Source organism: Coregonus lavaretus (genome assembly GCF_964263955.1).
Source record: "Coregonus lavaretus genome assembly, chromosome: 16".
Classification (NCBI taxonomy): Eukaryota; Metazoa; Chordata; class Actinopteri; order Salmoniformes; family Salmonidae; genus Coregonus; species Coregonus lavaretus.
In genome coordinates, this window is record NC_140003.1 from 16,077,026 (window position 1) to 16,149,114 (window position 72,089).

Sequence of the window (72,089 nt, forward strand, 5' to 3'; positions counted from 1 at the left end):
AGAGCACAGCCCGGGTACGTGCCCAGTGGGGATTGCCTCTACTGCTGGTTGGCCTGTTATATAGCTCTGAGCTGATACACTCAGGGTAATTCTATTAAATAGATGCAGGTCCTGGGTGATAAAGCCAGACGCCATGCCCAATCGCTCTCTGATCAAGATTATGGGGAAGCAGATCCAGTCTGACATTATGTCCTAGTAGTAACTGAACTGAAAATAATTACTGGCTACCGCTTTATGTAATATGGAAGGAAAATACACTTCCCCAGTACCAATGATTATATATGGATTTTGGATGGGGGAGGAAAATCTGTGGGGAAAAATTATATGCAACCAATTTAAATAACAATGGAGGTTATCATCGGGGTGTACTGTGAGGTGCATTGTGTCTTGTACTGAAGGTTTGGACAGGGACACTACTAGCATACAGTATTAGCATATTCTGAATTAAATGTAAATCAAGCCGTTTCATCTTGGTTTCTTTGGATTAAAAAGGGTTAAAGTCTGTGCACACAAAAACAGCACACACCTCCTAGGGGAATAGGGCTTTCTGGTGTGAAACCTCAATCCAGAAGCCTAGAGCAAGTATTTTTAATGGAGCAGCCTGGAGATTCTTAATACTTACAATTAATTCTCCCTCCAAAAGCAGGCGGACAGCTTGTATGTATGATACAATTCACATAAATGAGGCTGTTTGGCCCTTAATCCTTGCCTAATTAAGTGAGCGCCCAATCTGCTGAGGCACACTACTGAGGGCCATGGCGTAATACCTGTCGAATTACGGGAACAGCAGGACCAGTCTTCTCCCTGTCAGCCGATCAGCAATATATTAACACTCCTCTCAGTTATTCAGGGGGCAAAGACAGATACGGCAGAGAGATCTGGTTTTGTTTCCCAACTAACATCGATCTTGTTTATTTCTGTGCTTGGGGCCCTTATTTCCCCGATGCTACTTGACTTCTACATATCCACAGATCATTCAGTGCTTTGTTGAGTATATATATATACATGAATATACACTTTGTGCAGCCCACTTGCTTTCGGCGGTTTTGACAAACAATCAAGCCATTCTGTCTGGGCTGTGGTCTTTCTGACAGACAGAATGAGTGAGTGCTTCTCTCCATCCTCACCACAGCAGACACATCTGTCTGAGGCAGAGGCAGAGGCTTCCTCCTAACACAATGAGAACCTGACAAGAGAACGCTAGGCATGGATGCTCTCCGCTCTCATGGTCGCAGCCTCCAGCAAATTAACATTCACATCATTAGAATATGAATAATGCACCACCATTACCTCAAGGTTTTTAATTAATGCAACAATCAGAATTAATAATCTGCATTTGGGGGGGGGGGGGGGGGGGGTTTGGCGATGGAAGATATTTTATTGATATGCTAGTGCTCTTTTGTTGACTCTGTTGATATATTTTATAATCGCATCTAAAATAAACCATGCTGAGTGCTAACTAGGCTAGCCAGTCACAGCCTTTAAATAGCCACACAGAGGCAAAGGGAGTAATTGTTATTCATCAGAGTTGTGTGACGGTGACCTACATATTAACATTTACAATTCAACCCTCTGTGATCATTCGTTAATCAAAGCTAGCCCAAATCAGAGCTGCTGTGATGCCACTGTGAGGGCTTGTTGTTGTGCTGAGGACAATATGAGCTTTGGATGCAAAAACCTAAAACACATAAACACATTCAATACAACACAGCACTGATAAGTAGGTTAATACATCCATCCAAAATTGTGCAGTACCACAATTAACTATCACACCTGACTTATTGACTCATTTTATGTCCCCTGTAGTTATTTAGTCCAGTTGTTGTGTTGAGCATGTCCTCGGGAGAAGGTTAATCAACTCACCTCTGCCAGTCAGGCTCTGGGGTGCAGATTTTCAGGTATGGATATGGCGCCTCCTGCTGGAGCTGGAAAACTACTGCAGAACAAAAATCACATGGGAAGCATGGTAAATTAAGAACATTTATCAATTCTTACAGAAACGTTTCCCGCTAGAGGTCTGTATTCATCATAGACTGTCTGTAGGAAATATGGCTATGTATAGCATGGCTATATTTTTGTCAGGCACACTGAATGGAAGCATGTACTTGTGAACTGCTTTATTGGCAAATACACCACTGTTCAAATTAAACTAAAGGGATAGTAGTACGATCACATGATACAATCTTTTTTTTTTTTTTTACAAATGCCATTTACATCTATTACATTGTTTTGAGCCATATTGTTACAATCATCTCACGCGGAAGTTTTGATATCAAAACGTCTGACTTTTCGCAGGGATGGCATACTGGGCTGGCAATGAGGCTATGAACGATTAAGTTGCATATTTGTGCATGCTGCAGGAGCTATCCTATCTTTACATTTCTACGTTATTTTCTTGAAAAACTTACCAAAGAGTTGGCGAATCGCAACACCTACCTACGCTTTAAATTGTACAATTGCTAATTGTAAAGGCTATTTACGAGAAGACAAAAAGGGTGTCAGACAAATTCTTCCAGCCACATGGTAGCACAGTGACCGTAACCCGCTGTGGGGGTGATGACGTCATTATGGTACCCCATCCTTGGGACGCAGACCCCTCCCTGTAACCATGGAGACCCCAAGACGCTGCCAGGGGAGGTGATGATGGAGAAAGGCCCTCAAGAGTCATTGGTCTCTATTAAGCGTTATAGCAGCCATTGAACAAAAAAAAACCTTGGATATAGGCCTATAGAAACATAAACCTAAAATGTAAAAATGTTACCAAAAAGTCCAATAAGTTGTACTTTTATAAGTAGGCCTAAGTTATCATGGTGTCCAACAACGCCTTTTCCCCATAATGGCTGATTATTCCCTGCAATCCACTACCAGTCCAGCTCCACCATGTTAAACTCACCTATTGATAATACTGTAGCACAAAAGAAAACAAGCGAAAGTCCACTTGTCTGTCAACATAAATATGTAGATTGTGTGTTTGCTGACATGACAACTAGTATCTGTGCATGATTAGTAGTATTTCATTTGTTTTCATTCAGCATTCAATCAGGGACATAGGTTGCTTGTAGGAAAACATGGAAATTGGGGAAATGGGTTGTGTATAACAATTAAAATCATTATACCTTGTACAGTATTTCTCTGGGGGCATATGTTTGTTTAGAGGGATACAAAATTGAAGGAATAAACAACAGGAAATGCCTTACTCACTGTCTTTCCTGTTTTTTTTAGAAGATGGGCAAAGGTAGTTTTCTCATTGGCTTTGGACAACATCAGAGTATCATCACATTATTTTTCTAAGGACCCTAAAAATGTTGAGGATATTAATTTTTTGCATTTTCCGTACAGACAGCATCATCTACTCTGTGTCCTTCATTCTGTACATGCCACAATGAAGAGATTGTTTGCTCAGATAGAGGGTTTACCATCATCCCACTGGTTCATGATTGGCACTCATCTGCAAAACGTCGGAGTTTGACTAGGAACTCCATCAACAATTGAACCTAAGGCTTTTCTACACTAACCAAATCTGACCAGTTTGGACCTGGGATTCAATTCAATATCTTCCATTCACTGTGGATCATTATATTCTCTGAGTGGTCTGACAGAGCTTCATCTGGAAAATAGCAATAACTCTTCACTTGAGAGACAGCCCTTTTCAGGAGTGACAAGTTTACTCTCTTTGGATTTACATGGCAACCAACTGTGTGATGTTAAACAGGGTACATTTGATGGATTAATTCATCTAACAAGGCTGAGGATCAGTAGCAATGCCCTTACAGTCCTGCATCAAGGGCTCTTTGTTGGTCTAAGATCGCTGGAGACCTTATACCTTGAAAATAATCAAATCACGTCAATGTCGAGAAATATTTTTAAAGGACTTGGACATTTACATGAGCTGGATATCTCTGGAAACAATTTGTCATGGTTTCCAGGCAGTGTTTTTAAACCTCTTTCATTGCTGTCGGATCTACTGCTGAATTATAATTCCATAATGCAAATCAAACACACACACTTCAAATCCCTGGTGGAATTAAAGGCACTGTCTTTGAGCCATAACATGCTTTCTGAGATTGACCCAAGCGCTTTCAACAAGTTATCAAAACTGGAAGCCTTGAGGCTGAATGGAAATCATATCTTGAAGATCGGGAAGCATGTGTTCAGTCTCTGTACTCACATCAGGGAGATTGACCTCAGTGACAATTTAATCTCCACGATCGAGGATTCTGCTTTTGTGGGTTTAACACATCTAAGGGTTCTGAAACTGAACCGCAACATACTCTCGCACTTAAGTCCAAAGGCATTGGAAAGCAGCCTTCAGCTGTCATATTTCAGTCTGGATGAGAACCCATGGGACTGCGACTGCAGAATACTTTGCTTAAAAAGATGGCTTGAGACGAGCAGTAACAGACGTCTCAGTGATTCTGGGAGGTGCTCTCAACCTGAAACTCTGAGAGGGCAGTACCTGGGTGCCATAAGCAGTGCATTGATCCGGAGCAACAACAGCATGTGCAGTGATGCACTCCCCCATGTCAATTCCAGAGCAATCGCCTTTGCCTGCAACACATGGCTGTCAGAGATAAACATTGTCAACAGTGAGGAAATACAGACACATAAGACTGCTACTCCTGTTGTGATCATCAGAAATGCGAACAAGCGTGATGTTTCAGAGTCACAGCATTACCCAAATGAATCAGCAGTTGGAATATTGCCCCCTGGAAACAGAACAATCCAATCAATATCAGTGCAAACCACAACTCCAACCAAAGTGTTCCCTGTGGAAATTACAGTCAATGATGCATGTACCTACAATCAGGTGATAATCAACATATCAGCATGGATAGTCACCTTCAGCTCTGCTGTCATTGAATGGAGTTTGGCGAAAGCTGACAGACAAAATTTGTACTTTAAGGTAATGTACGACCAGTTTGATACAACAGCTAAGTTCAATAGGTTTGTTAATGTCAAACAGGGCACCGTTTGTAACCCTCAACACCCTATTTTGTATGTGTGGAAAGTGTCGTCCATGAGCAAGTCTGCCATGCAGCCTCTTGTGATCTCTGTCTTGGTATCATCACAGATGCTGAATAGTTATCAGGGCCTGAGCCTCACATTATAATATTGTACTTGAGTGCCACCAATACCCTGGTTATTATTGTTGTCCTAATTTTCTTTGGATATAAAGCCTTCACACTGAGGAAACACTGGAGCAGTACTCTGCTGATGTTCTCTCAGAACAGACGTTTCTCCTGTACTATGTGTGCTGGGATACCAATGTCTTATCGTAACTCTGGCATTCAAGCTAACAGTTCCCACACTGGTACTTATCAGCTGAACAAGGATGATGCCATAGAGCTGCCACCTGCACACTAAACATATATCTATCGACACGTTACCATCCTCGGGTTGTCATTACCCTTCATTATCATATTATTATATGTTATTACATACTGTATGTCATGTTGATCTATCAAAGCATTGAATTATCTGTTATATTTGTAATTGAAACTCATCTTTCACTGAAGGTTTGCTGAGTCTTGAGGGGGTTTGTTGCAGGTTTTTCTGTACTCACTGACCCACGCCAAAACTCATTGCACAATATCCACCAGGTGGCAGAATACACCACAATAAATGTACACAGAATAGTCTCAGTCAGCAGTTAAAGCTGGACCCTTTAATGGTGAAAAAGCCATGTCCGTTTACGATATTACAACAGAGAAGTTACTGCAAACGACGAACACAGTTTTTTCCCCTCGTACATCATTGCACATGAAATAGAAGAGCACAATATGTACTGCAAAAAATGTTTTACCATGCTGCGCGACGCTCCTCAGCTCGGCAAAAAAAACAAAAACAATGGTGGTGGGGCGGCCAGTGGCACAGTTTCCCCCTACTGCAGATTACATCTTTAAGTACAATAAAGACACAAATAATGAAATGGTGAAATGGTCCAAAGAAAGCATGTTTTGAGTCAGAAAGAAGCAACTATCTAGTCTGCACAACTGGTTATACCCCACATGCTTTATACAGATACACTACATTACCAAAAGTACGTTGACACCGGCTGGTCGAACATCTCATTCCAAAATCATGGGCATTAATATGGAGTTGGTCCCCCCTTTGCTGCTATTACAGCCTCCATTCTTCTGGGAAGGCTTTCCACTAGATGTTGGAACATTGCTGCCGGGACTTGCTTCCATTCAGCCACGAGAGCATTAGTGAGGTCGGGCACTGATGTTGAGCGATTAGGCTTGGCTCGCAGTCGGCGTTCCAATTCATCCCAAAGGTGTTCGATGGAGTTGAGGTCAGGGCTCTGTGCAGGCCAGTCAAGTTCTTTCACACCAATATCGACAAAACATTTCTGTACAGACCTCGCTTTGTGCATGGGGGCATTGTCATGCTGAAACAGGAAAGGGCCTTCCCCAACTGTTGCCACAAAGTTGGAAGCAATCGTCTAGAATGTCACTGTATGCTGTAGCGTTAAGACTTTCCTTCACTGGAACTAAGGGGCTTAGCCCGAACCAGATGGTGAAACGTGATTCATCACTCCAGAGAACGCGTGTCCACTGCTCTAGAGTCCAATGGTGGCGAGCTTTACACCACTCCAGCCAATCCTTGTCATTGCGCATGGTGATCTTAGGCTTGTGTGCGGCTGCTCAGCCATGGAAACCCATTTCATGAAGCTCCCGATGAACAGTTCTTGTGCTGACGTTGCATCCAGAGACAGTTTGGAACTCGGTAGTGAGTGTTGCAACCGAGGACAGGCGATTTTTACGCGCTTCAGCACTCTGCGATCCCGTTGTGTGAGTTTGTGTGGCCTACCACTTCACGGCTGAGCCGTTGTTGCTACTAGACATTTCCACTTCACAATAATAGTACTTAAAGTTGACCGGCGCAGCTCTAGCAGGGCAGAAATTTGACGAACTGACTTGTTGGAAAGGTGGCATCCTATGACGTTGCTACGTTGAAAGTTACTGAGGGCCATTCTACTGCCAATGTTTGTCTATGGAGATTGCATGGCTGCATGCTCGATTTTATACACCTGTCAGCAACGGATGTGGCTGAAATAGCAGAATCCACTATTTTGAAGTGGTGTCGACCTACTTCTGTATATCCATGGTTACCTTCTTGACATCTCTGCCTGTCGCACCTCCAACGGTGTCAGTAGACAAGGAGCTACATGGTCATCAGTCTGGGACCAACACTCCTCAATGTTTTGCTCACTGTGCAGGTACATCTTCTGGTGGCGGAGCAGTGGCAGGGTGCCACCCCCTTACAACTGGCCTTCCTTCAGATGTTAGCTCTTTGTTCCCCTACTCATGTCCTTCCTCCTCAGCCACAGCCAGAAGCTTCCCTTTTTTGCCTCCTCTGCCAGCTCTTTGGTTGCCTCCCTAAGTAATAAAGAAAAATCCAGGAGGCAGAAATGGATTTAAAGAGATATTAAAAGATTTATTACATCTTATTAATTTAGGATACTGTACTTTATACATAACTTTCACAAGTTACAAGTTTACTGCCAACACAATATCACACCCCTTTTAAGCAGTTAAGCCGGGGTAAAATAATTTACAAAACCTTTCATAAACTTAAGACCAGCTAGTTATAACTCAAGTTGAAACATGTTCAATGTTACTTATTTGACGGAGACATTATTTAATATCAGTTTAATTCTCTCAGAGAATTATTTAAATCATGCTGAGAGCACATAAGTGACAGTACAAAAAAACCTGTTAAATAAAAAGGAATAGATTATATCTGAAGAAAAAACACAGTAGTGTCTCATTAAACTACACAGTAGTAAGCCAATACATTTAAAGAGAAAAGGCAATTTGATCCGAAATAATTGTATGATTTGCAAACTACAATTACTTTCTAAAATGTCACTAAGCTTAAAAGCAGTATTAGCTCAACTTAAACATACATCATTGATTCCTCATTAAGTTTATTGCGCAGCAGTATGTGATTCTATTCTGTTCAGTGTTTTTAAAAGGTACTGTACTACGCAAGGCAAACAGAGCCTTAGTTTTAGGTCGGAAGCCAGTAAAGGTTCCTCAAGTTGATATTTTTTTAATACAAATAAAACGTCTTATTAGGACTCTAATACATGATTAAAACTATTCTATAAAAAAAAAAATTATGACATCTGGAAAAAACACAATGTATTAGTAATGATGTTATTCACAATGTTTCCTAAAAATGTAATATTCTTAACTTAAGGAGTAAGTGTAATATTTCCTCAAGAGTGTTCAGAGTCAAACATCAAAGCAAGTCACTTAGTAAGCAGAAACATATCTCCTACACCGAGCAATTATGTACATGGAAACGCTCATGATGGAAAACATAATTCATACTAATTCTAGTGACAAATCAATCTGTGTGATAAACTTAATGGCACATGGTTAAGTCAACATCAACATGTTTATGTAATGTAAAATGTACTGCAATCCTACATTCACTGCTTCATGGAACAATCAAACTACAAATTGAATGTTGGTCAAAGAATGCACATAGAATTCTACCCAAGCTTCTATTTTACAAGTGGAGGCAACTCTGAACATTTAAACCACATCATGCTACCTACCGGCAGACGTAGCCAAACTAAATCACTCACAAAAACGTTGTCAGTTAAAATCTGATTAAACCGTTGAAGTTTTGTAACGAGACAGGTATTGAAATCTACCTCAAAAAGCTGCCAGTACGTCTTATTGGAACAATCAAAAAACACTAAAAAGTTAAACCCTTCATCTGTTGTTATGTGCAAAATGAAAAAGGCTAAACAATAAAAAAAAAAGTGACTGCTCCTTACATCTTCTCACCATAAGATAAAGATAGTGCTTATAAAAGGACATTAAAAACAAATACATTCCAAGTGAGCCACAACACACTTTGGTAAGGTCTCATTGACAATGCACTGACTCAATCATTACAACTTCATAGTTCACAGAGGTCCAAAACAAAAAGGACATGTGTACACAGTCAATAAATAAATCAAATGAATACAAAACGAGGAGGAAATAAGACAATCATCCATCTTCAAACCATTCGTAAAGGGACTTATTTTGCATCTTTACCAAAAATCCAACAAACCATTGCATTCCAAGAACATCGAAAGACACAGAAACCAAACAATGAGCAGAGACAGTATAGTCCAAACAGAAGCAGAGTGAGAGTTCCTTTCCCCTACAGAGGCAGCAGCGAGGCTGGGGCACTGTCTGCGGTGCGGTGGGGGTGATCAGCTTCCTGAGGGCTGAGTCTGGATGGTGGACAGGGCAGCGCCCCCCTGTGCCTGGCCATCCTCTGTGCTCTGGTCTGCTGTTGCGGGGGCGGAGGCAGCAGGGGTCATGGAGGAGGAGCTGACTCCGTTGGAGGTGCTGACGGAGCTGTGCTGGATGGCCTCGTTCTGGGGGCTGCCTGGGACTGACATCTCCTCACAGCGGTCCTCCTTCTCAGATGCTTCAAACACACACACACAGTGAGTAAAAAAAAAAAAGCCTGTTTCAGCTTTACGGTTTGTTCATCACCTGTTTTACACAGTACATTATTGCCACAGAAGTGCTTGTTAAAGTAGATGACTCACTTCATCAAAATGCATAGCCTATATTCATTGCACTATACTCATATTCCAAAATAGGATCAGGAGTAACCTCTGTTGGCCAATCTATTTAGGACTAATATGTATATCCTAGGACATTTTGTTAACACTACTTACCATTTTTTTCTGCTATTAATTAAAGTTAAGTTACAATGTCAATTTAAACCAACATCATAAGGGGACATTAAAATTGTGGGGCATGTGGCAGTGTTTCCCACTCCTCACTGCGTTCTCATTTGTTTTTTGCTACCTTGCCAACTACTGCAGCGACAGATGATTACAGCACCTGATTTTAATGATGCTCACACTGGAGAGTATGCAAGACTTGGAGTCGAAATGCCACCAGCTGTTAGGCAGTTGCATTGAGTTAATTGGATCCTGATGGAAAAAGATCCTCTCTCATGCTCCGACTCAAAGGAATGAGGACCACTATGATAATTAATATAGCTAATGATATGAAGTCAGTTGAAATGGCACTAGGTAATTAACGATTGGGCTTGGTATTTGAGAATGTGAGATACAGATTCCAAAATAAGAGAAGTGTGCAATAAAATTGCATTTAAAAGGCCCTGTGTGTGTAGGGCTCCCTTTGCGTTCGTATTGACCAGACTTTGATCAGGTGATTTAGTGCAGGTGAATGTCAAAGCACCGTAAATCGCTCTGCCATTTCTCCCTGCATAAGGTCGATCTCCTTGTAAATCAGGCTTTTTGTTCCATATTCCAGTGTGTATTATTACTCCTAATGGCATTAAGCACAGGAGCGGAAGGCGAGAGTGGACTGCTGATATATTATCATATGCAGCTTTACTAGTTACCCAAAGCAGCCTTACTTCATTTATTATTTCCTTCATTTCTGATGTGGTTTTCACCATAAGCAGATGGACAGCTCAGTGTGCCAAGAGGAAGCATGGTCTGGCTTTTTTGTAGGGCAGGCTGGGTAATATCCTCCCACCTGCTGTAGCAGTGTGCCTGGGCCTGGGCTGGATGAGGAAACATGTTCTCAGACAGGGATGGAGGATGCTGGGGGCCTGGGGGACCACTAGGACTGGGAGGAAACACAGAGTGGCTGAAAAGACCTCTGCGCTGAGGCAAGACCATGATGGAATCTTTACATGATCTGCCTTATGTTGTCACAGTATTGACAGTATGGGTCTTTATGAATAAAACGTCACACTAAGGTGCATTGCGTTCGATTTGCCTGCTGGGGGGCAAGGAGACCTCCAGCTCCGCTAAAACCATTGACAACTACGCCGTTTTCAATGGATTGTTAAATAAATGTTAACTATTTGGTTGTAATATCATCACCTCTTGAAGAGCATAGTCAGAACTACACATTTTCGATTATTCCATGCAAAACAATTGCGCACATTTAGCTCATGCTCAGTAAACATCAATTGACCATGTAATTTCAGATACGTGAGGGTAGCCTCACGACATCTCTCAATATTGGCCACCATTAATTGGATATTTGAGTGATATAAAGTAAAAGTGAACTATACCTGACAAGTATGAGTGGTTTAGCTTAATTTCACCATCCTTCGTGGGGTCTGCCTGTCAAGCAGCAAAAGGGCGCATTGCAGTGGTGTAAAGTACTTAAGTAGTACTTTAAACTATTTTTACTTAAGTAGTTTTTTTGGGTATCTGTACTTTACCTTACTATTTATATGTTTGACAACTTTTACTTCACTACATTCCTAAACAAAATAGTGTACTTTTTACTCCATACATTTTCCCTGACACCCAAAAGTACTCGTTACATTTTGAATGCTTAGCAGGACAGGAAAATGGTCCATTCACACACTTTTACTTGAGTCCTTTTCAATTAAGGTATCTTTACTTTAACTCAAGTATGACAATTGGGTACTTTTTCCACCACTGGCGCATTGCCGATGTAACGTTACTGTTAGCTGCTAATGTTTACTTTGCCAGCTACCGGTAGAAACTTTGTACTGTTGGCTAAACATAGTGGAAAGTAGACCTAATGTACTTTTTTCTTCAACCAACGTAGGCTTACCTAGTGAAGTTAGCTAAAGTTATACCATTTTCAACGTTTTTAAATAGTGTTTAATCACAATTGCTGCTGACAGACATGATAGGCTACATTGATTGATGGACCACGTCAAATTGGCTAGCTAGCCATTACCATACAGTGCCTTCGGAAAGTATTCCGACCCCTTGGTTTTTTCCACATTTTGTTACGTTACAGCCTTATTATAAAATTGCTTTTTTTTAAAAGAATCCTCAGCAATCTACACACAATACCCCATAATGACAAAGCAAAAACGTTTTTGAAATTTTAGCGAATTTATAAAAAATACAATAAAAAAATACCTTATTTACATAAGTATTCAGCCCCTTTGCTATGAGACACGAAATTGTGGTCAGGTGCATCCTGTTTCCATTGATCATCCTTGAGATGTTTATACAATTTGATTCAAGTCCACCTGTGGTAAATTAAATTGATTGGAAAGGCACACACCCGTCTACATAAAGGTCCCACAGTTGACAGCGCATGCCAGAGCAAAAACCAAGCCATGAGGTCGAAGGAATTGTCCGTAGAGCACCGAGACAGGATTGTGTCGAGGCACTGATCTGGAGAAGGGTACCAAAAAATGTCTGCAGCATTGAAGGTCCCCAAGAACACAGTGGCCTCCATCATTCTTAAATGGAAGAAGTTTGGAACCACCAAGACTCTTCCTGGAGCTGGCCGCCCGGCCAAACTGAGCAATCGGGGGAGAAGGGCCTTGGTCAGGGAGGTGACCAAGAACCCGATGGTCACTCTGACAGAGCTCCAGAGTTCCTCTGTGGAGATGGGAGAACCTTCCAGAAGGACATCCATCTCTGCAGCACTCCACCAATCAGGCCTTTACGGTAGAGTGGCCAGACTGAAGCCATTCCTCAGTAAAAGGCACAAACAGCCCACTTGGAGTTTGCCAAAAGGCCCCTAAAGACTCTCAGACCATGAGAAACAAGATTATCTGGGCTGATGAAACCAAGATTGAACTCTTTGGCCTGAATGGCAAACGTCACGTCTGGAGGAAACCTGGCACCATCCCTACGGTGAAGCATGGTGGTGGCAGTATCATGTATGGGGGGATGTTTTTCAGAGGCAGGGACTGGGACACTAGTCAGGATCGAGGGAAAGATGAACGGCACAAAGTACAGAGAGATCCTTGATGAAAACCTGCTCCAGAGCACTCAGGACCTCAGACTGGGGTTCACCTTCCAACAGGACAACGACCCTAAGCACACAGCCAAGACAACGCAGGAGTGGCTTCGGGACAAGTCTCTGAATGTCCTTGAGTGGCCCGGCTAGAGTGCGGACTTGATCCCAATCGAACATCTCTGGAAAGACCTGAAAATAGCTGTGCAGCAACGCTCCCCATACAACCTGACAGAGCTTGAGAGGATCTGCAGAGAAGAATGGAAGAAACTGCCCAAATACAGGTGTGCCAAGCTTATAACGTCATACCCAAGAAGTCTTGAGGCTGTAATCGCTGCCAAAGGTGCTTCAACAAAATACTGAGTAAATGGTCTGAATTCTTATGTAAATGTGATATTTCAGTTTTTCATATTTAATACATTTGCAAAAATTTCTAAAAACCTGTTTTTGCTTTGTCATTATGGGGTATTGTGTGTAGATTGATGAGGGGAAAAAACAATTTAATCAATTTTAGAATTAGGCTGTAACCTAACAAAATGTGGAAAAAGTCAAGGGGTCTGAATACTTTCCGAAGGCACTGTTTCACATCAACATGTCTAGTTAACAAGCTAACTTTCAGGGGATAAACTAGATGGCTACATCCAAATATTGTCTGATTTGCTTGCCATCTATAGTGGTGATGACAGTAGTCCGACTGACAACTTTACCAGAACGATGTCAAGCTCTTTCCAAAAGCTTAATCTCTAATGAAACAAGCTAAATGACACGTTGTTTGCTTTATAGCTAGGACTGAATATGAAAATACTTAATCAGTTGATGTTTACTGATTGCTGTAAAACTCTGACGATAGAGCTAAAATGTGGAATAATCGGAAATGTGTAGTTTTGACTATGCTCTTCAAGAGGTGATATTAAAAATCAAATAGTTATCAAATGTATTTAACAATCCATTGAAAACGGTTTAAGCAGAGCTGGGGACTCTCCTTGCCCCCCCAGCAGCCAACTCGAACGCTATTGTAACGTTTGATTGATAACGAGCTATAGTATAGCAGAGTCTGGTATCATCTAACTCAACCTCACCTTTCAACAACAGAATGCTTCCGTAAAGTAATAGGATAATTAGATGAAGCTAGGCTATATTTCTCCACTTTATCAACTAGCTGCAAGCGATCAGCCTTCACCGAGGTCTAAGATAGGAAGAATTCGCAACAATATATGTGAGAAAGATGACCCAATTCATCTGCAAATGGTAGTCAAAACAATCCAGACAACCAAATGAGCCCCGTCTGTGACAGGCCAATACAGCCTGGGAGCCATCAGTCCCATAATATGCATGAGACGTGTCAGCGACAGTGCTATGGTTAACAATAGGGATGTAGAAGGAACAGTGGCGCTCGGTGGCCGCGGCACCACTCATTGAGAAAGCTCCGCAGTCTTGTCAAGCTCTCAGCTATAATGGACTCATTTTGGAGGCAATCATTGTCAATACAAGTCAGCGGCAGACTCCTGAGCACTGCCGAGACGTGGCTCTGCGTACACGTTCTGCATATTGGCCCAGCTAAAGAGAGATGGTGAGTTATGAGCACAAAGCTGAACTGACAAAAATCGAGAGGCAAAGGGGGCTGAAATGGAGGAAATTAAAAAGTATAGCCTGTTCTTACAAAAGTGCTTACACAGTGACTGGTGAAACCTGGCAGCCATTAAGTTTTACAACGAGCACCTGAGGAACAGGCACTTCTGGGCAAAGTGAGTCAACCATCGCCTCCCAGACACCCGTTCTACTGACAACAGCAAATTGAAACTAAGAGGCTGCATATGGCAGACACTATGCACAGATTTGCATATTTCGAAAAGGCATCATTAAAGAATAAAAAGCTAAAGACTGATGCCTTTACTCTGCATTTAGGCTTCCATAATGGTGCAGGTAAAGCACATTTAAAACAATACGACTTGAAATGACAGCTCAAAACAGACGACTTGCATGAGACAAAAAGGCATATGAATAGACAAACTTCTCCGAAGTTTTTTTAAAACAGAGAATGGCCTAATGTGTCCATAGCTCTGGAGGTGTTCGGCTAGGCGATGAGCGAGACGTGTCCCTCTGGCGAGCGGTTAGCGGGGCTCGTTTTGGACGTATATGCTGGGCGGCCTGGGGCTGAGGATAATGGAACATAACTCACTGTGATAGGCAGATTTCTTCTGCATGGCAGTTACAGGGCAATCTTTATGAGCCAGAAGAAGCTGCTTCAGCTGAGCCACTTCATTTCTCAGCAGGGTGACTTCATTCTGCCAGAGAGAAGGGAAACAGACAACACACACTCCATAAAATGGCCACTTTGGAGACTTGACTGACTGCCACATACTTTCATACAGACACGTCCCACACGTGAACTTTTACAGTATACTCTGCTGACCTGAGTCTGAGAACCATCTGTATAGTATGCATCTCTGATTGCAATATAGTATATTTAGGCTAAACCTTCACCTTCCCCATTCCATGAGGAGCATGACCTGCCAAACCATCAGACATCCATGACTGTCTGCATGGGGGGCTGTGAAGTGCTGAATGAATCTGTTTACATCACAACAGCCAGCATACACACATTCCCCAGTTCTGAAAAGTGAAAACATTCAGGCTGGTGGGGGGGTTCTTTAGCTACTATTTTCTCAGTACCCAAAACCATTGTGACTTTATTTGACAAAGGGACAACCACAAGACATTTCTCTCTCTTTTTCTGTCTGTATGAGAGGCCCATATGACCATTACATTACTGCACACATACTCGTATTTCCCCGCCCCCCATGAAGAAGAACAGACACAGGGAAAGGTAGCTAACTGGATAATGGATGGCAAGGTGAATAAAGTATGATGCACTTTTTCAATTATTTTGCTCCTGCGCTATAATTATGGCTCTTTACTGGCTCCCGACCAACACATTTGTCAGAGGTGAGCTCTTCCGATTGTCAGCACAACTTTGTGGATTCTGCTGAGATTTACACTCCCGTGTCATTACAGCCCTGTGGGAGCTGGGGATTCTGCATGCAGTAAAGAGAGGCCACATTACGCTGAAGGTGACTTTCACTGAAATCAGAGCAGCCGGGGGCCCAGAGAACACCCTATGGCAGATTTAGACTCTTTCTATTCTCCTTTTAAAAAAGGACTATGGCCTCTTAATCGATTAGTCTTAAAGCGGCCAATTTATGTGAATCTATCCGTTTGGGCTGTTGTGAGACAGATTTAAAACAGCTGGTAGAGCCTTTACACATCTCTACCACACCACGCTCACTACGCTGCCATCTCCCATTACAGATACACAACCTAGCTACCACTGCTGCTTTGCAAAGACGCTCATCCTCTCCACCTCTTCCTCTACTCCCTTTAGTTTAGAACATCAGCCCTCCAGTGCAGGTGCAGCTCACAGAGAGATATTTTAGCATGGCTACAGTTAATAGATGTTATGGTATTGCTAGATGTTGGGTGGCCTCAACAGGCAGTGTTTAGCGACTACTTTGATTAAACTAGCTACTGTATTCCGAATACCATAAAGACATAGCTTTGTTCGCATGATGTGGAGGAATCTAACCTGGTATGAATGACAATCAGGTCATTTGTTATTGTTACTACTGCATTGGTGGAACAACTAAACAACACCAGATCGGATAAGGTGTATTACTACAACTTGGATGTTAAATCCAGAAAAACAGAAATGGCTGCATTCCTTATCCAATCAATATACATCATGCTGTCATACAGTAGGATAAAGCATGGCGGCCTGAAGAAGTTTAAGTTGTTTCTAAGTTTGTGAATTAATAGAATGGGAGCAAATGGTCCTTTCCTTCCTGACTCGGAGGCCGGGAGCCCTGTGGGTTGCTGCCTGCTCTGACACCTCATTAAAAAAGCCCGTTAAGGATGATGTTATAGTAATCGTGCATCATTAGGGCCCACTCCGCTGATCAGCTGGGCCAATGTGTCAGCACGGGAGTTATAACTAAAACCGCACCGCTGATTAATGCCTTCATATAAAGAACACTTTCATTCTGTGACATTCAATTTTCGCCGTGACTTATTCCGTTCCTCATAGTTAACAGTGCTGCTCTCTGCAACCCCATCCTTCCTCAATCAGTCTCTCCACCTTCATCTGCCTGCGTTCATTTAACCCTTAGCAGGCACACCGATGACCATCAGTGGTGACAATCTGTTATTGTAATGGAAATTAATCACAATCCCCCAACCTCCATTTCATTTCCCGCTTTCTCTTCTCCCCTCCTCCGCCTCAACCCCTCCCCCTCATGTCTTACTTTGCCTTCATGGACAAATAAGACAGCAAGCAAATAAACAGCACATCTCATTTAATTGTGTGGAACGCCGATGTGCCGCACCCCAGATCACACTTATCAACAGAGACAACAGTTACATGAACTGTAGAGAACTTGTCAGCGTCAGATCCTAATTGCTTTTTGCAAAATGAAGGTTCAAAAAGACACCTTTCCCTGAGAGATTTTAGAGGCCATCCAGTAAACTGCTGAGACAGAAGCGAGGACACGCTTGTGTGCGGCTGACATCTGGAGGATACATCTTTATTGACAGGGATGTATCGGAGAACGGGGCTCGCACACCGCCGCTGTCACACCGCAACTCCTCTTAATAGGCTTTAATGACTTCATCACCAAATAAGGGGGAAAAAAATGCACACACAGTATAATCCCTCATACCTGATGCAATAAGCAGTTACTATATGGTAGACCGAGCTGAGGTGTGTGTATATATATATATATATATATGTATGTATATACCTGTAGTTGTCCGTTCATAGAGTTGAGGTCCTCAGCCTTCTTCTCCAGTGAAGACACCCAGACCTTCCTCTTCTGTCTGCAGCGGGACGCCGCCGCTCGGTTGCGTTCCAGGAACTTTCGCCTCTTCTCATCCGGGTCCTCGCTGGTGGCTCTGCGCCGCCGGCCCCCTGTGCTCGGGGTGTGCTGTGCAGGGGGCGCCTTGGACGCCTGGCATGGAGAACAGAATGCGCAGCACAAATTCATCAGAACCAACCTATCAAGCTCTATAACACACACATAGGCTATAACATGTATCTCATGGCTAACGTAATGTTCATCATAATCACTAGTTATTGAGTGGGTAATTCAAAGTAATATAATAATACACTTACAAAGGTACTTCAATGACTGTAGTTGTGGAATAGCCAAACTAAGCATAGCCCCCTCTGATGGCCAGTTGTGGTAGTGTACTCACAGACGTCTCAGTGGTGGAGATGGCAGGCTGCTGGAGGGTCTGGGGGCAGGGTTCCTCAGGCGGGGCCGGGGGAGGGCCAGGAGACGGAGATGGGGCAGGGGGAGGGGCCAGGGCGGGGGCTACAGTGTGGGTCACAGCACTGCTCTGGACATCACCAGCATCTCCATTGGTTACCTGAGGGAGCTGCTGGCTTAGTACCGCCTTCCGCTTCTAGGGGAAGAAAAGAACACATGAGCACATGAGCCACGAGACAACACGACTCTGCAATGTAGGGATGTTCTGTTTGAGTTGAAAGTCATGAACATAGTCTTGAAATAGACCAATGAGATAAAAACAACAAGGAGCTGCAAAAGACGAAACCAAAACACTATATTCTGTATGATAGAAAATTAGACATCAAAACAAAGTCTTTCCATAGGAAATCTAATAGCTGTCACGGCCAATATCCTATTCCCCTGATGAGCTGGGGATGTCAACTTGTCAGGGGAAGCTCTGCCTCTTGGGTGTGTTTATAACACACACCATAGTGCCCCCCCATCTACAGCGCCCAACCCCCTTCTCTGTCCCTGTGCATCTGTCAGACAAGCCATAAAACTGGCTAACAAAGTCACCAGGAACGCACACATCTACAGACAAAACAAATATCTTATAGGCGATCCTCCTAACAGACATATACTACGACATACTGTGAAATTAACTCACATGCCAAATCCATATTTGTAATTGTTGATGTTTCACATGAAAATCTAGGCAACACATTTCACCCGTCCTGCGTCTCGATAAAGGTGACAGACTGTTATTTAAAGCCCAAATACTCCACCATCAAACAGTGAGTAAACAAGCTGAAGGTGAATGAGCCATCTCAACCCATAACAAAGTGAGCAGGAATACATTTACATGGGAGAACAGAGGAGCACATTATTCTAACAACTACCTTTTGCCAGACCAATCTATCTACCAAATTAGTTTATCGTGTAATACCCTTCCAGAAGCTCTTCTGGCAGAAACAAGATATTATTCTCCTGGAATGGCCCATAGAAGGAGGGAGAAGCCAGTCAGATTCATATTTCATTTCTGCCACAGAAACCTCATCAGTGTAATAACCCTCCATCTCATGGGTGTTATTCAACCATCTGCCGCTATATTACTTATCTTTATTTTGCAACTAATTAACAGCATAATCTTCTAAATTCAGCAAGTTAATTATCATTATTGTGGTCTTTGCAGCATCATCAGTCCTTGTAAAGCGCTGTCTCCGTGCCCCCGGAGAGCAGGGTGGGTGGGGGGCTGGCTGGGCGGGGTGCTGTTTTCTTGACGTGGGCTCATTAGGTGTTTGCTGATGAGCTGAGTGTGGTGGGGGGGGCACCGGGGGTGGGGGGAGCGCAGGTCAGCCAGGATTCTGCTGAACAAAAGGTTCCATGCAGGGTGAGGCTGACTTAATGTGCCTCTCTGAGCCCATGCCAAGATGCCCCCAGCTGGCTCTCGGCGGAAGCCCCCCTCCGGTTGGCCCCGACGACGGCGTGTTGAGCACAACGCTATCTCGGCATTTGTCATCCCTGCGCCCCTCAAACCCAATAAAACACCCCACCCCAGCTTAAACTCCATCAACCCACCCCTCCTCCTTATAAAGCTTTACCTGTTAATTTTCAGAGGAGTGGCGTGCTGTGAACACTTACAGGTTCTGTGATACGTGCTTCATCACTGTGCCAATGATCTACCTAACAACGGACCATATCCCTGCCCTTCAACCATCACTACTAACACAAAGGGCCAGAGGCTGGAGACACTGCTCATCCACCCTGTTTGAGGCATTAAAGGGATACTTTGGTATTTTTCCCCCCCAGAGTCAGATGATCTCCTAGATACCATTTTCATGTCTCTGTGTCTAGTATGAAGGAAGTTAGAGGTAGTTTTGCGAGCCAATGCTAACTAGCATTAGCGCATTGACTGGAAGTCTATGGGTATCTACTAACATGCTGGTATCCACAAGTTCATCTGACTCTGGGGAAGTAGATAAAGGGCCTCATTGCCAAAATCCCGAAGTGTCCCTTTAAAAGTCTGGTCATGGTCATACACTACTCACTAGCATCTGTAACACATATTCAACTTTAATGACAATTTATATAAAATAAAAACTGCTAATAACATTGTAAAACACTTGTTTCTAGTTCCCTCTTCTGGTTAAAGCAAGGAACTACAGTACTAACATAGTACCTACAGTATTGACATTTAATACTATTGTACATAATCCAAATGTAACATTACTTTGTGGATCAATTTGACATAGTTCGGGGAAATTTCAGGCAAGCACATATGCACAGAACCCTTGATGGTATGTGTATGAGACAAAGACATTACCAGCTTAGCTTCTGATTGGACGGCTTGAGGCGAGGGGGGTCCAGGGATCCCAGGGACGTTAGGCACTACGGTGACGGGTCTGACAAGCTGACAGCACAGACACACACAGAGACCAGCACAAGGAGAATTAGTCTCTCCCAGTGAGAGGCAGGCAGCCCCCTCCCCTCCCAAAATGAACACACACAGCGCCGTACACTCAGAGTTTTCCTCATATCTCAGCCTCATTAGGCTGGATGGCCTGTTATTTTGTGGAGGCAGCGCCACATGGAGATGCACCATGTACGCTAATGAGCTCCTGCCTGCCTGTGTGGAAAGCATATGGACAGAAGGGCTAAGCACAGGAGAGGGATGGAGAGAGACGAGCTGGAAGGCCAGAGCTGGGTCTCCTCTACCATCACCTGACAATGAGATGGATGGAAAAAGAGAGAGGAGGAGAGGAAAGTGGATGAAGGGAGGAGGGGAGAGGAGACCTAGCAGTGGGATCTCTTCCTTTCTTCCTTCCTTTCTTCGTCAGTGGCTCCCCACAGACTGGGAGAATGGAGGTATTTTCCCCGCTGCGCCGCCATCAGGAGATAATCATCTGCTGCTCAGTGTTCCACACAGACAATCAGGGCCAGAGAGAACAAGACAGGGACCCTGTCGGTCTATCGTCACCAGCCACACGTCACTCTGGGGGAACTAGGGACAGGGAGATTTCTATAGGGCCTACGATATGGCTAGATTAGCTAATGTCCTTAACGGACACTGAAGCATAATATCCAGGGTGGCATATTAATTGATTGCAACACATCCAGTCTGCCAGAAGTCAAGTGTGGTGATTCAAATTGTACAAGGACAAATGGCAATGAGGCACCCTGGACTGGAACATACAACCGTTTGGCCTACTCACTGTCTTTGCCAAGGTGACATACAGCTGCTCTCTTCTAAGGCCCATTAGTTCACCCATCGTCCCCTGCCTGTCCAACGCATGCCAAAGACACTAGTGCCAAATCAGTAAATAGTGAGCCTGTTCTAGGGGCGGAATGCTGATACATGGCATTAACTAATCACTGGAACGTGGATTTAGGCCTAGTTTAAATGGTTCTGAGCGAGTGTGCAGCACATTGGAAATCCATACATTTAAAATACACATTGGAACTCCATAAAGCAACGAGCATGACATGCGATACTTACAGGAATTGCGGTTGGAATATGTACACTGGATGCGATGGTTGCTGGGATTGCGACGGGCATGGTTTGTCCATTAGGCAGCTGAAAGAGTACAGGAAAAGTGCCAGAGACTGGACTGGAGGGGAGAGAAGGGACACTATGGGTTACACAACAACCAGCAATATAATATCTAGTCATGTTACGTAGTCAATTATTTCTCATTTAAGAATGTTATCATACACTTCACACTACAACAAAGAAACACAAAACAGACACTCAAAGGAACATAAGGTAACGTAACATGGACAGCATAACGTTATGGATCTGTACTCATACAATATGGTACCAGTATTGGTCACTGACAACAAACCAAAGAGCATACTTTTCAATGAACCATCTTACCACAAAATGCAAAACCATAAAGACACAAAACCTAATTACAAAAAATAAATTAAGCAAAAACACACAAAGAAGTTCTACAAAAAATATCAAATAATTAACATTTTTTTGTTACTTACACTATTGGCCTATTAGAGGATGGGACTTGGGTAATTACAGAGCTAGATGTTGGCGATGGGAGAGCTTGCTGTATAACAACACTAGCGTCTGAGGTTGCTAGGAGTACATTGGGGACTTGGAGGGATGCAGGATGGACTATAGTAGAGGTTGGCATTGAGGTCGGCTGCAAAGATACCTCCTGAAAACACCATACGAGACCTTAGCTGCATTAAAACGTTCAATGACAACCATTCTCTAGATTTCAACTAAGAAAGAATGCCCTAGTTTTATGTCATTCTTATAGTACAGAATAAAATATAGATTGATTACTAACTGCTAATAGACAAGGATCTGATGTACAAAATATAAAGGGATTTATTTATCCAAATAATGTTGTGCTGTTCTGGTACTACTGTGTCATATTTTTGGGAAGCAGTGAAACCATCAACCAAGGCACCGTGGAAGGAAACCAGTTTCAGTGATCCCAGTAATTTTATTTTTTTATTTTTTCTTTATTTAACTAGGCAAGTCAGTTAAGAACAAATTCTTATTTACAATGACGGCCTACACCGGCCAAACCCGGACGACGCTGGGCCAATTGTGCGCCGTACAGCCTGGAATCGAACCAGGGGGTCTGTAGTGACGCCTCAAGCTCTGAGATGCAGTGCCTTAGACGACTGCGCCACTCGGGATCCCTCGGGAGTAAGAGACGCTAGTCTGAAGAAAATATTCAAAGATGCTGCAAATGAGCATAAGAGGAGGGTAAACCTTATCCTGAGATGCCAAAATATTCAAAACTGTAGTTTAACTCTGTTACATTGGGTGGTCATTTGAGGGTAATTCACTCTGAGCTTATTGCAATGTTGTTGAGCAACATCTCTGATAAGCCATCCATTGGAGTTCATGGATATTGTATGACCACAATTATGACAGCACGTCTGTAAAGTTAGTCTATATGGTAGCAAATACAATTGCTTTTTCAGCAATCAGAGTATTGTCCAACCTTCAATGAACACCATTCAACAATGAATGAAACCGTTTGGGTTGAATATAACCCTGGCTGTTCAAGCGGTGAGACAATAGTTGCTTGTTAATGTCCAAAAGTAAAGATCTAGAATTGCCCTACAGACAACTGATGCCTGTGTCACAAGCAACTAATATTGAAGACTTCATATCAACTGATCCAGCAGGATATCAATGTATGAAGTAGACCAAATTCTTTACCTTGTCGTCACTCGTTGTAGATTCCGGATGGGGCAGAGTGCTGCCCTGATGTGCCTCCGCAGTTGAGTGGTCCTCAATTTTGTTTCGTATGATCATTGGTGTGGCAAGAGGCGACAGATCCAAGGGCATCTGCATGTCAGAAACAAATATTAACAGATCAGATAAGATCAAATCTGGAGCAACCTGTACTACCAAGTGAGCCTTAGCTTTGATAGCACCACTGAATAGTAATTAGTCACCTTTTTGAGGTCATCCTCAGCAGCTTTTTTGAAGTCATGCTCAAATGGACTGGTAAGCTCATTGAAGAGTCCCACTTCCTCACAGTTCTTCAGAAAGCGTGTAGGTGTTGGTGTTTGGTCTGCAACATAAGATAGGGTCTCTCTCTCTCATACCACTTGAATTAATACTATAATTTATTTGTTGTCTCTTGTAGTGCTTACCAGCAACGATGACACTGTTGTCCCTTGCTGGACCAAACTTGAGTGTCATCTCATGTTTGTGTTTGTGGACAGCCAAGTGGTCTTCATTTGTAAATCGCTATGGAATGATGAAACAATATATACATTTACAGATATAACACTTTTCATATATAACTAACAAAGACAAACCAAATGGACTTTAAAAACATACCTGACCACACCCAGGAGCAGTACATAAGAAAGGTTTGTCATCACTCATATTCAGTAATTCCTTTTATACCCTGGAACACAAAATACAAATAATGATTTGCACTGTAGTAGGTAGAACGTTCCAGATCAATGATCATCACCTTATAGAAGGCTCTGTCAAATATTGTATCTGCCTTAGGACTTTGTGTGGGGACAAAGCTTATTGATAGCAGGTTGGCAACTGTCCCTTGTAAATGCATGGTCTTTCTCTGAGTCTGAGTCAGGAGAAAGAGTGAGAGACATCGATGGTCATACACCATGGATATCAATCAAAATGGTTAGTGGAAACTCGAATTATGACAGATGACACAACTTTATATTTAGCTAGCTAGTTACAGCAGTAGCTAACTAGTTATTATGAAACTGTGACAGCACATTTCTGACTAGCTTAAATTCAGCTAGCGTTGTCCTTATTTAGAAGACAAACAGATGAAATGCAACATAATTTACCCACAACATTAGGAACAAACGTTACAATTTAAATTGTTGATAAATTCAGCACGAGCTAACAAAACAATGTGGGTGGTTTTGTTTACACAGCCCCTCACCATCATCAAGCTAGCTAGCTCTATCCATCCACACCGCCCATTTAGGCAGGGTAGCATCTGCAAGCACAGCACCGTCGCCATATTAGCTCTATTTATAACTGATAATACAGAAAGGATCTGCATTTATCACAGACCAATACTTTTTATTCAAGCTTAAATCCCCACGAATGCCAAGAAATCGTTACAAGCGCGATATCTTTGTGTACAATCACTGTCAGTTTGTGGACACTTACCCACGGGCTCAACCTGGCTCAACCCTTGATATCAAAACCCCGTGTCTATGCAAAACCCTCGCGAGAGCAGCTTCTTTTCCGTATACGTCACTTAATTCCTACACACCACAGCCACAGACAAGCAGTCTTTGCCACCGTCAGCAATACTATAGAAGTGCAGAGAAATCAGTTCACAATACAATTGAGAATATACTATTTAAATTATATTTGTATCTTTATAGCTAGTCATGAGATGCTGTTATAATTCCAACAGAGATGTGGTGCATACAACAAATGTGCTGGGCCATTGCCAGACATCCCCAATGCAAAAAAAAAAAAAAAGCACAGTAGCCCACACACATAAAATTGTCCAGAATATTATAGCATCCTATCTTGAATAAAGTCCTTGGTGAGTGAGGGAACAATCAATAACAGAGTCCAGGTGAACAGGGCAGGGTCTTCGGTAAAACAAACTACAACTCTGCTCAAAAGCAGTGGGAAGTGGATCCCACCAGAACAGAAGTGATAAGAAGCACCCTACATACCCCCAAGGGTGGGGAAAGCCAGGTGACTAGTGAACAGTTATCACCATCTGTGGGATGGAGGAATTAACTCCACTGGAAGACAAGTAATAATAAGCCATTTAGCAGACACTTTTATCCAAAGCGACTTACAGTCATGTACACACACCATGGTCTTGTTCAGAGCACACAAAATAGCAAAACCTTTCAAATAACTGAAAGCGAAAATTAGTATTCTCGTTGGACAAGTTCAAGTAGTACCATCCTCAGTTTTTAAATGTTCTGTTCCCTGGGTAAAACTGGATGCGACATCCGGGAGCCAGGGTATGAAGGGTGACCATCTCTAGAAAATACATGCATTTTACATTATCTTTCTGATCTTTTATGGCATTTGCATGAGAATGTAACCATTGCGTCAAATACATTATAGATCCAATTTCCTCTAGGCCCATCCGATTTGACAATGTACCTCTAGTGTTCTTAGGCACATTGAAAAGCTCTAAAATCTACCACCAAGGGATAAACCAACTTTATGCTTTGCGTGAACCAAACTGTAATAGTTGTTAATGGCAATTATGTCATGATCTCCAGGCTTTTTGACAGACTACACAAGTTCATACAGAGAACATCCCTAATAATCTGGACTAGTGACCACTATTTAGCACAATCAAATTGTGGTCTAGATTTATTTAATGCCATTTACAAGCGCAAGCGCCCACTTGCTGCCTACTAACAATGCTATTGACCTGCACTTGAACCAACGACAACATTAATGGCAAATGCACCACACTGATTTACATTAAGTCTAAGCAGTTCCTTTGTATAATCCCATGTTGACATTCAATAGAAGCTTGTCTTCTTGATTGTGGTGAAACATAATTCCTAACATAGAAAACTTACTGCCATATGTTAAATAGTCAAATCCATGCATTTTAATTATGTAATTTCTTACATTTTTACAATACATGTTTTCGTTATTTTGAGAGTGTCGGACAGACTTGAAAATGTACATTTCCATGACACCAACACGGAACAATTTTGGTAGCCACGATAAAATGTGTAGTCACATCTGTAATTACAGTTTCTATAGACAGATTTTTTACATAGCGAACAAGATTAAGAAAGCAACCATCAAACAGAATAGGCCCATAGCTTCAGACAGGGCGAATCCCAGGATAGCATAGGAGAACAGCTGCTGCTTCAGAGATGGGTTCCTGCCAAACAGAACAAGACAAACCATTATCAGACCAGTTCATGTAAAATCTGTTTGAATCGTAGTTTTTCCGAAAGCTGACATTGACAAGCACAGATCTAGTCCTCGGTTTGTAGCAGTGGACTTACCTGGCATATCCAATGATGAGACTGCCGAACACAGTTCCAATTCCAGCACCAGATCCAGCCACGCCGACTGTGGCGGCTCCAGCACCAATGAATTTGGCAGCGGTATCAATGTCCCTGCTCACAGCACTGGTCTGGAAGTCTCTGAGTGCTACCTGGGTGAATGGGCTTTGTGCCATGAGGGCTACATTGCTCTGAAAAACAAACACCTCCTTAGTGATGGGAAAAGAACTCCAACATCAATAACTATTATAGGGATTGACAAGCTTTGGAAGAGCATAAGGCCCCCCACTACAATAATATTTTTTTCACCTCTGTTTTGACCTCAGGCCTGGACAGCACAGAGGCAGACAGGGGTCTGTAAAGAGCACGGGAGCCAGCACGGACCTGCACCAGGAATAAGCACAAAACTGAGTGAAAAAAGCAACAATATTTTGCATGAGAGCCTACACAGGTTATCTTGAGGGCAATAAAGAAAAAGACAGATGCTAAGGTGCACACGACTGTTCAAAGTTCAACACAAGAGGCCTGAGGTTATGTTTCCCTCTGTCAAAGACAGCACAAGTGCACCATGTCATTGAGGTGGTCAAATGTCAGAGCTGTACTAAGACATGCACACCCTAGCAACAAATAACAACATAACTGCATTCCCATTAAGTCATCAAAAAGCATTTCCAAATCAGGATACATGTAATGTTAATGTTCTTTCCTCAACACCACCGTGTACAAGCAACAACAACAAAAAACTCCTCTTACCAGCTGAGTGCACTTTGCACAAGCTAGTGTCATACCTTTAACAGTTACCAGTAAAACTAGCTATAACATGTTATAGCTAGGTTTTACCTGAACCTGCAATGTTTATAGCCAAACATGACCTTGGGTAAATAGTCCCGAACACAAACAAAAGGGAATGCGAGAACTCAAGCAAAATAAGTCAGTAGTTAGCGTTAGGTAGCTACTGATAGACTTGCGTGCTGAAGCAAGCCAGACAAGTGTCATGCTGACCTTATATTCATAGCTACCTAGGCTATAGCTAACAGGCTACCTAGCTAGCAGGCTAAATAGCTAGCTCCTAAGGCCGGGTCTAGTCTCAGATGTGCACAAACAGCTAGTTAGGAAACTAAAATAAGAGCCTCTCACTTGATCAAAGTAGCTACTACTATCATACAAGATTTGGCATTTCATTGCAATTAACGTTAGCTTATTAACTACCTAATACCCTTGTCAGGCAGCTCCATTCAAGTTCAACACAGGCCCATACGAATACAACGGAAGTTCAGATGTAAGAAAACATTGTTTAATCAGATTGAGTAAAACATACAAACAAAAATACTCACCAGAGCCGGCGTGGAGACGAACTTTGCACAGGCATACATTCTCAATTTAGTCTGTTTTAACCTGGTTGGTCAAATTTGATTGAAGCCGGGTCTTTCTGCAAAGACAAGACAGATAAGGTCAAAGGGTTTTAAAATGCACGACGCTGAAAATAATGACAGTCCAATGTACACAATAATCCGTACAATATGCACCCCTCACTTGTATTGTGCTACGTGTTGTTTTAAAGAAGGATGAAAAAGGATTTTCAAATGGACAATTTCTTACATAGCCCTCTTACCGACTGCAGAAGGTCGAACCACATTAGAGGAGTGCGCACGCGCAAATCGGTGTTTTTAGATTCCCGGATGAAGATTTTGGACAATGGAAGGTCATTTCCCTATAACTTTATTCAACCAGTTCAACGTTTGAATTAAACCTAAAGAAACCATGTACAGTAATTTTCAGTGACAACGATTTTTCTAGATAACTGACCATGAAAATCCATCTGAGCTCCATGAATGACACATACAGTATGTAGGCCTTTTATGTACACCATTTTTAATAGGTCAGGCCTATTGTCTCAATATTATCTCAAAACCAATACATTCTAAATAAATAGCACAAACAAGCAGAGGAAGAATCAACTTATTTTCTTCAGAGTCTGGCTTAAAGAATATCAGCATTAGACAAAAATATGATTGAATCGTTGATATTGACAGACTTAGGCAATCATTGATTGGATTATTTAGGCCTACTTTTAATTAGCTTTACAGTATATGCTGAATTAGGCAACAGGAAATTGTCACCAATTCTATACACGTTGTTGTGCACATTATAGCCTGTCTAGTTGCTCATCTTGAGCATTATCATCATCATAGGCCAGGTAATACAGGAATGCATGTATTGTATTCATTCATTCATTCATTCATCCATTAATTCATTAAGTAATTAATTCATCATGAAATTAAAATCATATTTTGATGTACATATAAAATCATATACTATTTCTCCCCTGTAATACAACTCATTGAGTAGACAGTGGCTTCAACATTTCATCTAGGCCTATTCTTTCCAGTGCACCTGTTGAGGTGTGAATTTAACACTACCCAGAGGGGATGTCCCAGGGCCCTGTCTAGGAATCTCTCTGCTTGGAGGTGTAGCTGCACACCAGGAGGATTTGTAATGTTGATGAATGGCTCGCCAGCAGCTGGGGCTGGAAGGTAAAGGTAATGAGCATGGGGATCGAGCCCCTCTTCGCTGCCGTATGATTGCTCTAAGGGAGGAATCCCCCACTGGTTCCATAGGTATGATCTTTGCAGGTGCACAGGGGGTGAAGTCACAGCCTCTAGATCTCATGAGCACAGTGTAGAATCAGTCCTACTAATGTAGCACATAAACCTCCAACGCCCTATGGAAATGACTGAATCAACAGTCACTGAGGGATCCATTTCATTTTTCATCTCACTGCAGAGTGCAGATTAAATAAGAAAACCTTTATTTATACAGAGTAGCACTGAGCTGCAGTGCATTTTGATCAACCAAAGGTACAATTATGTAATTGCATTTAGATACATACTGGTATATTTAACACACATTTTAAATTGTGTAATAATGGAAACGTGTAATGGGACATAGGTAAATTTTTTGTTCCAATCAATTTATCAACCTGAAATGTAGCTATGTTGACAATCATATCATGTTACATGTCATGTCTATAGCTAGTTAAAAATATTTATATTTGAAGGGATTTTACATCATCATCATTATCATTACAGAATTTATCACAGTGTCATGCACCATATTGTTACACATTCATTAAAAAGTCCATGTCCTCTGGGCCCAGTAAAAAAAAAGTATATATCTTGATTTCGCCTATCGGATAGGATTAAATGCATAGAAATAAAATGAACGGATGAATCATTGTCTTGAATAATGCGGACTCCTGCTCTATTCATTCTATTTTTAAGCATTTAATTCTATCCGATAGGCGAAATCTAGATAGATAACTTTTGAAAAACTGGGCCCAGGTTACACAAAATAGCCAGCCCCCTGTCCTTTTCCTGAACACAGTCAGTGGGATTAAAGTCCAGCAGAGGGTGCAATTGAGGCTAATGTGATGGCTGTGACCGTTTGTTGTCAGCAGGGTCTAGGACTTTGGTTTACTACAAGAATGTCATAGGCTTACTGTTCTTCTCACAGTTTTGCTGTCATTATTTTTGATATGACCATATCCACTGAGTGAATTTTATATTCCATATTCCAAGTATATTTAATTGATTATTAAATGATACATTTGGTATTTACAGGTAACTGACAAAATAAAGGAAATAATAATAATAATAATATGCCATTTAGCAGACGCTTTTATCCAAAGCGACTTACAGTCATGCGTGCATACATTTTTTTTTTCACCACATAAAGTGTCTTAATAGGGTGTTGAGGTACCACAAGCCAGATCAGCTTCAATGCACCTTGGTATGGATTCTACCAGTGTCTGGAACTCTATTGGAGGGATGTGACGCCATTCTTCCACAAGAAATTCCAAAATCTGGTGTTTTGTTGATAGTGGTGGTGGAAAACGCTGTCTCAGGCAACCGTTCAATTGGGTTGAGATCTGGTGACTGAGACGGCCATGGCATATGGTTTACATCGTTTTCATGCTCATCTAACCACTCAGTGACCACTCATGCCCTCTGGATGGGGGCATTGTCATCCTATGGGGGCATACCCATGGTAGCCAAAATAATGGCCTGCCCAGCATTTCTATACATGACCCTACGCATGATGGGATGTTAATTGCTTAATTAACTCAGGAACCACACCTGTGTGGAAGCACCTGCTTTCAATATATTCTGAACAAAAATATAAATGCAACATGCAACAATTTCAAAGATTTTACTGAGTTCAAATCAAATCAAATGTTATTTGTCACATACACGTGTTTAGCAGATGTTATAGCGGGTGTAGCGAAATGCTTGTGCTTCTAGCTCCGACAGTGTAGTAATATCTAACAAGTAATATCTAACCATTTCACAACATATACCCAATACACACAAAACTAGTAAGGAATGGAATTTAAGAATATATATATATATATATATATATATATATATATATATATATATATATATATATGGACAAGCAATGACAGAGCGACATGGACTAAGATACAGTAGAATATTACAGAATAGAATACAGTATATACATATGAGATGAGTAGTGCAAGATATGTAAACATTATTACAGTTCATAGAATGGAACACTAGTCACTTTAATGTTTACATATCTTGCATTACTCATCTCATATGTATATACTGTATTCTATACTATTCTACTGTATCTTAGTCCATGCCGCTCTGTCATTGCTCGTCCATATATGTATATATTCTTAATTCCAATCCTTACTTAGATTTGTGTGTATTGGGTATATGTTGTGAAATTGTTAGATATTACTTGTTAGATATTACTGCACTGTCGGAGCATTTCACTACAACCGCAATCACATTTGCTAAACACGTATGTGACAAATACAATTTGATTTGATAGAAGGAAATCAGTCAATTGAAATAAATAAATTAGGCCCTAATCTATGGATTTCACATGACTGGGCAGGGGCACAGCCATGGGTGGGCCTGGGAGGGCATAGGCCCACCCACTTGGAAGCAAGGCCCACCCACTGGGTAGCCAGGTCCAGCCAATCAGAATGAGTTTTTCCCCACAAAAGAGATTTATTACAGACAGAAATACTCCCCCTCCTCAGACGATCCCGCAGGTGAAGAAACCGGATGTGGAGATCCTGGGCAGTCATGGTTACACGTGGCCTGTGGTTGTGAGGCCGGTTGGATGTACTGCCAAATTCTCTAAAATGACATTGGAGGTGGCTTATGGTAGAGAAATTAACATTCAAATCGCTGGCAACAGCTCTGGGGGACATTCCTGCAGTCAGCATTCCAATTGCACACTCCCTCAAAACTTGAGACATCTGTGGCATTGTGTTGTGTGACAAAACTGCACATTTTAGAGTGGCCTTTTATTGTCCCCAGCCCAAGGTGCACCATTGTAAATTATCATGCTGTTTAATCAGCTTCTTGATATGTCACACGTGGCAGGTGGATGGATTATCTTGGCAAAGGAGAAATGCTCACTAACAGAGATATAAACAAATTTGTGCACAACATTTGACAGAAATACATTTCTGGGATCTTTTATTTCAGCTCATGAAACATGGGACCTACACTTTACATGTTGCGTTTATATTTTTGTTCAGTATACTTTGTATCCATTATTTACTCAAGTGTTTCCATTATTTTGGCAGTTACCTGTATGGTTCTTCTTGACAAGGTAGCAGAATGAATTTACAACAAGTGCAACATGTTTGTTTTTTTGTAAACTCATTTCAGTGTAGCTAGTAGATCATTTTCAATGTATAGGCTACATGATACATACCATACTATGTGTGCTCTACAGCCAAAATCATAGTATTTTGAAGCAGGAACATATAGCAATGTAGTAATTGCAACAACTAGACAGACAGCATATCAAAGTGGTGGTTAACCACCTGAGGTCACTGTCTTAGTGTCTAATTAACAGAACTGCAGTAGTGGGGGTGGGGGGGGGGGGGGGGGGTCCATGGCTGTGGAAGGTGAAGAAAGCACAGCCCAGTCTCTCCCCTGACTCCCGCCTCCTCCCTCGCTCACTGAGGCATGCACGCTCTGCTCTCCCTGTCTGTGGTGTTGCATATAACACTCAGAGACATTCCATTTGCATGCTGGCCCCATCAAGCTGGATGCACTCAGACTCGTAATAAAAGGCATTGACCCCCTTAACCTTTATGAATTACAATTTGTGCCTGCAGCACGTCCTGTCAGAGGTCTCAGAAATGTGGGCACCTCAGCCGAGGGGTGTGTGCGTGTTGTTTTGCAGTTGTTAAGGAGAGGGGAAAAGGTTTTTACAGCTCCTCACCAGAGCTCCTGACAAGCTGGGAGGAGGCGAGGTGCTCTGACAGCGGAGGCAGGCCAGAGAAGGAAGGACTGCAGGCAGCGCTGCTGGTGATGGCTCCATGCTAATCTCTAGCTCTGGATGCACAACTATACTGTATAGACCCACTGATATCTATGACAAGGCCATGGCTAAGAAGAAAGTGAACTGGAGTTTATCAGTGGTTTAAATACAAATCCTTATTGGCTACTATCATCTTCCATACCACCAAACTCATGTTCACCTGTAATGGCATGTTTACTATCTACTTGATCATTTGGAGGCTTTCTCCTAGGTGGCCTTCAAACAGCTGGCCCAATAATCCATGGCAGTGTAGGAGGGGCCAGGCAGCTCAGTGATACAGCTGGAAATCATCCTACAATATCCAATAGACATGTTTTCTCAAAGAGAATGCAAAGATTTAAAGGACATTAGTATTTACAAAATAGATATTTTCCACAAATCCATAATAACACTGATCTTTGTGCTGCTGGTAAGCAGGGCCGTTGGAGTGAGGCAAGAAGTGCTGAGGCTTGCAGTATCATCATTCTTACTGGATCCTGACTTTATAGGTCTGTAACAACTCTACAAGCAGGCACCCTCTTGTACTGTGTCTATATATTCTGAGTGTGAGCAGGGGAGGGGTTCTACATTCTGCTTGGAGGTTCTACATTTCGACACATGCACCAAAAGCATTTGCTCCAACTACATCAACAGAGAAGCTATAAAATGGGAAAAGCTGAAAATAGAGCCAAGAGAAACAGCCGCTCTTCATGGACATATGTTTAAAGCTGAAACATAAAAAGGATCAAAAGGTCTTAATTTCACACAGTTGCACACCATATAAATTAGATTGAGACATAAGGGTCGCTCAGGGCCGGCCCTGGGCATAAGTGGAATAAGCGGTTGCTTAGGACCCCCGGCAGCTCAGATATCATATTCAATTATGATTAAATTAAATTAAAAGTAGAATTGCAGGATATTAGCTGTAAAACTACAACTTCTTCTCTTCTTCCCATGGCAAAATGAGTAGAACTGTATGAAATGTGTTATATATTTGCTAATGTTTTTCTCCGCCCCGTGGCAAAATGTGTAGAATTGCAGAAATCTTGCTTTAAAACTGCAATATTTTCTCTACACCCCATGGCAGAATGTGTAGAATTGAAGGAAATTAACTTTAAATCTCTCAGCCATCAAGAGGGGGGCCACTAAAATGTTTTGCCCACGAGGTAGGGGCCTTGCTTAGAGACCCTAAAAGGGCCGGCTCTGGGGTCGCAGTGGCTGTAAAATACTTGGTGACTTTTTTTCCACAGACATCATTACAAATGATTAAGGAATACAAAATGATATTGTGGCTGGAATTTAAATGCTCAACATTCCAAATTCTCATTCTCATTAAATTGCTCATCAGGAATATCCTAACTCTTCATGATTTCCTTCAGAGCAGACTTTTAGTGTTGAGGATGGATTGGCAGTGTAAAAGATGTGGAGTCGTGGTGCAATCATGCATGCCATTGTAATCACCTATATTCTGATCAATATCAAATAGAATGTAGGTAATGAAAAAAACTACAGCAATATATATATTCTCATAAAGATAAAAAAACGAGCATTCGCCTCTATCTCCTCCCTCTTTCCATCTCCATCAAAGTAGTTCTGCTCAGCATCACAAGTGGCAGTCAGTGGCTATATGTGAGGTAGCGTTGCTGACAGGGGCAGCCGTGCGATGATTGGTTTACAGATGTGAGCTTCCTCTGGTGTCTTCAAGGTCACTGAGATTTACAATCAAAGCGCTTATGGCTCTTTAATAACAGGCATCTAAAGCTGATTAAAAAGCCAGGAGTTGTCCACCGTAATGGAATGTGCTTGACCCGTTCTGTGCACCACTTTGTTGTACCTGAACATATCTGCATATGACATCTAAGAAAGGCTCTGCACATGCAGTTTCACAAACAGACGGAAAGGAGGGAGACGGTTCGAGCAGGCACGCTGCAGGCATATGGAGAATTGTGTTGATGGACAGACACTATGTGGTACAGGTTGAAGAAAGCTGCATTTAACGATGTGCTTTCTTTGCAGTTTTTTGGGGGTAGTTAACATGCATTAATGTAAAGGGTCTGTACTCAAAATAGATATCAAATATGGCTTGAATGTATTTATTCAATCATGGTGTAGTTAGTAGGAACATACACATTTAAGCATTCTAGCCATTGTCAGTGTGAGTGAGTCAAGTGTGAGTTTTTTGTTATAAGCACAGGTTTTCTTAACATGCAGTGGTACTCATTCGGAACATTGTTGATTTTAAGAGGAAGCATATGGTTGGAATTTATTGTGCTCAATTATATGGTTTTAAACTGGGATTAGCTTTTGAAGGACCCTCCATTATCAAATGCTTCCTTACGAAAACCTATTCACCATAGATTCCTGCAAATGTCTCCTAAGCACTGGTCCCAGATCAGGTGCCATATATGAGGCTGTCTCAACATTTAGTGAACAAGCCCTTCCTGCCTTTAATGGGCTGACCTACATCCCAGTTCATAGAGCTAATAAAAGTTGTCTGGTGGAGGTCTGGAGCTGCACAATGTCAGTAGCAGATGCCCAACTCAGCAAGTTCCGGAATGCTCAATGAGTTGCTTTTACAGGCTCCATTAATAAGCATTAACTTTCTTTCCCAATATATGAGAGCAAGCAAACAGCTACAGCTGGCAGCATTTATTTACAACACAACACTCTCTCAGTGAGGTCTAGTCACGTTGTTTTGGCCATGACAAAATAATCTGGAAAGCCACTCTTCAATAATCCTAATTAAGACAGCATGAGGCCAATTTTGAAATAGGCTATAAAGGTCCAAGCATTGGCCAGCAAATGAAACACATATTCATGTACGTCTGTTCTGCCATCGCCCTCACTTGTTATGAGAAAAACAAAGAAAAGAAGAAAAACATTCCAGGATATTGACTCAACAAAGAAAACCTCCACAACTGGCACAGTAGTATTCTCACAAATACATCCCTCTGGAAATTAAGTGTTAAACAATCCATAAACAAATCAAAAGGAACTGCCATACAATAAAGTACAATTCTTGAGCGCTAATGTTTTCCCCACAAAATGCCCACAACATCCACCACTATAAAGGTGTGCAATAACAAAAAATCATGGACTAAAGATAACTGTCTGTCTGTCTGTCTACTAACATATAAGTGCTTGTTACACATGCAGATATAAACATTCCTGTATAAGCCTACTAGACAACACATAAACATGATCGTGCACCCTGCCTCCACGCCTCTCTTTGGACTGGGAGCCAGATCAGTTACTACAGAAACCCACACAATCTGGTACCACTCCTCCTACACAATAAACCAATCTGGCACAGAGCAAGCCGAATCAATCATGGCTCTTTATTAGCCTGTCTCTAGTCTGCTTCCTGCAAGTGTGTTTACCCCGTCTATGGCCCCTCCGATTGTGGCTGTTCAATGTACATTAAGACAGACATAATTGAGATTGTGGGCGGCCCAAAGTGCAGGGCTCAACTCGTTGTCGTTAATCTGTCATATTGTCAGGATTCACAGCGCCACTGACCAAGGGTGGCCCCACCTTCAAGGTATTGCTGACGAGGGGGGCCTCACCTGCTTTAACATTATTGGTTGACCACCAAGGGAGAAGAGCTCCTAGCTTCACTCTTCAATCAGTTTACTCAGACCTCTCAGTTCAACCCTCCAGTAGACACCCTAATCCCTGACAAGTGGACTTTATTACTAACTTCTCCCACATGAGTTCTAAACACTCTGTTACCTTTAGTAATTTTAGGGTGAATCTGTTCAGTATTCATGTTTTGACTTGGTACACATTAGGGGTTTTCTCATTAGATATTATGATTGCTCCTAATTAATTGCATGTTGCACATAATAAATGACTGTTTATAATCACAACAGGCACAATCAACACTGAAGATTGCAGCATGTAATGTACAGGGGCAGGCGATGAATGTGAAGTTATCCCCCTCTGTGAGTTCAACCCCTCAAAAAGCTGCTTTCTTTTCAAATTGGGTTACTGATGGCAGTGCAGAAATTTCCTTTCACTCTGTTTAAATTAAAGGCATGGAAAAGCATTTAAGAAATAACAAGATATAAATGAATGCAATCGTACTGCTGGAAAAGGTGCTTTTTACAATCACACAACATATTAGAAATAATAGCCAAATCTCACAGAAGCGCCCGGTTATTAATTGCATGCCAAATGGGACCTGTCTGTTCTGCTACAGAGATATCGTGGCGGCGAAAGATCACCAAAGAAAATTAAACAGCAATCAAAGTACATTTCTACCGTCATAATTTCTGATTGTCAGAATCACCTTTCCTCATATAGCATGTAGCACTGTAACAAATCTTACATTTTATTAAGTGTCTCAATTTATTTTGTTGCCTTTCATATTTCATATTCATGATGTATTCCGATGCAGTCCTGTTTTTAAAATAGGTATCCACACCATGTCTGATATGCAACATGATTTATTAGACATGGAAATATGAGAATGCTGCCCTGAAAGGAATTTAATTGATAGCTAGAGAGGCAACAGCTTCTAACCCAGAGTCCTCTATGGCATCCTATTTGTAACATACCCTTCCACATTTACACTATAGTGCCAAAATAGAGCACCAGGTAGTTTTTGTCACATCATTTACACCATTTATCCAGGTTTAATTTGCAGCGCAAAATTCAGAAAGTGATTAGTTTCATATTAAAGTGAATATCAGTATCGAGGTCTGTATCTTCAGAATGTGGCTGTTTTTACTGGCGTGTGTTATACTGGCATGGAAACTCCTAAGTTCTGAAATGTCAGGATTCTATGCATTCTAATTGAGTGTAGGGTGGTTAATGGTTGTGGAAATTCAGCCGCTTGACGTGCTTATTCCCCCGTGTGCCGTTTCACAGCCAAGCCCATGAGCCTCAATTAAATGGTAAAATAGGCCTATTCTTGAAAATAACAACAATGAAATCATGAGTCTGCATGACAATAATACCATGTCTCACCTTGAATCAACAATGGTCACAGCTTGCAAATGATTAAATTGAGACCTTGTAAGAAAGATTGTAACAGAGAGGCGTCTAAATGTACAATATGAGGGCATATAGGAGGCTCTTGGCTTAGTGTCTTTAGATGTATTACATTGGAAACATTCTGTGGAAATATTATTGTACCGTTTTTTTTTTTCTCCAGATCATCATGTGGTTTATAAGGTCACCTCCTGGCATTCGTTATTGTTATGTTTATTGACCAGCTGCTACAAGATGGTTGATATAGGCCAAAGTTGTCAGTACTACTGTAATTACCCATAAGGCCAACAGGGCATTCTATAATAGTCTCTCGGACAGGTTCTGCTGTGCAGCCTTTCCTAGTCCTCGAAAGTAAGGCCTAGTTTCATCAAACTAGATCAAGTCCTAAAGTATCTTCCCAAATTGAAAGTTTGCTCTGTATTACAACATGGTACTTTCAATGTCAATGAAAAGCCATAGTGCTTTTCTTTCACAGCTGGGTGGCTGCATGAGGCCAGCGGTGACATGTTTACCACATATTTGCAGAATGTTTGCAATCTATAAATATATGTGGAGCATAACCTATTAAACCCTGTGATACAGGAGAGGCTGGATATTGAGCTTGGTCTGATTAGGCTAGTTGATTTTTCACATCCTCTTTTATTGTTTTTATGGCTCTCTGACTTTAACCCTTTACTGCTTCACTGATTTCATGCCAATAATTCAATTTATTGTTGGATATAAATGGAATTCAAAGGATAGGGCTGCTGCCTATGGACAAAGGGGATGGTTTTGGCCCATTCAACACAATAGCTATACCAGAAGATAAACACACTTTACTTTAAACTTGTCTTAGATTCCTATTAAAACTTGGAGTGTACAAGTGTGTGCATGTATACTTTATGTATGCACTACTATACAGACAGGAAGAAACAGATGGTGTAGTGAAGCTCTCATGTGACAATACTGTACAAACGTGTGTTCCATTGACAATACTGTAGGCCATGGAGGAATGTGTAAAGTTTAGATGTCTACAAGTATTATAAGCACATATTTGATAGACTCTCAGATGTTCATGGGTAGATTTGATTGACATGATTCATATCATTAGACCATGTGTACAGTCAGATATGGACACATATGATCCATCATCTGTCTTCAATATACCATATAGCTCTAAGATTGAGTTGAGGTTAGGAATAAACAAGCCACATTGAATGTATTTATCCATCCCCCCTGTCAATCACTGTGATAATCAACACTAACTTTTAGGGAAATTGATGATATTTTTTTCTTAAAATTTCAATTTGTTGGTAGCAACTATGGCCATGATGAATGACTGAATGGTCCATTTCCTTGCTACCGTTCTTACTAACCTTTCCTGACAGCTTAGATATTGCCTACCTGGTAATTTGCTCTACAATAATTGTTACTGTGAGATTTCCCCGGCTTTTAACAAGGATTCTTAACACCCTCTGTAGGTGACAAAATGCAATTACAAACATGAAGTGCCCCACCGTGACTAGCCATCAGCAGCTGCCACCACCATTTCCCAACCCCAACTGTTTCCATTAATGGGAAAAGAGGCTCAAACAGATTCTCCAAACATTCGCCGAGAATAAAACTTTAATTAAAAGATATGAAGGCGTTTTATTGATTAACGGCATCGGTGATTAAAGTGTACGGCTGACTTTTTATTTTTTTTGGCTTGCTGTTTTGTTCCCCCTCAGAGATCACTAATTGTTGCAGCCCTGTTTATTGATAAGTGTGTTTGATGAATGCAGATGCGCCTGTATGGAGAGCGGGCACCAGCGCTGATGGAGCGATCATATTGTGTGAAACACCAGGTTCAGGCAGGAACAGCTGTTGCAGCTCCATCCACTGGGACGCCATGTTTCACAGCCACCCTGGGTGCACACGCAGGCGCTTTGCAGTAAAGCACAAACTAACATTTCCACAACACCCTAACCACTCTATGAATTTTATGACATCACGAAAGCTCTCTGATCTCGGTCCAGCACTTAAATCTTAATTATCAGACTAATTGCTTGGGCTATATTCATTTCCCTGGTAATCCTTCAGTGATTATACTTTGTGTTCAATAGCAGGCTTATCCTTTAATTAAAAGGATTATTAACCTTTAAAATGGCCCCATATGGGATTACACCCTCAAATGTTAGTGTCAAAGCACCGAAAACATGCTGAGATTGAAGTACAAAACAGGCATTATATTCAATCATAATCAGTAGGCTGGTCAGATGGTCCAGAGTTTCATTACAGGTTGGCACTGCTGAGGAATGGACCAACAACAGCGGACCAACAACAGCCATAAACCATCAGAAAATAGCTCCTCTCAATTAAAACACACAGAATGCTGACACTTCAGACTTCTCAGGCCAACAATGGGTTGGCGGCCTATGTATAGAGCTCAATGCAGGCCCAACACCACAAGAGCAGGAGACCAAGAACAGGTTAAGATATGTGTGAGAACAAGGTGAGAGGTGTTATGTCAATGGTAAATAACTAATTATAATACAGACGATGGAATCTTAGCGGCAGCAAGCCTTTGTGACCTTTCACCCTAGGACCCTAGGATCAAAGTGAGCTAAAGAGGAGCGCGATGGAAAATCATTTGGGATGTGGAGCGTGTGTAAGGATAGGGGCAGAGGGCTGGAGAGACCTCATTGATTAATGAACTGTACAATCATGTGCACATGTGTGGAGCAAGAGGGTACAGGGACAGCCCTGTCAACTTTCACTCAACCTCCTCCAACACCGGACTAATGGGAGAATATATTAAAGAACTGCATTATTTTGATAATGAAGGTCATACTGCTGTATTTATGCAATGTCATATCCTATACATTGATCCCAGAGCACCTACCTCGGTGAACCTATGAATAACAATGGTATTTGAACGTATACAGTTACAAAATGGGCCATTCTCTGCTGAGGAACAGGGATCCTAAAACCCAAAAGCTGAGTCAAGCAGTTAATGGATTTTATTTAAGAGCTGTTTACCCATGCCAAAGCCACACTGCATTATCGAGAGCAAGTCTTCATTTAGACGTCCTAATTAGTTAATTAGTTGGTGGTTAAGGACGATATGAGCGTCTCATCAATCTCTCCATCTCTAAAAATAACCATTAGGGAATCGTTGTGGTGTGAATCATTAGAATACTGATGACTAAGGGAAGTGTCTGTGAGGATGAGAAGCCTGCTAGTGACATCCTAATGCAGACAAACACACATAATCCACTACAGCTCCATATAACCACAATTGGAACTGCCGATAAACGTGACATTCTAAGTCATACTCATATATGTTATTGTGACGTAGTATTTGAGTGATTTGGTTGCAGGATGAGAGACCTGCTAGTGACTTTCTTAACCACACAGGCACAATCCAGTAGAGATCCAACAAGTATTCAAATGGCCAATCAAGTGAAATGAAAAATATATTGTATATTTCAACTATTGATTTAACACGATGAGGTGATGCTGTAAGACGATCTTTGAAGTAGAATATACAAGTAATACATTTTTGTCATTCAGCAGACGCTCTTATCCAGAGCAACTTCCAGTAGCGAGTGCATACATTTTCGTACTGGTCCCCCGTGGAAATCAAATCCACAACACTGGTGTTGCAAGGCCCATGCTCTACCACCGGAGCCACGCAGAACCCCGTAAGGGCAAGATAATCCTCCATTCTTTTGGGCGTTGTAACTTCAGAAGGACACAGAGAATGTGTGCAGTGATTCCTTTTTTTTAAATCCAGAGAATGGTGCATTACTTTACTCTATATACAGAGTAAGTGAGAGAGGTAGAGCGTGAGAAGGGAGGAACGATTACATTTAAAAATAGTTAGCATATGGCAAAAAATGATTGAGTTTCCAGGGCTCTGAAAATTCACTCTAATTATTCAACAGTATTCCTCTGTCATCGTTCCCTATACATTCCCGCGCTCGGCAATGCAAGTGACTCCAGCTATTATACATAATTCGGCTGCTTAATTGGCACGGATCGGGTGAAAGTGGGCTAGGGAGAATCCTTAGAGACTAATAGGGGCACATATCAGTGGCTCCATCAGAACACTAGTCCCCTAGGTGTTAGAAGTCAGCAAATATTTCATGAGCTGTACCATCAAAGTGCCTCACCTGTGAAACCCTGCACACACTCACAGTGAGGAACACTTCCGAAGCAGTTCACCTGTCAGGGGTATTTATAGCAAGGAGGAGGAACATGACGGATGCTAATGCCATGGAAATTATGCAGGGTACTGTTGCTGCCATAATGATATGTTAGACTTGAACAGGAAGGTTAACTAAACTAGTCATTTAAGTTATAAGTGGGCCAGTGGCATACATAAAAACTGGATATCATGGTTTCCATAGTAAGAGTGTCTCTTGAAATAAATATTGGGCTTGCAAGTTAAGGCATCATGCACGTCATGACATAAAAATGAGGTATGTACATAATATATATATATATATTATTTTGATGAAATTAAGAGAATCCTTGAAAATCCTGATTGTGATCAGCCATCACTGAATCTTCTAATCTATTAAAATCTAACCTTGACCAACATAAATGGACTGTAAACGTCAAGTCAGCAACATCAAACAACCAGCAGATGAATGGCTTCTTGCAACCCAATGATTGTTTTAAATTAAATGTTAAAGAAGAGTTGGACAGGGATCCATGTTTTGGAAGCTGTAGAACATAACACCCTGTACCTCACAAAAGGAGGAGAGGTTACATACTAATAACAAAAAAGGTTCAAGCCTTGTCAAAACAAATCGTGGCTACTAAAGGAATCCATTTTTGACATTTCACCTCTATCTAGAGTTCACTGACCCCAGCTATCAAATTTACAGCTATGTCACGTGTTTGTCAGATATGTGTTTTGTTGAAAGTTTTAGTGTATGACGTTGGAGATCATGACATATGTATGGATTTAATGGGCCCTTGAGCCAGCCCTCTATATCTCATGTCATTCACACAGGATAAATAGCTTAGGCCCCCACACTTTAATAACATGGGAGGGGATTTGTGGATCAGGCCCTGAGTCTTCATCTTAGCTCAGTTAAAGTCCTCTGAACGAGCCATCAAAGGTATTGATGTCACCATAGGCTTGTTATACCGAACCACAAGTCAATAGTTGCTACAATGGAGTAATACCAATTTCTGATGGTATTTGTGCAGTGGGGGTGCCTCTAGAGTGAGCTTTATATTTTACTACAATAGATGCTGATCAATTGTTGTTGTTGTTGCAGTAGAAGCCGGGCAACCATTGAAGGCTGGTGGACTAATACTGTACATCTATGATGTATGGCATTCTCTATGTTTATTTCAAATCCCTCCAACAATATTACAGTAGGTGTTTAGCTAAGAATGCTACACCAGGAACTTGGAGGATCTCCATATTATGGCTCACTCTATATCAATTTCTACCATGAGTCTTAAAACCACAAGGAAATGCAACAAGGTCAGCATCATTCTGAAAGGAACCAGATCAGACACCAATACACTGGAACAGACCAAAAATAACCCCAAGCATCACCTCACTCAAAGGAACATAAGCCAAGAAAGTATGACACCTGCATTTTCCTCTCTGGACAGATCTCATGCAGACGCCAAAGAAGAGAGAGCTAGTCAAGCTGAGGATTCTCTCTAAGCACCAGAGATGACTAACTCCACCTCGGAGAGAGGCTGTTCTGTTAGCCCGGAGAGAGGGATCATGAGTACCATATTGACTTTAAATTACAGCAATAGCGGCTGCTCATGCTGTCTCAGGAACACGCTGCGGAACAAACACAAAGATCAGGCCTGGATTAGGAGAAAGCCACTGAACAAGCACACAGCCCTCTCTCCTGCAGCAGCTCCACACTCATACTACACCCCCAAATCTCACAATAAGCTCTCCCCCCGCCTCTATACATGTAATACAAAGACCTTACACTTCCAGCTCATTTGGGTTTCAAAGCCCACATTGATTAGAAAACGGAGAAGGTATCCAAACACAAGAGGATATCTTTGTGGGTAGGACTCTGGCAGTAGTGGTGCGTGGATAAAATTACTGGGGAAGCCAAGCCAGAAGAAAAGCCATATTACAACCTGTGTTGCATTGTTTGCTCTATAACCTGTTACTTCATATGCCTTGACACCGTGATATATAGACCTAAGGCCGAGACAATAAGAAGACACAGTGGCATAATACACTGCTCAAAAAAATAAAGGGAACACTTAAACAACACAATGTAACTCCAAGTCAATCACACTTCTGTGAAATCAAACTGTCCACTTAGGAAGCAACACTGATTGACAATAAATGTCACATGCTGTTGTGCAAATGGAATAGATAACAGGTGGAAATTATAGGCAATTAGCAAGACACCCCCAATAAAGAAGTGGTTCTGCAGGTGGTGACCACAGACCACTTCTCAGTTCCTATGCTTCCTGGCTGATGTTTTGGTCACTTTTGAATGCTGGCGGTGCTTTCACTCTAGTGGTAGCATGAGACGGAGTCTACAACCCACACAAGTGACTCAGGTAGTGCAGCTCATCCAGGATGGCACATCAATGCGAGCTGTGGCAAGAAAGTTTGCTGTGTCTGTCAGCGTAGTGTCCAGAGCATGGAGGCGCTACCAGGAGACAGGCCAGTACATCAGGAGACGTGGAGGAGGCCGTAGGAGGGCAACAACCCAGCAGCAGGACCGCTACCTCCGCCTTTGTGCAAGGAGGAGCAGGAGGAGCACTGCCAGAGCCCTGCAAAATGACCTCCAGCAGGCCACAAATGTGCATGTGTCTGCTCAAACGGTCGGAAACAGACCATGAGGGTGATATGAGGGCCCGACGTCCACAGGTGGGGGTTGTGCTTACAGCCCAACACCGTGCAGGACGTTTGGCATTTGCCAGAGAACACCAAGATTGGAAAATTCGCCACTGGCGCCCTGTGCTCTTCACAGATGAAAGCAGGTTCACACTGAGCACATGTGACAGAGTCTGGAGACGCCGTGGAGAACGTTCTGCTGCCTGCAACATCCTCCAGCATGACCGGTTTGGCGGTGGGTCAGTCATGGTGTGGGGTGGCATTTCTTTGGGGGGCCGCACAGCCCTCCATGTGCTCGCCAGAGGTAGCCTGACTGCCATTAGGTACCGAGATGAGATCCTCAGACCCCTTGTGAGACCATATGCTGGTGCGGTTGGCCCTGGGTTCCACCTAATGCAAGACAATGCTAGACCTCATGTGGCTGGAGTGTGTCAGCAGTTCCTGCAAGAGGAAGGCATTGATGCTATGGACCGCCCGTTCCCCAGACCTGAATCCAATTGAGCACATCTGGGACATCATGTCTCGCTTCATCCACCAACGCCACGCTGCACCACAGACTGTCCAGGAGTTGGCGGATGCTTTAGTCCAGGTCTGGGAGGAGATCCCTCAGGAGACCATCCGCCACCCCATCAGGAGCATGCCCAGGCGTTGTAGGGAGGTCATACAGGCACGTGGAGGCCACACACACTACTGAGCCTCATTTTGACTTGTTTTAAGGACATTACATCAAAGTTGGATCAGCCTGTAGTGTGGTTTTCCACTTTAATTTTGAGGGTGACTCCAAATCCAGACCTCCATGGGTTGATAAATTTGATTTCCATTGATAATTTTTGTGTGATTTTGTTGTCAGCACATTCAACTATGTAAAGAAAAAAGTATTTAATAAGATTATTTCATTCATTCAGATCTAGGATGTGTTGTTTAAGTGTTCCCTTTATTTTTTTGAGCAGTGTACATTCAACCACACCTTTGTTTTATCACAAAACCGGAGAGCAACCTCTGTCCGGTGAAGTCCACAAAGCATATTGCATGTAACAAACAGTTACATGACCTACAGCATGGTCAAGCAAGTTAATGTTTCAGAAAATTTCGGACTACTAAACAACTATTGATTTAGAACCACAGAGAGTTACCGCAAGTCGCAAAGAAAACAGGAGCTAGAATAATGAAACTGGTTACAATTGACGGAGTCACCCATAATTCACCAAATTATAGTTTGAAGGAAGAAACAAAGTACTTTAAGCATATGTTTTCTTTTCAGTCGCCTCCATCTCCTCTAACTGAAGCTAATTGTAGAGATTTTTTTTCTATTGATAATGTCAAATTAACAGCCACACAGAAAGACTCATGTGAAGGTGAAATTACAGAGGAGGAACTTCTGGATGCAATTAAAGACTTTAAGTCCGTGAAAACTCCAGGGTTGGATGGCATACCAGTCGAGGTATACCAAACCTTTTTTGATATACTAAGAGGACCGTTATTAGCATGTTTTAACCACTCCTATGTAAATGGTAGATTATCTGACACTCAAGAAGAAGGTCTGATCTCATTATTACTGAAACAGGATACAAGTGGAAAATATAAAGATCCAGTCCATTTACAAAATTGGAGGCCCCTTACACTTCAGTGTTGTGATGCAAAAATCCTAGCAAATTGTATAGCGCATAGAATTAAAAAGGTATTGTCGGATATTATTCATTCTAAATCAGACAGGTTTTTTACATGGAAGATACATTGGAGATAATATAAGGCAAGTATTGGAAACAATAGAACACTATGGAAAATATGGGAAACCAGGCCTGCTATTCATAGCAGACTTCGAAAAGGCATTTGATAAAGTTCGACTGGGGTTTATATATAAATGCCTGGAGCATTTCAATTTTGGAGAATCTCTTATAAAATGGGTCAAAATCATGTATAGTAACCCTAGGTGTAAAATAGTAAATAATGGCTATTTCTCAGAAAGTTTTAAACTGTCAAGAGGAGTGAAAAAAGGTTGTCCACTATCGGCATATCTATTTATTGTGGCCATCGAGATGTTAGCTATTAAAATCCGATCCAATAATAATATCAGAGGATTAGAAATACAGGGCTTAAAAACAAAGGTGTCATTGTACGCTGATGATTCATGTTTTCTTTTAAATCCACAACTAGAATCCCTCCACAGCCTCATAGAGGATCTAGATACATTTTCTAACCTCTCTGGATTACAACCAAATTATGACAAATGTACTATATTACGTATTGGATAACTAAAAAATACAATTTTTACATTACCATGTAGTTTACCAATAAAATGGTCTGATGGTGATGTGGATATACTCGGAATACATATCCCAAAGGAAATAAATGATCTCACTTCAATCAATTTTTATAGAAAGTTGGCAAAAATAGATAAGATCTTACTACCATGGAAAGGAAAATACCTGTCAATTTGTGGAAAAATCACCCTGATTAACTCTTTAGTATTATCACAGTTTACCTATTTGCTTATGGTCTTGCCGACGCCTAGCGAACAGTTTTTTAAATTATATGAGAAAAAAATATTCAATTTTATTTGGAACGGCAAGCCAGACAAAATTAAAAGAGCATATTTATATAATGAATATGAATTCGGAGGACATAAATTATTAAATATTAAAGCATTAGACCTATGACTAAAAGCTTCAGTCATACAAAAGTTATACTTAAATCCGATCTGGTTCTCAAGCAAATTAGTAAGATTGTCTCACACAATGTTCAAGAAAGGCCTTTTTCCCTTTATTCAGATTACAACCTCTCACTTTCAGTTATTTGAAAAGGAAATAATCTCCCAAATGTCACTATTTCTAAAACAAGCCATAGAAAGTTGGTTGCAATTTCAATTTAATCCTCCAGAAACGACAGAACAAATAATGCAACAAATATTGTGGTTAAATTCAAATACACAAATTGACAAAAAACCTTTATTTTTTGACAGAATGTTTAAAAAAGGTATAATCTTCGTAAATGATATCATCGGTAGGCAGTGGCGGCTCCTGAAAAAATTCTCAGGGGGGGCCATTTTTCTGATGATTTAGGTGACCTAAACACATTTAAAAAAAGATATGTCCAGCAACAACATGAAGACAGGGGCAGCATATAAGTCAATACCAGAAGCATTTATTGACTGATCTCAAAAGTGTTGGCTTACAAAAGCAAAATAAGTTATCACAGTAAAAATAATCAAGGGTGTTCTTTCACATTCCTCAACACTGCATAAACAATATGCATTTCCATAAAACACCTCATCTAATTGTGCCACAAAGTTGACAAGTCCAAGAAAAATACCAGGGTTGGTGGAGCCCTCAGTTTCATCTTTGCCTCGCAAAGCTAACTCAAACACTCCGCAAAACTTCACACACTGGATTAGCCGGCTGAGGATGTGGCGGTTCTTGCTAACCTCATCGTTGTGGCGGCGGACAGCTAGCCTGTATCCCTCATCCAGTTGAGTGGCAATGTTCACTCTCCCCAAAGCAGACAATCTCAAACAGCTATCCATGTGGGTCTTTGACAGCTCATGTTTCTTAATCTTTTCTGAAAGATGGTGCATGTCCGTTACACCAGTCGCTGTCCAAGCGGTGCTGTCTGCCGTGCCGCCTTCAGGGTGAAAGAGTAAGCAGGGGTAGCAGAAGACTGCATTAGCTACATCGCAGCCTGCTAGCCAAGTTTTTCGTTCGTACCAATTTTTGGAAAATCCTCAGGTGTAGGACTTTCCCCCTTTAGTAGAAACCTGTTGAATTATTAAATTTGGTCTGGGAGGTCCTAATTGTTTCGTTGCCAATTTATCTTGATTTGTTCGCCGACAAAAAGGAACTTCTTTCAAAGAGACAATCGAGTTGCACTGAACGCTAGCCATCTTGACAGTAGTACGTGAATTGATTGATGCTGCTACCCGCTCTTTTCTTAGTTACGTTCATGGTTATGTTACGTATGACGAAAGCGCGTAAGTGCAAGCCCTCCCGGAACCCATAGAGATTGTATTGAAAGCTCTGATATTTGAAAAAAAAAGATTTTACATGAGAGTCTATGAGAGACTTCTGGGGCGATTTTCAACCTGACTGAAATCGCCCCAAAAGGGGCGGGGCCATTTGAAGCACGACTTTAGCCTGATTGGACATTTAGTGGCAGATCAGACGTCTAGATTAGAACACTGATAACTACTGTTGCCGTGATATAATTGATTAGAGAAAAAATCCCTTCCTTTGCCCGTTTGGCAGTGCGTCGCCCATATCGCCCTAATGAACACACCGCCCCTGTCGGTAGGACTGGTGGAGTTATGTCGCACATGCAGCTAACAAAAACATATGGAAATGTCTGCTCTACCCAAAATTACAACCAAATAATTGCAGCCTTACCGCAAAAGTGGAAGAGGAAAGTGGAAGGGGGAGAAAGTAAGGAACTTGTCTGTCGGCCTTGCATTAAAGAACATAATTGGTTAAGTAAAACTGTGATAAATAAAAAAGTATATCAGTTTCACTTAAGGACCAAAGGATTGACAGCCGTCCCATATAGATTGCAAAATAGTTGGGAAGAGATCTTTGACGTACCGATCCCATGGCATAGTGTTTATGAACTGACACGCAAAACGACACCGGATTCAAAAATTAGAATCTTTCAATTTAAATTATTATATAAAATTCTTGCTACCAATAGAATGTTATTTATATGGGGGATACAATCTTCCCAGCTCTGCAGATTTTGCTGTGAAGAGACAGAATCATTAGATCATTTGTTTTGGTTCTGTCCATTTGTAGCTTGTTTTTGGACACAGGTCCAGGAATGGCTAAAGGATTGCAATATTTACCTGGAACTAACCTTGCAGATAGCATTACTGGGTGATCTGAAAAGTCATAGTCAATCAATCAATAATATAATAATACTTTTAGCAAAAATGTTTATTTTTAATTCACAATCTGTAGAAGCAATGAGAATAGAAAGGTTCAGAACTTTTGTAAAACATCACAGTACGGTTGAAATATATATGGCAAATAGAAATCCTATATGGATGGTGTTAAGAGATAGATGGGAGGTATTGAATAGAGTTGAAGGATGGGACTAATAACAAATAACAACAAATAATAACAAAGATATCTAATAATGTAAGCATACTGTGTCCATAATAAGTATATAGGTTGTATTTTGGGAGCTTTTTGGGAAAGAGCACAGTTAGAAAGATATGGCATATAGAAGCAAACCGGATGGACATCATGAAAATGATCGGAGCGGTTGAGAGTAGAAGAAGTTCAGGAGCAAAAAAAAAATATATATATATATATATATATATATATATATAATTATTGTAAAATTAACTCTGTCCATAAGGTGTAGATAGTAATTATAGACCGGAAGTAGAGGCCTGGGCATTGTTGTTCACTAATTTACTCCAAGTAGGAAAAGGATGGTGGGGTTGAAAAGTAATAAAGGGGAGTATATATATAAAAATAAAATAAAAAAAACATGGGGGATTGGAAGTGATGCAGACAATTACATTGATAGAAGATACAATCTATCTGCAATATTAAGCTGATCCATTCCCCCCCAAAAAAGAAGAAAAAAAAAGAAAACAGGAGCTGCCTCCACTATTCCAGCACCATTTAAACTTCAACATCATCTAATCACGTATGCTTAGTCTAATAGTGACAACTAAAAGATACCAAAAATAATTTAGTCCAATCAACGTGAGCTAAATGTGTGTGTGTGTGTGTGCGTTCGTGCAAGTAGAAAAAACATGTTGGACTCACCGTACTTGTAGAGAAACGCCAATGCCATCCTCCTCTCTTTCATGTTGACGAAACGGTCTATCACTCTGTCACACAGTACACGCTTTTATTTTTTGTTGTCCTAGGCTACCTGGCTAAAATGCTTGCTCTCTAGCCTAACTTCATTTCATGGGCAACATTAGCTAGTTAACATTAGCCGTCTACACCTAGCTACATATTGAACTTCCATCCTCTCAGGCCAGGGCACAATGTATGAATTTATGGTTGGATCAGAATCGCCGTTATAATCATTGGCCAGTACGGAGAATTAAGTAAAACCACAAGTCCAAATCCCTATCTCCATCCATGGCTAATTTAGGAAAGGGACAATTTTAGTTAGCTAGCCACCGGAGGATAACAACACAACGTGATGCACAACGAGTTTCTGCCAATGATTTATGCTCTCGATGCGATGTGATTGGAGTGAAGCCAAATCCAAACTGGCTTCCCTTTACACTTTTTTTTGGTGTGCCAGGACAATTCATAGTTGAGCTCACTCAGTTTAGCTCAAGGCTGATTGGTTATTATTTTATACTTTTTCTATCAAGGGAGGCCAAATGCTCGCTGCCATCCATGAATACATGCTACTGGGCTCTGGAGAGACCCATGTGTAAAACAGTGGAATAGAACTGCATTTCCTCCCTGATGACAGAGACTCTCACGTTTGGTCAGGAAACAGACAAACCCCACAATGCCTTGTAACTGGGCTTTTATTTTCCTTTTCCTGGCACAAATAACATAACACTATGCATGATGAGCTGGGAGGCATTGTCTCAGCACTCTAGGAGGAGTAGTGCAGGATATGACTACTACAGTGATAAATGATAGTGTGGACTGCCTCGCGTGACAGAAGAACTGGTGCACAATCTGCATGTGCTCCATCATTATGTGTAATTGGGACTCATGGCGATGTTCTTTCACCGAGCCCATATTTAGGAATGAGGCTTCTCAAGCCTAGCAACTCACACTAAATTCTTCCTCTGCTCTGTTGTTCGCTACATACTTTAGTCTGAGACTGCCTTCATTGAAGTTGTTTGTGGAGACGAGGGGAACTAGGGGTATTATACAAAACAAAGTAATCAGTGATCAATCAGAGCTTCAAAGCCAAATAACGCATTTTCAAACTGCCGCTTTACCCACGTGTGATCTGGCTCTGGCCCAACCCATCGGTTTCTGGACCAATCAGGCGGCCCCGAATGTGTTCGCATTCAGTGAAGGGTCGGGATGTACTCAGATCCAGACTCATTGCTTAGCGTTTGGCTGGAGCAAGGAGTCTGGGTAGACAGGCAATCTCAAAGCCACTCCTAATAAGACACGCTGCACAGAGAAAGGTATCCAAGCTGTTAGAACAAAATGTTCCAATATTACACGTGATAGGTATGCACACTGAACAAACATATAAATGCAACATGCAACAATTTAAAAGATTTTACTGAGTTACAGTTCATATAAGGAAATCAGTCAATTTAAATAAATAAATTAGGCCCTAATCTGAGAATATAGATATGCATCTGTTGGTCACATATACCTTTAAAAAAAGGTAGGGGCTTGGATCAGAAAACCAGTCAGTATCTGATGTGACCACCATTTGCCTCATGCAGCGTGACACATTTCCTTCGCATAGAGTTGATCAGGCTGTTGATTGTGGCCTGTGGAATGTTGTCCCACTCCTCTTCAATGGCTGTGCGAAGTTGCTGGATATTGGCGGGAACTGGAACCCGCTGTCGTACACGTCGATCCAGAGCATCCCAAACATGCTCAATGGGTGACATCTGCTGAGTATGCAGGCCATAGAAGAACTGGGACATTTTCAGCTTCCAGGAATTGTTTACAAACCCTTGTGACATGGAGCCGTGCATGATCATGCTGAAACATGAGTTGTTGGCGGCGGATGAATAGCACGACAATGGGCCTCAAGATCTTGTCACGGTATCTCTGCGCATTCAAAATGCCATCGATAAAATGCAATTGTGTTTGTTGTCTGTAGCTTATGCCTGCCCAAACCATAACCCCACCACCACCATGGGGCACTCTGTTCACAATGTTGACATCAACAAACCGCTCACCCACGCGACGCCGTACACGTGGTCTGCCATCTGCCCGGGTACAGTTGAAACCGGGATTCATATCCGTGAAGAGCACACTTCTCCAGTGTGCCAGTGGCCATCGAAGGTGAGCATTTGCCAACTGAAGTCAGTTACGACACCGAACTGCAGTCAGGTTAAGACCCAGGGTGAGGATGACGAGCATGCAGAAGAGCTTCCCTGAGACGGTTTTTGACAGTTTGTGCAGAAATTATTTGGTTGCGCAAACCCACAGTTTCATCAGCTGTCCGGGTGGCTGGTCTCAGAAGATTCCGCAGATGAAGAAGCCGGATGTGGAGGTCCTGGGCAGTCATGGTTACACGTGGTCTGCGGTTGTGAGGACGGTTGGACGTACTGAAAAATTCTCTAAAAGGACTTTGGAGGCGGCTTATGGTAGAGAAATTAACATTACATTATCTGGCAACAGCTCTGGTGGACATTCCTGCAGTCAGCATGCCAATCGCACACTCCCTCAAAACGTAAGACATCTGTGGCATTGTGTTGTGTGACAAAACTGCACATTTTAGAGTGGCCTTTTATTGTCCCCAGCACAAGGTGCACCTGTGTAATGATCATGCAGTTTAATCAGCTTCTTGATATGCCACACGTGTCAGGTGGATGGATTATCTCGACAAAGGAGAAATGCTCACTTACAGGGATGTAAACAAATCTGTGCACACAATTTGAGAGAAATAAGCTTGTTGTGCATATGGAACATTTCTGGGCTCTTTTATTTCAACTCATGAAACATGGGACCAACACTTTACGTTGCGTTTACATTTTTGTTCAGTGTAGAAACCTCCACAGACACAAGTATAGGTGCTTTTTTACTGTGCAATGCAAACGCCGCATAGTAATATCAAGGGTCTAGCTGTCAGTCCAAACTGCCTGTCTGATGTTGTTTGTCTGATGTTGACAGTGAACTGAAGGCTGAGTGTGTGTAACATACCCACTTATTTAAAGGTACATATTTATATGCATAGACAGGCTGTTATTGACAGCTGTCTGTAGAATCTGGAGTATGTTCCATTATTGTAAACACAGTAGTTAAGATTCACAGGGAGAGCCATCCGGCCCCAGTCAGGCTCTGATTACAGTGCTGCTCATTAGTTATAATGGGGATGCATGTAATTTGCAGGCCTGTGTAATGAGGGTAAGAACAGATTCATGCATCCTAATAGTGTCCATACAGAACGTTCACTGCAACACTATAATTCACACTAAGTCAGGCAGAGGCAGGGACTGCCATAACAACACTTGGCAATATATAAACATATAGAAGTGGTGCGAATAACCTCTAGAAAGTGGAAATTATGGTAGAGAGTTGATCCTCAATTTCCCTTTCTCAAGGTGTTTTCTATTATTGATGCCCCCTGTCTGTAAGCACAAGATACCACTCTGCTTCTACTGTAAGTATATCTACTGTGGTTAAGGTCTACCAAGACCAAGGAGCAACACTACAGAAAGTCATTGTTTCATGACCTCAGCCTGTATATCTTTCCCCCTCCTCTGAATCACAGCTCCCCACACCATCTTTAGCATTTAGAATTAATTGCGCAGTTATCCTCAAATTAATTCCTAACTGTTTTACAACACACAGAGAGAAAAGGGCAAGCCAATTATTATTCTGTTTTCACCTTACAGAGAGGGATATTATGCTAATGATCTTCGCTACATGATGAGGAAATGGGGCTTTATTTTCCTGGGCAGATGCTGCCTAGACAGTCCTGTGTCCTGTGTGCAGCCAGTCAGGAACTAGAGATGCTGGGTAGATAGCATCTCTCCACCTGGCTTCCCAGTGACTCCACATCTGAGAAACGAAGCCAAAACATTGCACAATTCATTTTTTCATTTCAAGTAGGGAATCATTTGAATGTTTGTGCCAGACAACTAAGGTTAAAGGAAATGTTCCAAGTGTTATAGTCCAATTTTAAACAGGCGTACTGCACATACGGGATGAGCTCGAGGCGCTTCTTGACATAAAACAAAGCCCTGTAACTAAAGTAATATTCTGCAAATATATTCATTTGTCATGAGTAGAGCATCCAGAATGTTCGCCGTGCGGGAGGCAGACAGATTTGGTTAGACAGGGTGGCTAGACTGGGGCTCCGAGAGGACAGGGGGCATCTCACCTCCCCTGGCCCGCCCTTCCCCCTGCAGTACACACACTGAGTGTTTATTAATCTGAGACCTAGAGACCTGGGAGCAGTTTAACAGTGAAAAACACAGACACTATATTTTAAAGCTCTTCAATAGAAAACGGCTAGAAAAGTGAGCCAGAAATAAGTAGGTTCCAACAACCTCACATTGGAAGCTGTAAACCAATGATATAGCTTTAATGAGCTATAATGATGCGTTAAGGTCAAAGCACTGATTGTCTTTACAAATCAAAAAGGGAGCAGCATATGAAAAGCAGACCCTGAGAGAATCCATCATCACCTCAAAAACTGCATGCAGTGGCACAGCTCCAGGTGCTCTCAGCAAATTGGGGCTTTGAATGGGGAAGGGATCAAACACCAACTCAATATTTATTATTTTCCCTCTGATCTGCAGCAGTTCTGCGTGCGAGTGGCTGAGGGTAATTGTCTACCTCATTGTGTGTGCTTGGGGTAAGCTTAATCATGATGTCAGACCCCTAATAAAAGGTCATTAAAGGCACACAGATCCAGGTTTTACATATGTTAGGCAGAGGGGGTCTCAGGAACCCTGTCTCGGAGGTAAACATGCGGCCTGCTTGACAAATGATGCTCATGCTGAGATCAGATCTTTAACAAGAGATCTCGTTATTAACCAGGTCTGCATAGATAATTGGCACTTGAGCCTGCACGTTTTAAATCTGGCCAGAGCGGTGTCATTTATCACCAGCCCGAGCATGCTGTCGGAGCTCTATAATAAGGCCCTGTAACTGATGAATCAAGATTAAGCCCAAGATTGAGAACGGATGAAGAGAAATGGAGCCACAGCCACATTTCATAGAGCTTCGTTCAATATTCAGAATATTAATTTGACATTATTTCTAATAGGAGAATCTATCCAGAGTGAGATGGTGGTGGAGAGACGCAAAACACCTGCAATCCCACAGCATCATGAGTGAGCTGAGCATCCCACTGAATATTGCAACACTTTTCTCTAATCTGCATATATGTCAGGTCTCATAGCCGAGGTAATATGAGAAATTTCAAAATGTTGCCATACCAGCAAAATATGCAATTTCCACCCCTTTTTCTGAAAGTTCTCAAGATATGATAATACCTGCATTATGAATAATGCATGCGAGTAAACATTTTTGTTCCATTTGAGAAGCTTATACATAATTTATGTGATTATTTTACTTTATCTTAGTTTGGTTTAAAAGCATCTCCACCATCATACTTTCCCATATCAGCTGCATTTCCTTCCACAGAAATCATCCTTACCACAGTGCTAAAGGAGATTTACTGCTGTTATTCATATTGTTTATGATGCTCTCTCTCCAATAAGAACTCTAATCCACCTTGAAAGAACAGAGCTCAAGCATATTTCCTACATTATTCATAACGTGTCCACACTATAATTGGAGTTATGTATTAGAATATGAATTGCATATTGTCATATTCAGCTCAATATGAAATGCCATGGATTATGAATTCATTAACTATATATACTGCACCTATTTCCCACTGGGAGGGAAGAAAATTACCTTTATTTTCCTCATTGGAAATCCTGATACCCCCATACTGTAGACTTATAAGAGCCCATTCGCCCAGTTACTTTGCGATCATTTAACTTGACAGTGAGGGTGTGTGATCCCCCCTTTATTTCACAGGCATATAAGTGTACCTAATTACAGATGATGGGCTTGTGATCAGCTGCAGGTATGAGAGCCACCCCGGGCCTCACCCAGCCCTGCAGCCCCAGCACCCCCTTCTACGCCAGGCATGTTTGGCAGCGTCTCTGCTCCCTGAGTCTCCAGCTGTCCAGTGGGGTGCGCCAAGTCACAGCAGGAACGCCTGCCTCCGTCTATGGCCCGTCTCTTTCTGGGGGGTTCTCTCTCTGCTTCACATTACTCAGTGGCAGACGGCGCAGGCTGCCAGCGCCCAGTGTGTCCGCCCACACAGCCCTGCCCCGGTGCCGCCGGTCAGACCTCTCGGCTGGAGGAGATGATGGAGAGAATCTGGGATCCAGGAGGGGGGTGGATCCAGAGGAATCCGAGACAGAGAGAGAGGCCCAGGTACTAGCCTCACCTCCATCCTACAGGCAGATCCATGGGCAGCCCTCTATGACATGGTAGTCTCTGAGAGTCTCCTCATTGGGGTGGGGGCTTTGAGGGAGGAGGGGTTGGGGTTGGGGGGTACCACTGAAGTGATAGTTAATTTGATGTGGTGATTTTGAGATTCTTTCTGTTGAATGTAATGTTTATGAGTTGCTTTGTGATGTTGTTGACCAATGAAATTTGACCTTATTTAAACTAATAACTTGAAATAATTTATGAATGTACAAATGTCTCATTCAAGGGGAATTTCTAAAATAATGGCATTGAATTAACTGTAGTAAGAACTAATTTGAGTGACAACACTTAACAGCTTGAAAGCTCTGCATCTGCCTGTGGAATACAGAGATTATCAATAAGACTTACATTGCAAGAGTCTGTTCACTTTTACCACATCTGTCTACTCTCAACAACAGTTCTGAGATGAAAAAAAATGCATTGTGTTTTTTAACTGTAGTTTTTGCTTAATTGCATAGCACATATAGCTAATTAATACAGAAAACATTTTCATTTATCTCATTTCAAATGTCTAATGTGACAAATATACATATGAATATAAAGGTTTGAATATAACTACATTTAGTATAGTCTAATAATCATTCTGATGAGCAAAATAAATAAATGAAGAAAATTAAAGTGGGACATGTTTACCTTTACAAAGGGAAGCCACTAGCCACTTACTTGCACATCTCATTTTGCTGGTATTACTTTCATGTACCCACAGGGGGCTCTAGTGTACCATAGAATCTACTGGCCTCTGTCAGGAGGACCATACGCTGCCTTTCAAAGACTGTGGCACAGGTCAGAGAGGCTGGGCTGTGCACTGCACAGTTTAAACAATTTTAGGAATGAAACAGAATACTAAAAACAAAACAAATGTTTAACCTAAATTAAATTTAAATGAAAAAGTACATATATAGAATTACCAAAATCTTGCATGGACATGTAGTCTGTAAAACTGCTGTAAAATACACTCAAAAGATTTACCACAATAAGAACAGTGTAGTCTATGTGTGCCTACTAGTATATCTATATCTATGCCTGCGTGTATGTATCTATATGAAATTCCAAGGTAGTGAACATTACTTGATGAGCTAGCTCTGGAGACTTCTGAATTTTAATGATGTTGGAGATGATATTGTGTGTCCTTCAGCTTGTTATACTGACACAAGCACTCCATAAATCATCATACCTAGCTATCGTAAAATCAATACCAAAGTGCTAGCTCAGCGCTAACCCGTAATAAGTTTTTCAGCTATCTAACAGCTTAAACTTTACTGTAATGCCGTTCGACCTACAGGTTAAGATCAGAGCATGCTTAATTTGTTTTGTAATAGAGACTTTCTAATCCTTAATGAAGCGTCTATTAGTGAGGCTTGTGTAGGCACATTGGTGATCAGTTGGTGGAACAGCCACTGCAATTAAGTTTGAATCTTTGTCCTGGAGCAAAAAAGCAAGCTTAAACGGTCAATAAATGTTAATCCAGTCAGAACTCGTCTGTGCCTTTGAACAGGACTCACGCAGGGTTTTTTCTCATGCACTTGTTTCATCCTCCCCTAAGAGAGGCCATCCCTAATGGACACAGCCACTGAGCCCCGGACCCACCTACCAACCACTAATAAGAGCCCATGTGTAAGCAATATTGTCCACATTAAACACATTATTAAGGGGCTTTGCTTAAAGCAGAAGCCGTACATGGATTCAGAGTAAGAGCCTCTCAATATTTGTTGGACAGACTTGAGATTTTAATCATAATGGGATGAAATGTTGACTCTTTGGTGATGGTAATACTAGTAGATTTACACAAAAAAATTGTGATAAAGCATTTTAGCAAGTCAGAAAGTGTATGCTATTCTTTTAGAATGTTTTCTTTTTGCATTTACACATTTACATTTTCATTTCATTTGGTTCTTATGTACAAACCCATTCCATCCGGTTCTTATGTACTAAAAAACTTTTTTTTTTTACACAAAAAAATTGGGTATGAAAAAAGAGTTGTGGGATTGGTTTTCAAATTATTGCTATAACTGGGCCAGCAATTTCCAGAAACACAACATATGTAAAAGCCTTTGCACAAGAGACAAGCTATTGCCACAATTTCTGAAGCGTAAACAGCTTATGAAAGTCAAACGGAAATATGGCATAATCTGACAAGCGGAGTCTCAGCTTCAAAAACAACCCTAACAAAGCATACTGGTGTACCACAGAGAGGATATGTGGCGTGCTTTAAACGCGCCACAGGTGCCATACACAATCACAACCTGACTTGTAACTGAAGTTAACCAGGTGCTTAACATCACGTCATTGTTTTGTCCCTGCAAAGATACTATAATGCTTTTTATTTACTTCACAACTCAAAGCATGAGTGACTTTAAGTACCATTCACATCTGTACTGGACTGGCTCTCAGCTTCTAGAGAATAGTATGTACTGTGATCGTGTTCATGGGCTTCTCAAACCAAACAGAGTAGCCTATGTACTCTACACACTGCGGCCCCTTTGAACAAGTCTGCCTGGGTGGCAGCCCCAAAACATGTTTAAATCCAGGTTCCATAGAATCGCCATTAAAGTGATGAGGCACTGCTATCAGCCTGTAACTCATGCGTTTCGGCAAGGGGAACACCCACATACTGCTTCTTTGGGGGGGGGGGGGGGGGGCTCGATGTCTGCTGTGATTTATGTCCAGTGAGAGGTGGCAGCCAAAGCCTAAAGGTCTCAGCGGCTGACCCTGGAACAGCTGTGTTTAGGGTCTGCTGCCTATTAGACAGGACTACAGACTGGGTCTGCTGCCTATTAGACAGGACTACAGACTGGGTCTGCTGCCTATTAGACAGGACTACAGACTGGGTCTGCTGCCTATTAGACAGGACTACAGACTGGGTCTGCTGCCTATTAGACAGGACTACAGACTGGGTCTGCTGCCTATTAGACAGGACTACAGACTGGGTCTGCTGCCTATTAGACAGGACTACAGACTGGGTCTGCTGCCTATTAGACAGGACTGCAGATTGTATATGACTAGACTGCATGTACCATGCAATACTGCAAACTCACAAAGACTTTCCCAATGTGGCAGCAACACATTGGCATGATGTCACATATCCCATCAGTGTAGCTGTGACATAACCAGCACATGGCTACTCACAAAGAAAAACAAATAAGAGCTACCAACAAGGTTTTGAGGAGGGACATTCAAAAATAGCATGTACTGTAGCCTACATTTAGACTCCTTCATAACAAAATGGGTGACGCGGAATAGGTTGTTGTTTGACATATTGGTTTTCCTTGTCATGACAAGTCAGTGCGTAATGATAGATCCCTATACCTTGAGGTGATTTTCACTGCCCTTTGATGTTGACACTAGTCTTCTGACTCCAACACTCTGATGTAAATCACTCAGGCTCTGGTGTCGTTGTAACTTTTACCCATTGGCTTACCGAGCAGGTCTCTGTTGTGATGTGTGATTTCATTTTAGTTTGATTGGTTATATATGAAAATAGAGAAGGTATATGTTACACTAACATCTTCACCACATTGGCTGTGATAAATAATCGATACATTGTGGGGGACTGCAGAAGGATGATATATGTCCTTGGGGTAATTTATGCAAACCACATACTTCTCCTCTGTAGAGTATATATTAAAAGCATAGATCTTAAAAGGATCAAGATCTTAAATGAATAGAAGGTGTGAAGTTCGGTATGACCATACCAGTATCCAGATTTAGCATTTTTTATATTTAGTTAAGTATCAGAACACTGAGTCATAGTCTTAAAAGCGACTGGAGAAGTCTGTACAAACACAAGCCCAAATGTTAGCACCCTAGCATACTCTGTGTGTGACTGTGCCGGCCTCCCATGTGGTTCTGAGTCAGGCGGGCTGGCCTGGTGGGGCAGAGAGGGGGGAGGAGGAGGGGACAGTTTTATAGGGCTGGGGAGTGTCAGGGTGGGCGGGCGGGGTCAACTTTAACATGACCTGCCACTTCTGACTGGCCTTAAAACAGTCTGCAATCTGATCCGACTGCTGAGCACTCGTTTCTCTGTCGCTGTCACGCAACCCTGCGTCATCTGGAGAAAGATTGCACCGTACTTTTATATTTCGAATGATGTCACCCAACAAGAATGTGAAAGGGATTTTGGATTTTTATACACTGCATTATTATTTTTTATTTTTTATTTAACCAGGTAAGCCAGTTGAGAACAAGTTCTCATTTATAACTGCGACCTGGCCAAGATAAAGCAAAGCAGTGCAATAAAAACAACAAACACAGAGTTACATATGGAATAAACAAAACGTACAGTCAATAACACAATAGAAAATCTATATACAGTGTGTGCAAATGTAGTAAGTTATGGAGGTAAGGCAATAAATAGGCCATAGTGCAAAATAATTACAATTGAGTATTAACACTGGAGTGATAGATGTGCGAAAGATGATGTGCAAATAGAGATACTGGGGTGCAAATGAGCAAAATAAATAACAATATGGGGATGAGGTAGTTGGGTGGGCACATTACATTATAATGTGTCATGCAATGTTTGACGGGAAATAGTGCCAAATTTGTGTTAAAAAAAATTACTGTGATGTTCTATGGAAGAGCAAATTCAATTGGTGATATCAAGGTTGATAGTAGTGAAATTTAAGTCAGCAATATCTGGCTATTTGCAGCCATATCTGCAGCAAAACAAAAACGAAACGATGTGGCCATATTATAAGCCCATATTGGCGGCCACCATTCCAAAACAATACACTAGTTCTAGTATCTCACAATTTCGTAATGTGCCAAAATGTCCAGTCTGGCTTTTTTGCTGAGCATGGAGAGAGAGGGAGAAAGTGAGATAATAAAGGTCTCTTTATGATGAGGCTCCAGCACACAGAGCTACAGAACTTAAACAGAAAAGATGTATCAGGAGGTGGGAAGTACACTGCCCTGTGTTAGGCTGGGGAAAATGAAGCAGACATTTCTGAGCTGGCTGGCAACATAACCTTCAGAAACATCCTATTTTTCATTAGAGCTGTGTCAGAAGGCTATGCCTTTAATAACATTCATCCCCGCACCAAGGAGAGGATAACTCAAGCTTTAGGCACATAATGAATGGGAAAATAGGCCCTGGCGCAGTTAAGAACAGAACAGGAGGGCTTGCCAAGTCGGCAGTAGCAGCACTCATGGCTAGCCTCTCACAGCACAGCATCCCCGTATTAGCGCCATGCAAATGAACACTCCAATGCTTCCTGAGGTGTCTCTCTAATGCAACCCTGTTAATGACAGTCATTAGAGCAGGGGCCAGGAGAGAGGACTAACAAGGCAGCATCCTCATGATCTTCGCATTTGAAAGTGATCTTCAGCAATAAAAACATGTCAGACCCCGTAGAAAATTGCAAATTGCCGAATTTGCTGACAGGACGGAAATGTTTCTGCTGACTACAAGCAGCCCTTCGGTGATGGATGCATTCTTGACACAGTCTTGGTGTTTAGACTTAAGAAATAATGAGTATCAATGTCCCAGCCACACAATATGCAAAGATGAAGGAGGGCTGTGTAGCTTTAATTAAGGGAGGCAGAGGCAGGGGCCGTGCTCTTCCAGAGCGACTCGACATGATCAGCTTCTTATTGCTGTCATTTTTTGCCTGAATTATGGCCAAGAAGGTACAACCCAACAGTACTTGAATAAGCCTGACTTGATGTCAGAACAAGTGGGCTTAGGGTAGCCCGTATAGGGATTTCTGCTTTGTTCATAGGATGCAAAAACACAGCGAATGTTTTTTTTACACTTTTTTGTTTGTTTCAGAAACAAAATACATGCAATCCACACTTTTTTGTTGCTATAATGTGTGTATTTTAAAAGCAGTTTCACGGTCTTTCATCTGCCAATAGATTGAGACTCCTTATATCAGACACATAATAGAGATGAAAACAAAATGTCTTATGGCTACATTAAATGGCTTGCCCTTGAATCAGATGTAGTTTTCTGGAAAAAGTGGCGTATGAAATTCCCAGTCGATACGTTCAGCATGCCGAGCTCCACTCCAGACCACAGAGAACTTATCCCTCACCCTCTCTCTTCTTTATTTTCCCTAAATGTCTATGCTGTTGAGAACAAATCAAATGGTCTATTTTACTAATGTAACACTGAACAGACTGCAAGGTGGCCGGGGGATAATGAGGGAGTGTAGGAGATGTGAAACAGACAGGCTGAAATGGATAATTAGGACAGAAAGTTTCACCCAAGCCAGTGACAATGTACAGGAGAACAGGACATTAAGTTCCATTGGAAAGTTGTTTTAATTGCTCATCCCTTTCCTACACTGGTTACATTTGAGCTCTCAGCACCTCTGTTTAACTTCAAACGTTACTTTGACCTCCGCTTAAGAACAATGTCAGAATACTCTTTCTGTGCCATTTCAAGAGTAACTGTGAATTACTGCAAATGTATGTATGGCATAATGACTGTACTGACCTGGTGATGAATACATAAATACTTTATGTTCTTTGCAGCCTTGCTCATATGACACAAAATATTAAATATGTGACACAGATATTTGGAACAAATATGAAAATAGCAAATTAATATTCACAGAGACACTGATGATATAACATCCAAGTTCTTACTGAAATAAATTCATGGTTTTGCATAACTACAACAGTACTAAGTGATCATTATTATCTATTTTTAATAGTAGACGTGTATAATATCTATTAGGGGAATGTTGAACAAAATGTCACACATTTAGGTTGTTTTTTTCCCTCTGGATACAGATGATAGGATCTTTCCCATTGTGTTCCACTTAAACCACTTCAATCAAGAGTCATTAGGTCTCTGAGTGGTTACCAGCGGCCTATCGACAGAAACGAAGGACACACTAATTAAAGGGCATTTAAATGTTTATCTCAGCAGAGTAATGGAGAACAACTTATCATTTAAAATGCAGTTTGGAGGAAAATCTCCTTGCACAGCAAACGACCGATATAACACGTTCACTTTCCTCTCTGCAAATTCCCTTTATAGAGGCATATACGGGAATGGATCCCTGAGGAATACTAAATGTGGTCATACGGCAGTCACGCAGGAGAAGCCACCAGCACCAGCTATGGTAAATGGCAGGTAAATATTCACAGTTTATGGTGTTTCACTTTGGAGAAAAAATGGAAAATAAATTGGAAAACAGCTTTGAATCCCTGCCAGGTATTTACATATTTGAAATTGAATATAAGCATTCCACTAAAAGTAAAAATAATACATTATCTTTCATTTTTAATTGACTGTCACAGTTGTGCATCTACATTGTCATTCTATGGAAGATGGATAGGCGGTTTCATTGTCTTTATCATGAAGCTAATGCCATTCTTAGATGAATGGTGGTAATTACGGTGTAGGAAGTTGACTTCTTCTACAACTACCTTCTCTATTCTGAGGTGCTGCTCTAGGTCACTGCCATGAAATAATGAAAACGGATTAAATAAGCTCCTGGCAGGATTCAAGTCGTTTATGAATTGGCTTGAAAAGTATTTTAAAGAGGGCCATATACAATGTGATTCACACTTGACTGCCTCAGCCAAGGTAACACTGTGCTTGTCAAATAACTATAAACAAAATAACAACTAATTTGTATGTGAGTGTTTTATAACAAAACATATTCAAAAAAATTATTCCATCTCATTAACAGTTTCTCTCCAGCGCCATTTCCCAGACCTTATTATCCATAATACATGTACACTCCAGCTCTTCTGCCAAGTGGGGGCTGCATTGTGTTAACATTGTTAGAGAGATATTGATTAAAGGATGATAAGAAGTCCCAGTCCCAGCGCTGAGGAGTTTCTACAGATATGATTAAATATACTGCACTAAGGGTAGACTTGTATTATAGAGGGGAACAAAAACTCTCCCCAACACAACCACAGATATTTAAGATAAAACAAACACAACAACTCACCTAACAGGATCATCACCGCATCAAAGACTCTTTGTGTCACCAATGATGTCAAGCCGTTCCATTAAACGCAATACCTAAAGAAAACACATTCATTGTCAATACCAACTACTGTAGCTACTATATCTACACCAGCTAGGCCTCGAAGCTAGCTCTAGCAGTATCAGGTCTCTTGCTACAGTATGGTGGCAATAAAAACGGACAGAACCTTCCTTATAAACCAGTTATGATATTCAAAATCTTTCAAATGAAAATAACGATACTGTTGGCAGCCTGGTGATAGGATAATGACTTCAACAAGGCCTATACACAGCAAGCCTGCTCAACAAGGGGACATTAATATCAAGATGTTATGGTTGATTAATATGATCATTTTGCCATGGATTTGTTTGTTTTTATTTCATTATGTGGTTTCGCATGTATGCCGCTGCTTTATTTCTATTTGCACATATTGAATGACATAACAGGAGAAAATGTCCCCTTGGTCTGGCTTTCATTCCTCACCTTATTCCCAATGTCATTCATTTAACATCCGAAGGTAACAAGGCTTTTCCACCCGGTGCTCTGTAACGGCAGCTCTTTAATAGCCATTTCCCGGGTTTGGCGAGGGGAGCGAGGAACATGTTTATTTGTGTGTCTGCACATGCCTCTCCAGCGATTCTCTCTGCTCCACTCACCCAGCTGCTGGCTGGAGAAGTGATTCATGGGCCTGACAGATGCCTGGTGCAGCTGGATCTGTCCTTGATCATCCCAAAAGCCTGGACAGCACTGTCATTCACCATTGCCCAAATTATCTCTGTATTGACTGCAGAACCCTCTGTGACAGCGCCGTAATGGCTAATTACCCAGGATGCTTTGGGTACTTTTAAACCCCAGAGTGTTCTCCCTCTTGCCATGCTGCTGCTGCCGAGGCTTGCTGTGAGGGGCACCTTTTCCCCTGTCCCCACATGAGCACCGTTTCCTAAGGAGGCAGGGACAAAACAGCCAAACAAAAAGGGGGAAAAGCATATTATCCCTTTTCCCAGACATTATGCAGTGATTTCTGAGCTACAAAATATTTCTCCAGTGTCCTCAGTGGGACTTGGTGGGCTGTATTTCCTAGGATCTCTCCAGATAGGGGTTTACACATAAATTATAATGTTCTATTTGTCTGTCATCTATCCAGTATCTGTGCCCCTGGCTTTCTGCACGTCTTGGGGTTTATCTTTTGGGCTTCATGTTCCTCTCTAGAAAGAGTCCATTTTCAGCATCAATTTAAGCTGACTAAATATATTCTTAGAATAAAACTATTATGTTTAAATGTTCAAAAAAACAACATGCAGAATCACTCCCTTGAATTGTACACCGTCAAAACTCTAGCTAAAGGCTGAAACCGTAATATTGTCAATTTTTTCTTCAAAATTCAAATTTCGCAATCAAATAAACTAAACAGAATTTGGGAAAATAACTAAACGTCCTAACATATAGGTCCCTAGAAATGCTAGCTTTGGAAATAGGCCTACATTTCAATGAGAGGGTGACTGAGGGAAGAGACAGAGAGAATGAGAGAGAAGACGACACTGAGAAAGAAGAGGAAGGTGAGGGAATAGAGGGTACAACATCCCATTCTGACTGTTAGGGAAGATGATGAGGTCCCCTGAGGATGGAAAGAGCAGAGAGGGAGCAGCTTTTCCACACAAAGAATACAGTAATTTGCCACATCCTGTCCAGGCCCTGCATGAGAGCCACTCTGTCCTTAATTACCAGGATAACAAAGCCATCCCCTCTCGGCTCCTGCTCTGGTCCCCGTGTGTTCCTCACCCCCCAGCCAACCAACACAACACCGTTCAGGCTCCCAGTGCGTCGTCTCCCCCATCAGCGTAGAGGTGGAAATAGATGGCCTCTATAGTGATTTGCAGAGAGGAGGGACGACAGGACAACAGGACGGACACCAAATAAAGCTGAGAGAGCAGCCCTGCCTCAGTTAGCAGCAGCTCTGATCTTGACGGACAGGGGCACAGGAAGGACGGGGTGATACCAAGGCCTCACCTGGCTAAACTAGCTAGATGTTCTGACAGCTCCACTGTCCATACGTAATGGAAGCCCTTTACTACAAGCCACTTCTGCTGATGGGTGGATCAGAAGCTCAGCAAGGTCCTCTGCTAATGAAATAATGACGGATCATTAAAAATGTCATGATCACCTGAGTCACCTCTGGACCACAATTAATGGTTTTATTATTAGTGAATGCTGAGTGACCAAAGTACACTCAGTAACAGGAAAAAAACAGGCTAATTATTACAGCAAAATAAAATTATGTACATTAACTATCAATTTATGCTGCTTTCGTTCTGATAATTAGTCATCATCAAAAGCAAAAATAACCTAAATAATTATAATGACAAAAACTCTAAACACGTTTCATCAGACACAGCCTTTTGTGGTCTGGTCTGACATCAGTGTTGTGAGTGGACCTGAATACGGGTGGATGTAAGGGGGGTGGCTTTTCATCTGGCTGATGTCTGTCATCTCCAAGATGCTGCTGCTGTCTGTGTCTGCTAGCCTGGGCTTTATTTGCATTGACCATTGCATATGTATGTGTACATACATTCCGACTCTACAGGACAAAAACACAATGGAGAGTCAGCCAGGACTGGCATCATGATACAGACCTGATTCTCTATGCTAAGGTCAGGTCTGACTGTGGGGAGAGTGACTAGGCAGATTAACACTGTAAACAAACAAACAGTAGCTAGCGTTCATAATAGGCGCTGAGCAGCCAATGGAGGGGCCAGGGAGGGGGACTGGCTGGGCTGGGGGACTGTCTCTAGGGGTTAAGGGTCAGTGGGGTGTGGGTGTGTGTGTTACCAGTCACCTGCTGCTAGATCCCATTAGCACAGCCTGGGGGTTAAACCAACCATCACCAAGAAGACCTGTCAGGGGACTGGTTACATATAATAGGCTGCTTTCATCATTAATTGTAGCAATTCCCACTAATTTGATGAAAGGAACAAGATAAGGACAACAATAAAGGAACAAACATATTAACAAAATCGACAATAAACACACAGTACTTTTAAGTGAGCATACAATGCTTGACAACCATTAATTTCATTAGCATAATATTTCAGCCAAAATGTTGTTTTGTTTTCATATGATACTACAGGCAGACCACATTAGACTTTCTGATCATCTCTACTCTCAGTGGTACCACACCAGTGTTGCCTAAATCCCTCTGAAAACCACGGTCCAGAAGCTTTTGGTCCCCACCAACCGAGAGGGGGTCAGAGGGTGCCTAAACCTTTCCATATGTTTGGTAAAGTAAATAAAAAAAGGTGTGGAGAAATTGGCAATACGAGTGTTAAATGAGATGAGAAGTGACAGTTTACATCTCCAGCCACAATTAACACGTTGATGGCGTTTTTCGCCGGGCCCCTCACAGTGATAATGCCTGTTGTCAAATCTGTTTAGCACGCCAAATCTCCTGGAGCCTTCAGCTAGGCTGCAAGCTTTTGACAGATTGAAGGTTCAGAGATAGGCTATCATGACAGATGGAAGCTGGCATCGATGTTCAGCTCTCGCCAATCACAGGGGACCTGCCCCCCTTATTCTGCAGGGCGCAGCTCCGCAACCTTCCCCCTTCTGATGGGAGCGGGGGATGGCATTGTTAAGCAGTGCATCTGTGAGACTTACACTCCTCTGATGGAAGCATAAGGCAAAGAGCTCTCAAGCAAAAGACGGCCACTGCTGTAAGCGTATTTCAGATATGATGGGAGGCCAGCTCCAGGGAATTGTGGAGGAGAAAAAGTTTGAAACATTTTGAGAAAAGGAGGACCCGGGAGAGAACAGAGGGATTGCGACAAGACTCAGCTCTTCAGTAACGCCATCATCAAATCTGATTAGCACTTCAAATGTTAACTACCCCTGTGCACATTACACAATAGAGACTGTGATTTGTAAAAACAAAGGGATATGATAAAGCATTTAATTCTGAATGTTGCTTAATAGTTATTTCTCTCTGTCCAATTAACTGGATGTATCACGTAGTCTTACTGACTGGAAAAGTGACATTTGTTTATTAGAGCAACCCAATCTGACCCATTTAAATGTTCCTTTTGCAGGGTAAAATCAATTATAAAGACAAAGCTTGGGTATAAATTCCTCCTTAAAACTCATACTACAGTATGATTAGCCTTAATGAGTTCCATCTGAAAGCGTGGCACTGGAAGAACTCATTAAAGCTGAGCTTCTTGTAATCAGACAGGCTAATATGGATTTTGCATATACTAGAAATTGTTCTGAAAGAGAAAAATACATCAGGGCCTCTGAAACAGAGCAAAGCATCCGGTAATGAAGTACCTGCCATGCACTGATGATATCACAAGTGTTAATGATCGCTATAATGACAGTTCAAGCAACATCCGTTTGATTTACAATACACCTACTGTGAAGCACCACTGTGACAAAACCATGTGATAAACACACACAAAACAACAGAATTTAGAAATCCAAGATGAAAGGGACCAGTTACAAAAAAGATTGGGAGAAGAATGCAATGCTTACTTGTAGTATTTCCTCAGGTCCATAAACAACTTTGAGATGCAGGGGCGTTGGTTTACTTGCTGGCAGCCCTCTAAGTTGTTTGGTCTCTCTCTCCCTGTTTAGGCGAACACATTGTTGATTCAGACCCATCATGTTGAGGCTTGAGGTCACCCTGTCTCAGGCTTGGCTAGTTAGCTGCAGCCCACCTGATGGCCCAGAGGAAATCACAGCAGCCGCACTCACAGGAGAGGGCCTGACAGCCAGGCCCCGCACAGGAGAGAGGGGTCCAGCCAGGGGGAGGGAGGGTGAGAGAGGGGTCCATTCTGGAGGGGGAAGGGGGAGAGAGGGGTCCATTCTGGAGGGAGGGAGGGGGAGAGAGGGGTCCATTCTGGAGGGAAGGAGGGAGAGAGGTGTCCAGGCTAGGGGGAAGAGGGGGGAGAGAGGGGGGTCAAGTCTAGAAGGGGAGGGGGAGAGGGGTCCATTCTGGAGGAAGGAACAAGGGGAGAGGGGGGAGAAAGAGGGGTCCAGTCTAGAAGAAGAGGGGGGAGAGAGAGCGAGTCTAGTCAGAGGGATGGAGGGGGGAGAGAGGGGTCCATTCTGGAGGAAGGCAGGGGGAGGGGGAGAGAGGGATCCAGCCAGCGGGAGGGAGGGGTGAGGGTATATACTGTATAACAGGGGAGGGAGGGGGAGAAGGGGTTCAGTCAAGGTGGGAGGATGTAGAGAAGGGGTCCAGTCAGGGCCAGGGTGAGTGTCCATAGCATGGAGGAAGAGAATGAAGGGTCCAGTCAGGGCCAGGGTGAGTGTCCATAGCATGGAGGAAGTGAATGAAGGGGTCCAGTCAGGGCCAGGGTGAGTGTCCATAGCATGGAGGAAGAGAATGAAGGGGTCCAGTCAGGGCCAGGGTGAGTGTCCATAGCATGGAGGAAGAGAATGAAGGGTCCAGTCAGGGAGAGGGTGAGTGTCCATAGCATGGAGGAAGAGAATGAAGGGTCCAGTCAGGGAGAGGGTGAGTGTCCATAGCAGGGAGGAAGAGAATGAAGGGTCCAGTCAGGGAGAGGGTGAGTGTCCATAGCATGGAGGAAGAGAATGAAGGGGTCCAGTCAGGGAGAGGGTGAGTGTCCATAGCATGGAGGAAGAGAATGAAGGGGTCCAGTCAGGGAGAGGGATTGATCCATTTGGGGAAGGGGGTGAGCGGTCCAGTATCTAAACACTGAGATGTAATTCTTATTTAAGCAATAGTGAAACAGCGCTGTGCAATCTAAGAGGTTTAAGTGTAAGTTATCATGAGGAACCTACAGTTCTCAGAGGAAAACCCTGGCTACAACATGCTGTGATGAACAGCAGCCATTTCCAGCTCCCAAAGTCTCCCAGTCTCTCCTGAGAGTCCGTTTCATCCCTATGATAGCCAATAATAGCCCATTGTAGTCAAATGCTCTTTCTCCTCACCGTGACTGAATGAGGACACATTATTTACTGAGAGGAGACAACAGTAATGCACCCCCTTCTCAATGCGGAAAATTGCTGACAGGGAGAGGACCAGTTTCCTGGCAAAAATCATGTTACACTTACTTATATTTATAGTAGCATTTAATAACATCCAACAATTTGACAGTCCTTTGGTGCAAGACCTCTAAAACCTCACTTCCCACTTGTTCTACTTCTATGAGAGAAATCAATGATGCTTTTCTTTTACATACGTGTGTGGACTCATGTTCATATCATTCAGTAACAAATGAAAACCTGAAAGCATTTGTAATTAAAGCACACATAATAATTAGTTAATAACAATCCATTAGTGCTTATAATCACTGATACTTTATGTAGAGTTGGCTGGATGAAGATGTTGAGTGTTTACTATGATTGTATCTCCTCAAGATGAAGGAAAACACAAACCCATGTATGCATCTCTGAACTGTTTTAGATAGATCAGTCATTTGTGATTAATCTTCATATACATAAAATACCAATTAATAGTACAACACTACAATACATCGGTTACTTCACTATCCTATTTCACTGTACACAATTATGAGTGTAGAACACAAATGAAAACATAAAAAGACGAACTAATTATGTATCGTAATACCCAATAAAAACCTAACCTAATGCTCAATGGATAAAATATGTCTTTCCTCAAGCATTTTAATGGAGCAATTACTGTAAAATGCATATCAAAATTACTGTATCCATGTTCCATTGAGCAGATCCCATTTTTGCCCATGTCCAAAGGCATCTGGAGACAAATGCCTCAACACAAAGTTACACAGCATTAATGCAGCGTGTGGTGCCGCAGCACCAGAATCTTATTATCTTAGTTGGTTCAGCCTCATTAGCCGTTCTATGCATATTAATGGTTGGGAAATGGAACACTATACCCTATTTAAGAACACAACATGCTCAAAGTACTCGTTGCATTGAGGTTATGGGAAATAACTCACTCTGCAAATTGCTATCATCGGGCTCTTAGCAGAGCCCTGCTGTTTTCTCTACCCATAAGCCCCTAGTTCCTTCATCTAGACAACGTTTCATTAACCTGTCCTGTATTCAGACGCCATTATGGCTAATTATGGAACATGCTAGTGTGTTGAAGTGTCTGCTTTCCCTGAGACCAGCGTGGTTAGCTGTCCTGTCACCAAGGCCAGGGTTACCCTTAGTGCTGAGGGGGTCCACAGAGGGAGACCATGTACAAATCTCACTTACATTGAAGCGGGCTTTGTAGACTTATGCAGGCTTATCTATCACGGGCATGGCTGCATAAGAGAAAAGGCCTTACGTTTGTAGGCATTGAGGTAGAAAGGAGAGCAAATTAAATTCCTCTCATCTACCTCTTCAGCTGTGTCCAATTGCATCCCTCC

The 72,089-nt window shown here is 42.0% G+C and overlaps 2 protein-coding genes and 1 pseudogene across 5 annotated transcripts; 1 reads left to right on the plus strand and 2 right to left on the minus strand.

The window, feature by feature from the left end:
• Positions 1 to 3,847: 3,847 nt before the first annotated feature.
• LOC311143416 (TLR4 interactor with leucine rich repeats-like) lies at positions 3,848 to 5,364 on the plus strand (annotated as a pseudogene). Its single transcript has 2 exons — positions 3,848 to 3,926; positions 4,932 to 5,364. The product of its transcript is annotated as a TLR4 interactor with leucine rich repeats-like (transcript).
• Positions 5,365 to 7,918: 2,554 nt separating this feature from the next.
• On the minus strand, positions 7,919 to 24,695 carry atf2 (activating transcription factor 2). Its single transcript, XM_084179355.1, has 12 exons — positions 24,672 to 24,695; positions 23,853 to 23,922; positions 23,663 to 23,759; positions 23,462 to 23,580; positions 23,223 to 23,351; positions 22,019 to 22,197; positions 21,525 to 21,636; positions 20,352 to 20,438; positions 17,994 to 18,203; positions 17,540 to 17,746; positions 14,926 to 15,031; positions 7,919 to 9,444 (listed from the first exon to the last, which is right to left on the minus strand). Exons 2-12 carry the CDS (start codon positions 23,898 to 23,900, stop codon positions 9,224 to 9,226), a joined length of 1,515 nt encoding a protein of 504 aa, XP_084035481.1. The 5' UTR covers positions 23,901 to 23,922; positions 24,672 to 24,695; the 3' UTR covers positions 7,919 to 9,223.
• Positions 24,696 to 26,080: 1,385 nt separating this feature from the next.
• Positions 26,081 to 28,175, minus strand: LOC311143526 (ATP synthase F(0) complex subunit C3, mitochondrial-like). 3 transcript variants are annotated; one of them, XM_084179358.1, is made up of 5 exons: positions 28,125 to 28,175; positions 27,847 to 27,941; positions 26,822 to 26,896; positions 26,513 to 26,703; positions 26,081 to 26,385 (listed from the first exon to the last, which is right to left on the minus strand). In XM_084179358.1, exons 2-5 carry the CDS (start codon positions 27,883 to 27,885, stop codon positions 26,271 to 26,273), a joined length of 420 nt encoding a protein of 139 aa, XP_084035484.1. In that variant the 5' UTR covers positions 27,886 to 27,941; positions 28,125 to 28,175; the 3' UTR covers positions 26,081 to 26,270. The 3 variants fall into 3 exon arrangements, with proteins under 3 accessions (XP_084035484.1, XP_084035483.1, XP_084035482.1); XM_084179357.1 differs by having other exon boundaries at positions 28,112 to 28,172; XM_084179356.1 differs by having other exon boundaries at positions 28,046 to 28,157.
• Between the last annotated feature and the right edge of the window lie 43,914 nt (positions 28,176 to 72,089).

What these genes read in the sequence shown, in the direction of transcription:
- atf2 (XM_084179355.1), bottom strand. Translation starts at nt 23,900, where the DNA reads ATGAGTGATGACAAACCTTTCTTATGTACTGCTCCTGGGTGTGGTCAG. An exon ending in TCCAATCAGAAGCTAAGCTG is followed by an intron (nt 18,204 to 20,351) that starts GTAATGTCTTTG and finishes TTCTTCCCCTAG; the next exon opens with AAGCGGAAGGCGGTACTAAG. An exon ending in TCTCCACCACTGAGACGTCT is followed by an intron (nt 17,747 to 17,993) that starts GTGAGTACACTA and finishes TCTCCATGCCAG; the next exon opens with GCGTCCAAGGCGCCCCCTGC.
- LOC311143526 (XM_084179358.1), bottom strand. Translation starts at nt 27,885, where the DNA reads ATGTATGCCTGTGCAAAGTTCGTCTCCACGCCGGCTCTG. An exon ending in TCGTCTCCACGCCGGCTCTG is followed by an intron (nt 26,897 to 27,846) that starts GTGAGTATTTTT and finishes TTCCTGGTGCAG; the next exon opens with GTCCGTGCTGGCTCCCGTGC. An exon ending in GGCCTGAGGTCAAAACAGAG is followed by an intron (nt 26,704 to 26,821) that starts GTGAAAAAAATA and finishes TTTGTTTTTCAG; the next exon opens with AGCAATGTAGCCCTCATGGC.